The following is a 72,089-nucleotide window of genomic DNA, read 5'->3' on the forward strand; positions in this document are numbered from 1 at the left end:
CCTGTGCTTTGCGACTCGGTAAGCGTACGAGTTCGCTAACGTAGCACGTCATATGACGTATCACGCGACAACGCGAAACGTCATGCGGACGGGAGGCGTCACGATGTTGTTTTCTAACGCGGCAGTTGCGGTAAAGAAACGTTTACCGGCTCGTGGTCTATTTCGCGGCATCAAGGTCAGCTAACGGGAAGCTTCCCGATTCGCGAAGCGGGAACGAAGAAAAAAAAATATTAAAAAGAAAAGTTATTAATAAACATATAAAATATATTTTTGGATTTAAAGAAGAATACATTTTACAGCTACAGATATTAGCTGTTAAAAAACCAATGAAATTCACTGAAAAAACCATAGGTTATAGACCATATATAGTTAGGAATTTGCATTTACAAAACCTTGAAAATTCACTGAAAAAACCATAGGTTAGAGACCATATATAGTTAGCTGGACATTTTATTGACATAAAACCAATGAAATTCCATATATAGTTAGTTGCACTAACTATATATCGTGCACCCGCAATCCACTGCTGATGATGTCACATATTACATCATTCATGACATGGTCAGTGACATCACTGATGACATCACTGATGACATCTCAAATGACATCACTGATGACATCACTGATGACATCTCAAATGACATCAATGATGACATCATGACACACCAATACCAGTTACTACATACGCACTCACTGATTCCTACGTCTACACACACATTCACTCATTCACCCATACAATCACTCATACATACAGTCACTCATTATTACAACACTATCATATGCACTCATACACCTATGCAGACACTCACACACTGCCACTCATCCATGGAGTTACTCACACACATAGTCAGTCCTGTAAAGAATCAATCACACTTCCATTTCCTCATCTATACAGTTAAACACAGAACACCATACTTCAGTGACATCACTGATGACATCACTGATGACATCTCAAATGACATCACTGATGACATCTCAAATGACATCACTGATGACATCATGAAACACCAATACCAGTTACTACATACGCACTCACTGATTCCTACGTCTACACACACATTCACTCATTCACCCATACAATCACTCATACATACAGTCACTCATTATTACAACACTATCATATGCACTCATACACCTAGTCAGTCCTGTGAAGAATCAATCACACTTCGATTTCCTCATCTATACAGTTAAACACAGACCACCATACTTTTTCACACATATACTAACACATACTTACTCTCTTATACAATCACTGATACAAGTACACATTGATATGCACAGAGTCACACACCTCCCAGCCAGCCACACACACACTCAGTCTTCCATACATCCACTCATTCTTCAATATGTAAAACATATTTGAACTTTACAAAAACACAGACACTAGATGATGTCATCAGTGATGTCATTTGAGATGTCATCAGTGATGTCATCAGTGATGTCATTTGAGATGTCATCAGTGATGTCATCAGTGATGTCACTGACCATGTCATGAATGATGTAATATGTGACATCATCAGCAGTGGATTGCGGGTGCACGATATATAGTTAGTGCAACTAACTATATATGGAATTTCATTGGTTTTATGTCAATAAAATGTCCAGCTAACTATATATGGTCTCTAACCTATGGTTTTTTCAGTGAATTTTCAAGGTTTTGTAAATGCAAATTCCTAACTATATATGGTCTATAACCTATGGTTTTTTCAGTGAATATATATATATATATATATGTAAATATATATAAATATATCTCAAAGCATTAAGGAAGATGCTACATTCTCTTTGAGGTCTTTTAGGAGTTATTAGGAGTTATTATTGCTCACTAGAAATCAAACATTTGACGCATTAAAACCTTACAGTCTAAGCAGGCGTGGCGCGGCGAAGCAAGATGGCCGCCACTTGAGGAGCCCCGTCACATTGAGCTGCGCTCAAACAAAAAGGGACCTCCTGTGGGACTTGCGGCTCTGCTCACACCGCGGATTCTGGCGTCGGAACTCGTGGGGGCAGCTCTCTGCAAGTATCAGACCATGACAGGGTCTGAATAACTTCATTTTTCATCTTTGTTTTTTCTGTGCACTCGTGGCCGCCATTTTAGCTGCTCTTCTTCCTGAGCTGTAATTCCTGTCAGCGCAATGTTATATGCCACATTTCCTCTCCTAAAGCATCTTCTCCCCTCAAACCAGCCTGACTACTTTGTTTTTTTATTTTTTTAGAAGCGCCAGGCAGTTGCTTTCTCTCGTTTTTTCCACATGCTAATGCTATAAAGGAGTTTCTCTTGCTGGTTGAATTGTTACCCTTTGCCTCATCAAAATGCCAGTTCCACCGCATTAATACACCGCTTTTTGTTTTTTTCTTTGCACCAGCTTTTCTGGATAAGCCCGCTTTTTAAAAATGTTTTAATTTTGTTATTACCACCTCTCCTTTGGTGCCTCTCTGATGTAACTTTTGCAGTTTTTGATGCTTCTTCAACTGGTTTGCTTTCTTTAATAACCTTACTGTTATTTCTTATCTCATTCTTCTTGCCTCTTCGCAAACATGGGTCATCCGCACAAATCACAAGGTCCCTCAACTGGTGGGCGCAAAGATACTAATGCTGGACCTGGTAAAACTCCTAAAAAGGACCCGCCTTCTCCCTCCAAATCACCACTTCCTCTCACGCTGGAGTATATTATGGAGGAATTGTGCCTCATTAGGCCTTTTATGACTGACACTGCTGCCGCTCTACTACGCATCGAAGACAAATGGTCAGGTCTTGATTCCAGACTTTCAGACGTCGAGCAGAAAGTTAGTGATGCCCAAGATGTCGTGAGTAAAGTTGAGAGTCTTACCAAGGAAATTAATCAACTGAAGAACACCACAGAGGATTTGGAAAACTGCAACAGGCGCAATAATTTGCGCATTTATGGTATTCCGGAGAATTCTGAAGGTAATGACTTGACTACGTTCTTGAAAACTCAAGTTCTTCACCTTGTTGGACTTCCAAAGACTATGGATTTCAATATCCAAAGGGCGCACAGACTTGGGCCTCAAAGTGCTTCAACTTCTTCCAAGCCACGTGGTATCATTGCTTATTTCCTTCTCTACTCAGACCTCATTGCAATTCTTAACGCTACAAAACAACTCTTCTGGTCTGGTCACAGATTTTTTTTCAGTCAAGATGTTGCCAAATCGACCGCCAGCCATCGGAAGGAATTTCTTGCTTTGAGACATGCACTGCGATCAATGAATGCACGTTATGGACTAATCCATCCTTGTTTCTTTAAAGTCACCTATAAAGACAGAACTCTGAGTTTTGAGGATCCAGCTGACCTTTGAAAGTTTATCCACTCTCACAAAGGAGAACTAATGGAACTCAGCAAGCCATGACAAAAATTCATTGTTCCTCAAATGTGATTTGCTTTTTGTTTGTTATGTTCTTCGCAAATGTTTAATATCTTCTCTTTACTCCCTCTTGTGTTCTCCAGGTCCGTCTTCCCCATTGTGACTGATGATTATCCTTCCATTCATGGCCCTACTGTCCGTAATGTGTGTGCTATGTTACTTCATGACCCCGTTCTCCCCCAGTGTATGGTATGCTACCTTTATTTTTCCATATTTTGTTCCCTTTTACAGTTATTTCTTCTACCCTTCAACTTCATAATCAAAATATGTATCTTTCTTTCTTTTTGTCCCACTTAATCACTTCTCTCTTCTCGATGTTCCTCATCTGTGTGGCTGTTTTGGCTTTTTGGTGCCCCCCCCTCCCTTTTCAATGTCTTCTCTCTTAACTCGCCCTATGGCTAAAGTCTGTGGGCGTTTGGTCATCTTCTTCTAGATATTTGTTTTGGTGGAGTCCTATCCTCCGCCACCTCTCTCTCTGTTTCTTGCTCCTTCCTTTTCTTCACTTCCCTTTTTCTTCTTTTCTGTATCCTCACACGTGTTTCAAATCCTCAACCTTCTTTGTCATCCTTTCTTCCTACTTCTTCATTATGCGTCCTTCCAGCATTTATCGCTTGGTTTACCTCTTAACCTTTGGATTTTTTTCTCTCTATACTCCCTTTTGTCTCGCTATCCAACTCCTACATCTCCTTCCATCTTCTTTTTTTATCTTTTCTTTCTCACCTATACACATTTTTTAACTATTCTTTTGCGAATTTTAAGTTACCTATAATTCCTGTTTTCCTTCAATCTAACCTCTTTTTCAATTCTCTAACTTTCTTTACCCCTTCCTCATGAAAGGAATGCGCCTTATAACGTGGAATGTTAAGGGATTGCGCAATCCCATTAAAAGACAACGGGTGCTATCGCACCTTGCTAGTCTGAATTGTCAAATTGCTCTGTTGCAGGAATCACACCTTAGGCTCCAAGACTTACCTATGTCACGTAAACACTGGGTTGGCAACATTTTTTGCTCACCTGCTGTTAATAATAAGAATGGTGTGATCATCTTATTTCATAAATCTTTAAATGTTATATTACAGAACAACTTTGAAGATTCTAATGGTAGATGGTTATATTTAGATGTCAAAGTTAATACTCACCAGTTTTCTCTATGCAATGTTTATAGTCCAAATGGTGTAGATGTATCTTTTTGAAATGACTTTTCCACCTTTCTTTCCCCACATTCAGCTGAGCACTTAATTTTGGGTGGAGATTGCAATCAACTTATGTATCCATTCCTTGATCGGAAATCCCAGATCAGATATATCCCAAAAAGGATGCAGAAAGGCTTCCTCAAAACCATTACTAATAGGGGACTAATTGATGCCTGGCGCACTTCACATCCTGACACTCTAGAATTTTTCTCCCTTGTTCACAAATCACACCATGGATTGATTATATTTTCCTTACGCAACTGGCCTTTCAATATATGTATAATGTTGAAATTGGTTCATTACTCATATCTGACCACACCCCTGTGATTCTTGATATGGATTATCCCTCTCCTTTTTCTTCCAAAAGATGGCGGTTTAATAACTCCCTTCTTCTAGACACTCAGTTCTCTGAACAGTTTCTCTCATTTGCCCAGGACTTTTTTCAACAGAATCTTTCCTCCGTATCTCAATTTCATATTGTTTGTGACACTTTCAAAGCCTCTGCCTGGGGCTTTATCATTGACTTTGTCTCTCAGAAAAAAAAGAAAACTCTCTCACATTCAATAACGCTTTTTAAACAAATCAAAGCTCTGGAGCATAAATATTTGACCACCAAATGCAACAACACTTTACCTCTTCTTATTCAAGCCAAAATTCATTATAATAAACTTTCTTGCGACTCCGCTAGCAATACCCTTCTCAAATTTAGCGCTAAAATGTATGGTGTCGCAATAAGGCAGGCAGATCCTTAGCAAATTACTTTAAGATTAAGATACAAAAGTCCACAATTGTAGTCATTAAGGATGAATCTGGAACTTTACATTTTTCTGACTCTTCCATACTTGACTGCTTCTCTTAATATTATTCCTCTCTCTATACACCCGATACTTATCCATCTTCTGATCTTATTGACTCCTTTTTCCAAAGCATCCCTAAATCCCTTGACAACGACTTTGATCTTACCTCCCTTGACGCACCCATATCTGCTATGGAACTTACAGAGGCGATGGCCCTGCTACCCAAAGACAAAACACCAGAGCCCGATGGCTTTACTGTCCGATGCTTTCAACATTTCAAAATGTTCTTGATCCCCCATCTTCTGTCACTGATAAATTCTTTTTTGCTCACTGGTGAATCACAGGGCTCTTTCACTCAAGCAATGCTTTGTTTAATACCCAAAAAGGACAAAGATTCCTCTTTATGCAAAAATGATAGGCCTATCTCCTTCAAAAATACTTATTGCAAAATGTATGCAAAACTTCTCCCCCTCTGTATTAACAAGGTCATACCCAACTTAGGGGCACATTACGATCGTGGACGGACTTGCGTCCGTCCGCGAGCCCTGAGTAGGAGGGAACGTCCGCATGTGCTGCGGCGTTCCCTCATGTGCAATTAGGATGTGACACCACCCTGGCGGTCACATCCTCTATTTTTAACATTGCGGCGGGTGCGGCTTGAAGCAGCACCCGCCGCAATGTTAAAAATGTAAGCAGTGCATTTGCATGCACAAAGAGGCAGGCACAGCGCAGTGCCTGCCGCTTTGTGCACACAAAGGTAGGGGGTACCCATGTTCACCCCCCACCCCCCTTTCATCCCTGGGGGCCCGCAATGGGCCCCCAAACAAAAGTCCGTATGCCTTTCCATGGCGGAAATGCCGCCGTGGAAAGGCATAGTAATCCAGACATCCTAATATGCCTGGCGGGGTCTGATAAACACCGCCAGACATGTTAGAGCTTTTCTGCCGTGGTTGTAAGCCGACTGCGGCGGAAAAGCGGCGGACTGAAACCAAGACCCACCAGCCATCCTAATTTGGCGGTGGGTCTTTGGTGGGTCCGCAGCGGATTTTCCGCATCCTCCGGGCCGGCGGTGGCTTCCGCCGTCCCGGAGAATGCGGAAAATCCGCGATCCTAATCGACCCCTTAGTCAACATATATCAATCTGGTTTTATGAAAGGCCGTTCAAACACAGACAATTCACGTACCCTTCTTAATATTATACACTTAGCCTCAAAATCTACATCCCCTATTGCAGCTATCACTTTAGATGCTGAAAAAGCATTCGATAGGGTAAATTGGGATTTCATATTCGGGTCTTTGAAATGGCACGGTTTTAGTCCCACCATCATTAAATTCATAAAACTCTAATACTTTGCACCAACCACTTCTGTTTGGGTAAACGGATGTCAATCTCGATATTTCCCCCTCCTCAGAGGTACTAGACAGGGCTGTCCTCTCTCTCCCCTCCTCTTTATCCTCGACCCTTGAACCCTTTTTAGAGACTATTAGACACTCTGAATGCTATACAGGTTTTCAGTTTCAAAACACTGACATAAAATTTACAGCTAAAAATTATTCTATTGTTTCAGGTTATAAGTTAAAGGTTGATAAATCTGAAATCCTACCTTTAAATACATTTTGTATTCCCTCTATGTTCACTGATTCTGGTTTTGAATGGACCTCTTCTCATATCAAATGTCTTGGTATTTTATGTAGTAATAATCTTAAAGACACTGTTAAAATTAACCATGCTGCAATTCTTAAGAACATTTCCGAACTCATTGACAATTGGTCTCCTCTTTTCCTTTCATGGTGGGGTAGATTAGCTATGATTAAGATGATGCTTCTCCCAGTTATTAATTTTTATCTTTCTATGCTTCCAATTTCTCTTCCCAATACTTTCGTTAGTACCATTAATAGTCTAATCACAAAGTTTCTTTGGAATAATCGCAAATCTAGAATCTCACTGGCCCGTCTTCAACTCTCTAAAGACCTGGGAAGAGTTAATTTTCCTATTCTTCGACAATATCATTCAGCTTTCACTTTGAAACAAATTTAAACCTTTCTATCAGATTATACTACCTCATCATGTACGTTATGGAGTGCCTTAGAACAGGCTCAATATTCTCCTTTTTCTCTTCTCTCAGCCATTCAGGTCACTTTACCTGAAACGCATCACTTTTCCCACTTTCGTTCATTCTAAAGCTTTAGCTCTTTCCTCGCTTGGTGCACATTTCTCTTTCAACAATCGTTCCCTGGACATCCCTCTTTGGTATAACAAAAATCTTAAGATTAATAACCGCGCTTTATTTTGGAAGTAGTGGATTGATAAAGGTATTATTACTCCCCAACAACTGATAAAAGACGGTATTTTCTTACCTTTTTCTGAACAGCTACTATTTATAAGTTGCTATACCTTCCCCCTGCACTCAGAGTTAAATCCCCTTTGGAACTACTTGGGAAAAAGACTTAAACCTTGATCTTCCAGTGCGTACTTGGGATCTTCTCTGGTCCAAGATCCACACCACTTCCCGCTTAGCCAGCACAACACAGACTTTGTATTATTTTTATAATAGATTATTCCTTACCCCTAATGACCTCCATAGATTCAAACTGCTTGACTCTCCCAAGTGTTGGTCATGCCCACATACTACAGGAGATCTCCTTCATATGTTTTTCCAATGTCCCTTAATTGAAACATTATGGTCCAGCATATGGCCTAAACCCGGGGTCTCCAACCGGTCGATCGCGAGCTACTGGTAGCTCGCGGAGACCCCGGGAGTAGCTCGTGTAGCCCTTCAGCCTTTCCGGCTCCATTTTCTCACCCTCACCCAAACCAGCCGCTCAGATTGGAGCTAAGCTGGGGTGGGGGCGGGCGAAGAGGATGGCGCTCCTCTCCTGGAGCTGCAGACTCCTCTCCTGAGAGTCTGACTCTTGTGACGTCATCGTCTACTGAAAACGCGCTGGCATCGCACTGTCTGCCATTGTGCGACCGGTGCCAGCGCGGAGCAGTAGGAGACGTGGCTTCCACTGCCAGAAGCAGCAAGGGGATGTGGCTCCCACTGCAGGTAAGCAGATAGATAGTTTAGTGACGTTGGATTCGGTTTTTTTTATGAATGTGCACAAAAGCGAGTGGAAAAGAGGGCAGAAAGGCACAAAAAACAAAGCAAAAACGAGTGGAACAGAGGGCAGAAAGGCACAAAAAACGAGTGGAACAGAGGGCAGAAGTGCACAAAAAACAAGGGGAAAACGAGTGGAACAGAGGGCAGAAGGGCACAAAAAATGAAGCAAAAACGAGTGAAACAGAGGGCAGAAAGGCACAAAAAACTAGGAGAAAACGAGTGGAACAGAGGGCAGAAAGGCACAAAAAACGAGTGGAACAGAGGGCAGAAGGGCACAAAAAACAAGGGGAGAACGAGTGGAACAGAGGGCAGAAGGGCACAAAAAACAAAGCAAAAACGAGTGGAACAGAGGGCAGAAAGGCACAAAAAATGAGGGAAAAACGAGTGGAACAGAGGGCAGAAAGGCCCAAAAAAGGAGTGGAACAGAGGGCAGAAAGGCGCAAAAAACAAGGGGAAAACGAGTGGAACAGAGGGCAGAAGGGCACAAAAAAGAAGCAAAAACTAGTGGAACAGAGGGCAGAAAGGCACAAAAAACGAGTGGAACAGAGGGCAGAAATGCACAAAAAACAAAGCAAAAACGAGTGGAACAGAGGGCAGAAAGGCACAAAAAGCTAGTGGAACAGAGGGCAGAAAGGCACAAAAACAAGTAGAACAGAGGGCAGAAGGGCACAAAAAATGAAGCAAAAACGAGTGGAACAGAGGGCAGAAAGGCACAAAAAAAGAGTGGAACAGAGGGCACAAAGTCACAAAATACAAGGGGGAAACAAGTGGAACAGAGGGCAGAAGGGCACAAACGAGGGAAAAATTAGTGGAACAGAGGGCAGAAAGGCACAAAAAACGAGTGGAACAGGCACAAAAAACGAGTGGAACAGAGGGCAGAAAGGCACAAAAAACAAGGGGAAAACGAGTGGAACAGAGGGCAGAAGGGCACAAAAACGAATCAAAAACGAGTGGAACAGAGGGCAAAAAGGCACAAAAACTAGTGGAACAGAGGGCAGAAAGGCACAAAAAAAGAGTGGAACAGGGGCAGAAGGGCACAAAAAACAAGGGAAAAATGAGTGGAACAGAGGGCAGAAGGGCACAAAAAACGAAGCAAAAACGAGTGGAACAGAGGGCAGAAAGGCACAAAAAACGAGGGGAAAACGAGTGGAACAGAGGGCAGAAAGGCTCAAAAAACGAGTGGAACAGAGGGCAGAAAGGCACAAAAATCAAGGGGAAAACGAGTGGAACAGAAGGCAAAAGGGGCACAAAAACAAAGGAAAAGCGAGTGGCACAGAGGGCAGACGGGCACAAAAAACAAATGGCACAGAGGCAAAATACAGAATACAGAAATATGGGAGCAGCGAGGGGAACAGAAGGGAAAACGGGGCAGAGACACGGGGCAGCGAGGCGTACAGAAGGAAAGACCGGGTAGAGAGAGCACGGGGACAGTGAGGGGAACAGAGGGAACAAAAAGGGGCACGGACCACGTACAGGCAGCGGGGGAAGACAGACAACAGCAGTCACAGACACAACAATGATAATACAGGCAATACAATAAAAGCAATAAAACGTTGAAAGGCACATGTGTATAGGTTACCGTTACTTGGCAGGCAGGTAAAAATAGATGCAGCCAGGATCAGCAGTAGGATTTTCGTTCTGCTGTTTGATTGCTCACTTTCCACAAGCCCTTGGGTACCACTGCCTGTTACAACTCTGCAGTTATCTGTGTCCAGTAGTCAAGGCCAAGCTCATGATGCGGCAGGGGGGGAGTAGAGGGGTATGGGGGCATGGGATTGAGGGGGCATGACTGTTAAGTAATGGTTCAGGGCCACTGGTATTATGTAGCACTGGGGGACCAAATTATGCAGCAAGTTTGACAAAATCATGCAGCAAAAAAGGCAAATTATATGGCGTATTGCAGCTAATTTTGTGATAGTACTACTTTATCGTTTTGTAATTTGTACTCGTTAGCAGTGTCTCTGAAAAGGTATCTCTTCATCAATAGTATTGTGATAAAGCCAAAAACAGCACTTGGTGGCACACTGAGCTACGCATATGTTTTCAGCTTAGGGGCACCTCCTAAAAGAGAAGCAATTAAGGTAGTTCTCCTTGTCACGCCTCACCTGGGGTGGCATTGCATTTTATTTACGCATTCCCAGGTCCACCATTAATAGTGAATGTTTATTTCCCAACATTTCGGTGTGTGGTTGAAAGTCTTTTCCTTGGTTTAATGGTCTGCATTACAGCATTATTAAAGGTGTCCACGTGGTATTCTTGCCTTTTATGGATTAGATGTGGACTTCATCAACATTTTTACTCTTGCTACAGCCTCAACAACCAATGATGGGTGAAGAGCCAGGTCCCTCCAAAAGGGCGAAGACTTACAACTTCCATCAAGAGTGGGAGAACGAATTTTTATTTACACAAATCAAAGACAACTGTGTGTGTTTTATCTGTGGTGCAAAAGTTGCAGTGGGGAAAAATGGCAATGTTGAGAGGCACTTTATAACAAAGCACATGTATTTTGAGAGGAAGTTCCCTAAGGGAAGCAGCCTGGGGTCACAAAAAGTATATGAACTGAAATCTGCATTGCAGACACGGCAATGTTTTTTTACAAAGCCAACAAAGAAAGCCACTGCGGCAACTGAAGCATCCTTCGTAGTTACTCATCACTTGATCAAGCACAAAGCAACATTTTCAGATGGAGCAATTGTGAAGGAAGCAATGCTTCTAATGGCCCACTCCTTTTTCAAAGACTTTAAATATAGCCCTGAAATTATGTCTGGCATTTCAGTTGTGCAGTTGGGGTCAAACACTATGGTAAGAAGGGTATTTGCATTATCGGTCAACATGATAGAGCAGTTGGAGCAGGATTTAAAGACATGTAAATATTTTTCTCTGCAATGTGATGAATCTGTTGATGCAAGCGATATTGCACAGTTGGCTATCTTTGTAAGAATGGTTTTTGAAGATTTCACTTATAAAGAGGAATTTTTAACTCTGTTGCCTCTGAAAACCACAACCAGAGGATCTGACATCCACAATGAGGTGAACAATTATTTTGTGAAACAAAATGTCCCATTGAAAAAGTTAGTGGCGATAACAACTGATGGTGTACCCGCAATGATAGGGCGTTATTCTGGCTTCATTGCCAATTGTAAAGCAGATCCAGTTTTCCCTCCGTTATTAAACTACCATTGCATTATACATCAACAGGCAAAATGTGCCAAGGTAATGGGGTTTGATCATGTGATGACTCCTGTTGTTAAAATTAAATCAAAATCGAGCAACCATTCAGTGTTTGACTCTACTGCATACTCAGATCCGATGGCTTAGCAGGCGAAGAATACTGCGAAATTCCTTTTCCTATTGCCAGAAGTCAAAGCTTTCATGGAGTCTAGAAATGAAGATACCACACAGTTGTCAAACAGTGAATGGTTGCTTGATTTAGCTTTTTTGACAGATGTCACAGAGAAATTAAATGTATTGAACTACGAGTTGCAAGGCAAAAACAAGACAATAGCCAACATGATTAGTTCTGTGAAAACATTCAAAACAAAACGTAACCTTTTCATACAGCATGTACAGAAAAGAAAGATGCAGCACTTTCCCTCTGTGCTCCAAATCCTGTCAGAAAACAAAACTGAGGCTGAGATCCTTGACATACACAAATACAGTAACCTCCTTGTGAGGCTTAATCAAGAGTTCAGTGACAGGTTTAGTGATTTTGAGCAACTGGAGCCCTGTGTGATGTTCACTTCAAACCCCTTCATGGAAGAGGGTGTTAGTGACCTTTCAGAGAAAATTAGAGTGCTTCTGAACCTTGACTCTGACACCATGGAAATGGAGATTGTCTCACTTCAAAATGACATTGAATTGAAATCAAGGCAATCTGACATTAATTTCTGGAGTCTTGTAGATGCAGAAAAATTTAAGAACATCCACGCAGCTGCATTGAAACTTTTTTCCTTGTTTGGCTCTACCTATCTTTGTGAATCTGCATTTTCCGATATGAACTTCATAACATCTAAGTTTCGCACACGTCTGACTGATGAACATTTAAATCACTCCATAAGAGTTGCTCTCTCAAGCTACACCCCAGATTACAAGGCATTACTGTCTCTCACTGAAATTATTTGTATGCAGTCGTAATTAATACTTGTTCAGTCACAGTTCCTGGTGAAATCACAAATCATTATTAAAACCAAGATTAAAGTCGCTGCAGAGAAGAATCTTCAGCCCCCTGCAAAGCTTTTTTAATATTTGAACAAGAACAATGCGATGTGTACTGCAGGCCTGTATTACAAACACAATAAAACATAGCTGGAGAGAAGAATCTCGAGCACCTTTTCAAATGATTATTTGCAGCATAAGAACAGATCAGTTCCACATTGAAGGTAAGATCGCTTTCCATGTATGTTTGTTAATTGAGCTGCATTACAATGATTATTTCAATGACAACTATAACTGAAAGGTCTTAATTTCGGACCTTAATTTTGAACCTATTAATTGAAATGTCTTGAAGCGTCACAAATCCAAAGTCATTCCTTTAGGTGTTCTAGGGAACTCTTAAGTCAGGCCTGTCTTGGGTATTTTGTTCAAACCACAGTTGTGAAAATGAAAGAAGGGGCAATAGAGAAATAGACTGCGATAACTAGAGTCCTTCCACATAATATTTCTGGGGACAAGACACCAAATAATTTGAATCAAGAAAAGAAACCCTTGTACAACTGAAATAACACCATCACAAAAATAAGCTGCCATGAAAAGATAGGAACGCCGAAGGGCATAATCAAATAATGTGAATCACCCCACAAGACGATGGACAATAGCCAACACTCACCTGAGCGCAGAATTATATTTAAAAGTGCTGGGTAATCCAATCAATGTGTAAAACGGATTTAATTCAGGGACAAATAAATTGAAATGAATGCAACAAGATAGAAATGTAGAAAGAAATTTGAATGGAGCCCACCAGAGAGTGTTATTAAATAATGTGGTGCTTTATAATTGCGATCGCACACTAAACTGTCCAATAAGGATAACTGAACCACGTCCAAACAAAGATTTTTGTGGCTCTCAAAAACAATCTTGTATGTATCTGGTACGTCATAAAAACTAACTGGGGAATAACACACTGATCACATTTGCACTGATCCCATGTGCACTGATGTGGTTACACAGGAAAGAAATCATAATGCAGAGCAGTACTTTGACATTGAATTTTGGAATGACTACATCACCCAGAATGGCAATGTAAAGGACAAAATTGAATTTGAGACTTTAAAGGAAATAAAAAAAAGGGACTCAACGGTTGTGCAGAAAGACTGTCATTTTTTTGGGGGGAGTTTAAAATGCTTTATTGAAATGATACAGCAATGTAAAACATCAAAACAAAAACTATTAGCAACAGGAAGTGTGAAGACGTGGAACATGAATGAAAAACAATGTTACGTAAAACCCTTACAAAAAAAAAGCTCTGATGAAATTAGGCTTAAAGTCAATGAAACTGGTCTCTCGGAAAAATGCGCGAGTTGCTTCGGGTTCAGTAGCTCACGACGATTTTCACTGGCCAGAAGTAGCTCTGTCTACTCAAAAGGTTGGAGACCCCTGGTCTAAACTAAACGGAATTCTCCAGTTAGAATTTCCCTTCCACATTCAACATGTTTTCCTTGGTAACCTCTCCCCCGTTTTTGTTAACCATAAAGACGTAGGTAATTTTATCAATCTTTTCTAAGCTATTACTTGTTAGATTATTACTTTTAACTGGAAGGACACTTCAAAAATCTCTTATCAAGCATGGTGGAATTTACTATGTCATCATCACAGAATGGACAGAGCATACACCACTTTCACTTCCTTGTTGATTAAAAGAGATTTACAATGGTTACCTTTAACTAACTTTTTATCCAGGAAGTTAACTTAATTTTTCATGTTACAATTTTGCAATGTTTTTGCTGTAATTTGAATATTGTTTGCAATGCTCTTATTCAGCTATTTCACTCTCTCTTTCAGGACTTCTCTTTCTATCTTTTCCCCTTCTTCTTTCTATCCTTTTCTTTTCTTTCTCTCTTTAGCTTTCACTTAAAAAATTTCTAAAAATGCATTTTCACTTAGTACAGTTTTATTTTGTAAGGGTATTACGTAACATTGTTTTTCATTCATGTTCCACGTCTTCACACTTCCTGTTGCTAATAGTTTTTGTTTTGATGTTTTACATTGCTGTATCATTTCAATAAAGCATGTTAAACTCCCCCCAAAAAAATTACAGTCTTTCTGCACAACCGTTGAGTCCCTTTTTTTTATTTCCTTTAAAGTCTCAAATTCAATTTTGTCCATAACATTGCCATTCTGGGTGATGTAGTCATTCCAAAATTCAATGTCAAAGTACTGCTCTGCATTATGATTTCTTTCCTGTGTAACCACATCAGTGTACATGGGATCAGTGCAAATGTGATCAGTGTGTTATTCCCCAGTTAGTTTTTATGACGTACCAGATACATACAAGATTGTTTTTGAGAGCCACAAAAATCTTTGTTTGGACGTGGTTCAGTTATCCTTATTGGACAGTTTAGTGTGCGATCACAATTATAAAGCACCACATTATTTAATAACACTCTCTGGTGGGCTCCATTCAAATTTCTTTCTACATTTCTATCTTGTTGCATTCATTTCAATTTATTTGTCCCTGAATTAAATCCGTTTTACACATTGATTGGATTACCCAGCACTTTTAAATATAATTCTGCGCTCAGGTGAGTGTTGGCTATTGTCCATCGTCTTGTGGGGTGATTCACATTATTTGATTATGCCCTTCGGCGTTCCTATCTTTTCATGGCAGCTTATTTTTGTGATGGTGTTATTTCAGTTGTACAAGGGTTTATTTTCTTGATTCAAATTATTTGGTGTCTTGTCCCCAGAAATATTATGTGGAAGGACTCTAGTTATCGCAGTCTATTTCTCTATTGCCCCTTCTTTCATTTTCACAACTCTTTCTGTACCAAAAAATGTTAGCTTCTACCAATTGCTGTCATATGCTCTTTCAAAATGTCCTGCTGCAGGATAGTTCTTGTATTTGTTAGTTATCATATGAGATGTTCTAGGATTGTCTTTTTTAACATGCACATGGTACTACCCACATACATTAAGTTGCATGGGGATTTGAGAACATATTCTGTGTATTTACTTGTATATGTGATTGTAGTCTTATTATTTTTCAACTTTCATCTTTTGACGTGAATTCTTTTGGGTGCATTGCTATTTCACAGACTTTGCAATGGTTACATTTTAGAAATCCTTTCTAATGTTTTCCACCCGTTTTCTCAGTATCTTCTTCCACTATTTTCAAATGGTTATTGTTAGAAATTGGGTTTCTGGTTGCAGAGGTATGCACCCTGTCCAAGCAGGAACCACAATTCACGTCAGGGTAAGTCAGATACAAACTATGGGGCCGATTATGATGGCGGACGGACCTGAGTCCGTCCGCCACCATAGAGTAGGGGGGGAAAGGCCGCATGGGCAGCGGCGTTCCCCCCATGAAGATTAGAATGTGACCGCCAGGGTGGCGGTCACATCCTCTATCCTTAACATTGCGGCGGGTGCAGCTTCAAGCTGCACCCGCCGCAATGTTAAAAATGCATACTTTGCATTTGTATGCAGAAAGCGGCAGGCACCGCGCGGTGCCTGCAGATCTCTGCATACAAATGCAGGGGGTACCATAGGTACCCCCCATGTGCACCCCCCACCCCCCCTTCACCTAGGGGGCCCGCAACGGGCCCCCGCAGTGAAGTTCCACATGCTTTTCCACGGCGGAAAATCCACCGCGGAAAATCATCTTTTCAAGCATTTCCTAATATGGTGGACGGTGTCTGAGAGACACCGCCACCATATTAGAGCTTTTCTGCTGCGGTTGTAAGCCAACCGCGGCGGAATAGCTGCGGACGGAAACCAGGACCCACCAGTCATCCTAATGTGGCGGTGGGTCTCTGGTGGGTCCGCTGCGGTTTTTCCGCATCCTCTGGGCCGGCGGTGGCTTCCGCCAGCCCGGAGGATGCGGAAAAACCGCAATCCTAATAGGCCCCAAAATATTAACCTGTGCTCACCCTCTGGTAGTTTGGCACAGAGCAGGCAGGCTTAACTTAAGAGGAAGCGTGTAAAGTATTTATGCAACACAACACACAGTAACAAAATGAAAACACCACAAAAAGACTCCACACCAAATTAGAAAAAAAGATTTGATTTATATAAATAAAGTAAGACCAAAATGAAAAAAATCCAATGAGCACATGATGAGATATGAATTTTCAAAAATGATATGTAAAAATGCACTTAGAAGCAATAAGCGACTATGGGGGTTATCTGAAACACGCTGGACGAGGCAAAGCCAAGAGTTCAAACCAAACACAATGGAGTGAAGGGCAGATGCAGGAGCCACGCAAGGCCCACTTAAACAAGTACCTTGATCCTGGTCGCAACAGTGAGATGCGGAGTGCAACCGAGCAATGCGTTGGTGTCGATACCACAGTCAAGGTGATGCTTTAATTTACTTCACGCAGTGGTGGCGATGCGCCAGTCCTGAAGATGATGTGCAGTACTGAGAGGCTTTGGTTCTGTAGATAATGTACCGGTTTTCTCCATGCAGGCGAAAGGATGTATCGATCTTCCCACACTGCAGCGATGCGTTGGTTCTGATGCATTGGTTTTTTAAGGCGATGCGCTGGTTCCAAATGCGAGGTGCCGATTCTGCTCCTGCAACAGCGATGATCCGTCAGTTCTGCTACACTCAGACAGGAGATGCTTTGGCTTGACTGTAGCAAGCACCTGGGTCCACTTCCAATGGACCAGGCACAAAAGAAAGTGGTGAGACTTTGATATCTCTGAGCCTCATAAATTGGAGGCAATCCAACAAAGCCTTGGAGATCACTCTGGGTTCAAACAGAGTTCAGTTCTTCCTCAGCAGTGGAAGAGGCTAGCACCTTAGAAAAGCAGTTCTTTCAGAGCAGCAGTCCAACAGAGTTACTGCCTTTTAGCAGCACAGCAGTCCTTCCTGACATTGTTTCCTTACAGGTCCAGTTGTGCCTTTGAAGAGGGGGTGACTTCAAAGGAGGGTCTTTGAAGTGACCTAGCTCCAGACTAGCTACAGAGGGGTAATATGTCCTTTGTGTGGGGACAGAACACTGACTTTTCAGGTGTAAGTGTCAGCTCCTCTCTCCCATCCTGCCTGGGATTAGCCATCAGGATGCAGATGGGCACTCAGACACACCTAACCTTTCTTCATTTGTGGCTCCCTAGGGGGGAAGCACAAAGTCAAGCTGTCCCCACCCACCCCCTCAATGTGTATTGTACACAGGCTGCAGTCACACAGAGCTTTATGAGCAGAGAAAAGCCAACTTTCTAAAAGTGGCATTGCTAAAATAGTAATGCTAAATCCAACGTTACCAGTAAAGAGGATTTATCATTGCCATTTCAATGATATAAACATGACAGAGCTAGTCCTTCTCAATCAGGAATTACAGCTTAAAAGTGTTATAAGGAATTCCCAATGTTAACTTATGAAAGGAGTATGGCTCACAGTGGTAAAAAGTGAATGAATGTTCTTCACTACCAGGATATGCAAAACTGAAAAGTGCATGTCCTATTATTTACAAAGCACCCTGCCCTATGGACTGCCTACTGCCTATCTTAGGCTGACATATGTAATAAACGGGGAGTTTAAGGCTTTGCAAAGGGTTTTAAATACCAAGTCAACATGGCAGTGTAAACTGCACACACAGATTCTGCAGTGACAGGCCTTAGACATGTTTAAAGGGCTACTTGTGTGGGTGACACAATCAGCGCTGCAGGCCCATTGGTACAATTTAATTTACAGGCCCTGGTCACAGGTAGGGTACTCTGGTAGGAACTTATAGATACATTAAATATATCATTTTTGGATAGGTTAATGAAATCATGTTTTGGGAGACACACTGCACTTTAGCACTGGTTAGCAGTGGTAAAAAGTTCAGAGTCCTAAGGCCCACAAAAACAAGGTCATAAAAAGAGGAGGCGGAAGAAAAAAGGTTTGGGGTGACCCTTCAGAGAGGGACATTTTCCTCTACTTTCAAATTGTTATGTATAATAATAATAACTCTTTATTCGGTTAATCACGAAGAAAACCATAAAAGACATAGTCAGCAGAAAAATCCATACAAATACAGATGGTGAGAAAAAAACATTTCATATGAACATTATGCAATAAGAAAAAACAGATGTACATTTTAAAAAAGAAAAAATATTTACATTTAAAGATCATTGTTTTTTTCTTGTGCACGTTGCTAAAGATTTCTTCTATGGTTCATAATACATTTTAAAAAGTTTAGGACAAGGTAACAGACTTCATCAGACTCTAAAGATTGCAGTCGAAAAAAGGCCGGTCGACACTGTCTAAGGCCCCACCGCCTACATAACGGGAGAATCCACCGTTTTCTGTGAGGATGGTAAAATTTACAAAACATAATAACGTGGATGTTAGATTGAGTTGATTTCCCGTCGCAGGGACACAGGGGCATGCTTGATTCCCAGGTCTTATTTATAGGAAAAGCAACCAGTCTGAAGAAAAGGTTCAGTCTAAGCCTGGTCAGCAGCATCCTCTCATATATTTTAGTCTGCAGGGTAAGATACGGTTGAATACCAAAGGTTTGCTGAACTATATTCGCATGAATCACTGAGGGTTTTGCAGCATCGGTTGACAGTCTTAATGTTTCCAGATGTCGTAGGGCAAGATCCTTAAGCTCTTTTTTTGGTAGGGCAACAATCGACTCAGGTTGAAGGTAGTATTTTTCAAGCCCAAGGTCGGAAAAAAAGTTTCTAATATAACGGAGCCACTTCAGTCTAAAGGAGTGATCAAGTGACATTGTATCAGCCACTATCGACTGAGTTAGTGTATTCATGTCGGATGTCCAGATACGTCTCCACACCATCACTGGCTGGATTTTGAGAAGATCCTGGAGATAAGGAATTCCCAATTCCATGTGGGAGGCGTAAGTTGATGAACCTTTTGGTGTGGCAAGAAGAAATCTTATAAATGTATTTTCAATTTTCTGTAGGGCTCCTACGTCTGTGTGACCCCAGACTCCTGCTCCGTAAAGAGCGATAGCCTGGCACTTGGCGTTGTAGATTCTCAACAATTCTACTGGGCGCCTCCTTCCCAGTTTCCGTGAGAAGGTCTGTAAGGCCGCTATCGAACGCTTAAAAAGGTGGCATCTCGTGTCCACTGCTGGTTTCCATGTTAGCTTGTCGTCTATCATGATCCCGAGGTATGGATATTGTGTAGTGGTCTCGAGTGGTTGGCTATCAAGGAAGATGTTTTTTGTACCTTTCTTCGCCCCCCCCCCGTGATCATAACAAAAGTTTTTTTTACGTTGACCTTTAAGTCCAAGGCGTTCATGAAGGTGGTGTATCTATTAAGTGAGTGCTGGAGTTCGCGCGGAGTTCGGGCCAGGATGACAGCGTCATCCGCGTAAAGGAGTGCTGGGATCGGTCTCTGTTTCACTTTTGGGAGGTCCTGGGCCCCCCTCAGCATCTCCTCCTCCAGGCCGTTGTTATAGAGCGAGAAGAGAAAGGGGGCCAGGACACAGCCCTGCCTGACTCCTCGCTCCACCCCGAATGACGCCGTCAGCTCACCGTTCTTTCCGAAGCGGACTCTCGCCGAGGCCCCAGAATACAACTCTCTCAGGAAATCCAACAGGGAGGGGTCCACGTACATTTCTCTTAGGACTGTCCATAGTTTGGAATGTGAGACACAGTCAAATGCGGCAGACAGGTCCACATAGACCATGTATACCGTGGTTTTCTTTGCGTGCATATATTTTGCCATTAGAAGACTAAGGTTGAGTGCCTGCTCTACTGTCCCAAGGCCTTCTCTAAAACCGAATTGTAGATCCCTGATAATGGCTCTTTCCTCGCTCCACTGTTGGAGTCTCTCCAAGATGACCCTCCCCAACACTTTGCCAAGGGGGTCCAAGAGAGAAATAGGACGGTAGCATTTCGCATCCTGGCGATCCCCTTTCTTGAAAATGGGGACCATGATTGATCTGGTCCAGGAGTCTAGAATGCCCTCGCTGGCTGCAGCTGCACATACTCTTGTGAGAATAGGTGCCCATAGATCCTGATTAAATTTGAAAAGGTCAACAGGGACACCATCTGGGCCGGGGGCTTTTCCTGTCTTGCTTCTTTCCAGAGCCACCAAGATTTCGGAGATGTCAAAGGATATTGGGATTGGGTATTGTACCTCGTTGTAAAGGTTCGATGGGTGGTCTGCGGTTCCTTGATCTTTGAATATATTTTCAAAGTGGGCTATCCAAGTTCCCTCATCTATGGCCACCTCTATCTTGGGAGAGTTGTTATCTGTGAGGTATGGGGATCTGACCGTTCTCCAGAAATCCTTACAGTTTTTCGAGAGGGAGCTCTTGTCTAGGTCTTTCCAGAGTTTCTCTTTCATTTGTTGTACTCCTAGCTTGCGTCCCTTTTTGTATTTTCTTCTCAGGAGTTGAATAAGGCTTTTTATGAAGGGCAGATTTTAGGTCGGTTAAGGCTGTTGTGCAATTGTGGTCGAACCATCCTTTTCTTACTAGGTGTTTGTTTGTTATTTTCCCCGTAAGTAGTCCCTTGGCTACTACCAGAATTTCTGCAAAATTCAACAGGACCTCTGCATGATTTAGCGCTGGATCCAGGCAGTTAATTATATTTGGATACGCCTGGTTCACTAGTTTTTTTATGAGCTTTTGCGGGTCAATCTTTTCCCATTTTATGGAGTAGCCGTTGTATTTTCCTAGTTGCAATTTGTCTTGGGTAAGAGCTTTTGCTATATCAGCTACCTTAGATTTGTATTCTGGTAGGTGAAGTTCCATCTTTAGTGCATAATGATCGCTTAGTGTATTAGCCATTACTTGGTGATCTGTGACCATTGTAGGGAGTCCTTGAGACAGCAGGATGTAATCCACTGTTGTTTGATGGCCTCTGCCCACATAGGTTGGATTAAACTGATTTTTCTCCGCCTTTGAGGAGTTAGCGATCACTAAGTCAAACTCTGACAGTAAATTATTCATAACATTGCCCGATTTGTTGTGGACGAAGTGGGCTAGTGGAACCTCGTGTTCGTCCACAAACCCACAGCATTGGGAGACTGCCATAGGGCATGGGTGAAGGTTGAAATCGCCTCCCCAAAGAAGATGAATCATTTTGGAGTTGTCCTCCCGCTGTAGTAGGCATCTTATGTACTAAATTGTCTTTGAAACTTTTGGTTTGCCTGAATTTTACTCTTGGGGAATCTCCCACTATTCCTGCCACCTGTGGTTCAATTTTCAGTATATTCCAATTGACTTTCATAACTTGTATGATTTGTGTGGCTTCCTTCAAAATCATGTTTATTGTCCTGATAATGGGATCATTCTGCGATTCATAAGTACTTTTTTCATTTTTTGTTATTAGCAGATCTTTTCTCTTCTTTCTTGTGACTTTTTCAATTACCCTCATGGGGTACCCAAGATGTATGAATCGTTTATATGCATTGGTGTCTGGTTTATTCAAATCTTATTCTGTTGAGCAATTTCTCTTAATGAACAAAATAAATCACTGTATGGGATGCTCCATATCAGAGTTTTTGGATGAAAGCCCTCTGCACGTAGTATGCCATTCATTGGTGTGTATTTTCTGTGAAGAGCTATTTATAGTTATCCATTGTTCACAAATATATCTTTACTCAAATATATTACTCTTGAAGGACACCCTATGTAGTTGACTCACAAGTTAAATTCATTCTTGATCAATACTGCAAAGTACTGTTTGTATTTATTTTGACTTCTATCCAATATGAGCAATAAGTCAGCAATACAATTTAAACAAAGTATAGTTTTCTCAAGTATGATGCCATTTTGGCCCCATAGAATTTCCTTAGCCCCACCAACCCATTGATAGATTTGCAAAGTTTGGTGAAAAAGAAGCTCCCATTGCTGTTCCTTCTCTTTGGCTAAAATGTTCCCCATGCTACTAGAAAAACTGTGCAAAAACATTGATAGTATTTTACTTCATATACATTCAGTTGTTTGGTGTTCCTTTACACACAGTGTTATCACTTACACTCAGCTTACTATCCAAAATCTAAGAATGAAATGTATCCTTACACTGTGAATCCCTATAATAAGGAACAAACATTCATTCACACAGTCCTTCAATGACATGGCCACTTGATTAAGCCTCTGTCTCTCATCCTCTCTGTGGTCTGCTCCATCACTGATGGATTACTGAAACTGATATTCTTTCTTCTTTTCCCTTAGAAAGTTTTAAATGGTTTTCCTTCTCTGCCTTGGGCTTCACATTTTCAACCCTTCACTCCCTCGGTAACCATGATTTCATCTTGGATTGTTTTTCCCTTGGTTCTATGTCTTTGTATTGTGTCCCTGCTTAATGGCGTAGAAACACCCTCCCTGCAGAAATCTAGGAGTGTGCAGATGTGCCCTTTGCTGATACTGGGAGGACATTGACAATGTATCTCCTCCAGGTAGTAAGGATGATGCAAGAAAAAATGAGTTTATAGGTTCTTGTATGACTGGAGACATCGTTGTTGTATGTTTGACTTAGTGTCCATTGCTAGATTAAACAGCTGCTCTTCACAAGGAATACAGTGGTGCTTGCAGATGCAGCCACTGGGGCAACTCGGCTGAGCCCTGCCATGTCTTACATTGGATGGTAGGGACATGTCATCATTCCTGGAATGGTCCCAGCATGACAAGAAGACCCAAATCTGAAGAGACCGAAGGATTAACCCGTTCAGTGCTGATGACGGCTCCCGGCCGTCATGAGTTACGGTGGGCGTGTGCTGATGACGGCCGGGAGCCGTCATGACCACGCCCACGATCGGAATGTCCCGCACAGGCGCGGAATTTCGGCCGCAGCCAGGGGGTTAAATGACCATGATCAAGTCACCAAGAGACAGATAAACTATGTCTTGCAAACCATCCCCACGAGGTGTAAAATGCAAAAGATGGAGCGGATTTACTGGTCGTGGATCTGCAGTTCCTTGGTGGGTTGTCAATGGGTAACTACCAGGGTGCCAGTGGGAGTGAAAATTGCCAAATGATTCTATTTCCTAACTATGGATCACTACCAGGTGAACATCTCCACACCTGCGCACATGAGGAGTAGTGCCTTACTATCAACTATTGCACTACTCACAGTAGGTAAGGGATGCTTTTGGGAGAGGAGATCTTCACCACCACACACTGAGGGCTGAGATGCTCCCGCGGGCTGGGAAGCTCCTGCCCACAATGAAGTGGATTTAGTAAAGTTACTGCCAATAGGCCCTAGAGGGTGAGTGACAAAAAATATGTGTATCCAGAGTATGTGTTTATAACCAGCTTTTAGTAGAACAGTGACTGTCCTGTACTACAATTCAGTCACCTGTAACAGAGGCTGTAATTAAGCATTCTGAATATTGCTCTGAGCTAAATAGAGACTGTTTCTTTGGTAGATACTCGATGTGGATTGTCTGTGTCCACAGTCAGAACAGAGAAACAGTGGAACATATGTACAAGCCTCTAGCACCACCAGAGAGGCGTTTTTTTTATACTCCAATGGAGGTATGCCCTGCACCGAATTTACAAAGTGGCGCCGCTTTGTATATATGCTACCCTTTCACGCAGGTATCTGTGTGAAAGGGAAGTGCAATGGGTGTTGCTGTGGGATGTATGACATTACAACGCATGCTTTTACATCGCATGCTTTTACAACGCGGTTTTTACAACGCATACCATTACAACGCATAGTGCTTTTAGGCGCTGGATAGTGAATTGTTTATTTTACTATTCCAACTCCAGTCTCCGTGGATAGTAGGGAAGGTGTTGGATAGTACATTAAACCAATTCCCTATCCTAGAGCGCCCCCCAGCGCAATGCGTTGTTAATGGTTTGCGTTGTAAAAGTTGCGTTGTAAAGACACTGCGTGGTAAAAGTTGCGTTGTAAAGGTTGTTTACCGTTGCTGTGAGCGTTCCGCTGCAACACCCATTCCTTTTTGACACAGCCCCAGATTTACAAGGAAGTGTTAATCTGCGGCAGCGCCAAAAACTAATGCCGTGCAAGAGCAGGCGTTAGAATGGCATACGAGGAGAAATGCTTTTATTTCTCCACGTTTTTGCTTTTTCTATGTGTGCTGCAGAATTCTATTGACATAGAAAGAGCAAAAAGCCATTAATGATTGTTTATGTGCAGGAAGGTGTCCCTTCCTGCATATAAACAACCAATGAATAATGATCATTTGCTACTTCTATGTGTGCTGCAGAATGAAGTACACATAGAAGTAACAAATAGCAATTATGGACTGTTTTTAAGCAGAAAGGGGCACCTTCCTGCACATAAACAACCATTCCCTGCAACACAGCACTCTTGCACAATGGTGCAAGGGTGCCTGCGTTGGCACCAGGCAGCTAATTTTAGTGCCAATGCTAGGGAAAAGACAGGAGTGTGCTGTTTTGTAGTAAATAGGCGCATCCATGCTTTTTGATAATGTCAGAGTGCAGCGCTGCCAAATTTGGCGCAGCTCAGCGCTTTGACATTTTGTTATAGCTATGTCCCTATGAATGATATAGAAATGTGTTGCAACCCTCCAGTATGCCCACCACAGACACCAGACATAGAGGCCTATTAGGATGGGGGACGGACCTGCGTCCGTCCGCCACCCCCGAGGTGGTGGGACCGTCCGCAGGGGCAGCGGCGGTCCCTCCGGTGCAATTAGGATGTGACCGCCACCCTGGCGGTCACATCCCGTATCTTTAACCTTGCGGCGGGTGCTGCTTGAAGCAGCACCCGCTGCAAGGTTAAAAATGCATGCTTTGCATTTACATGCACAAAGCGGCAGGCACCGCGCGGTGCCTGCCGCTTTGTGCATGCAAATGCAGGGGGGTACCATAGGTACCCCCATGTGCACCCCCCACCCCCCTTCACCTTGGGGGCCTGCAACGCGCCCCCAATGACAAGACCGTGTGCCTTTCCGTTGCGGCATTGCCGCCAAGGAAAGGCATGTCCTGAAGCACATCCTAATATGGCTGGTGGTGTCTGATAGACACCGCCACCATATTAGAGCTTTTCCGCCACGGTCGGAAGGCGACCGTGGCGGAAAGGCGGCGGACGGTCTTCCCGTCCGCCGATGACCCCCCAGCCATCCTAATGTGGCGGGGGGTCTTTTCATGTACCGCAGCGGTGAATCCGCATCCTCCGGTCTGGCGGTGGCTTCCGGCGGCTCGGAGGATGCGGATTCACCGCAATACTAATCTACCCCATTGTGCCCACTTCTGTGCAGGTTAGCGCCAACCAACCCCCCATGAAATGGGGTGCCCGTGGAGGGGAGGTTTATAGAGCACCGAAAGGGATCAGCCACAGTGCTTTAATAGACTTCTGATAAATCTAAACATACATTTTTTTTTAATGTGGTCCTCATTATGAGTGTTGATTGATTCATGTATAAAGCTTTTGATGGTGCAGCATGTGCAGTTGCACCGGGACAGTTGGTTGTGAGTTGCCTGCTGCACTCGGACTGTTGGCGCTATTATTATCCAACCAGTAGTATTTGTCTGCTTTTGTTTTGCTTGCATTAGGACCCATGGCCTCTTGCTCAGCCACTGCAATAATGCCTGACCTGAATGTTTCTTTCTCTTTTAGTATACAGTGTCACAGACTTTTCTAACAATGTATACCTTTATTGGACGCATAAGTCTTTATGTGATGGGTAACTCAGTAAAAACTGAACCGCAACCATTTTCTCCATGTCAAGCTCAAAAATAATCGTTCACTGTGTCTTCACTCTTCAGCTCATTTAAAAGTAACATTGTCAAGCTCATTACCATTATACCAAAATTCTCTTTCAACAGTTGACTTGGCACATAATCACCCTCTAAAAAAATAGATTTCTGTTTATTTTAATATTTATAATGCTGCTTAGCACCTCCAGTGGGTCTACTGGCGCCTTCCTAATGGAGTGGAGAATTAACTTTGAACCCGATATTCCTTGACACTTAAAAGCAACAAGTTCAGGTGTACTAAGTTAAAACATTCGGCTTTGCATTCGTATCCTTATGTTAGACCTTTTGTCTCAATTTAGGACGGCGTTTATCTTTATCGACTTTAGAAAGTTACTTTACACTTATACTTTAATTTATTTTTATCTAGTCTTTCTTCGCTTGCAATGAATCATATTTTCTAGTGCTTGGAGAACTTCAGAAGAAAGAATATCACAAAATTCTTCACCATGAATAAATAAAAAGGAAGTGCAGGCTAAGTAGTTAAGCTCTAGTTGAATGAGTATACTTACAGAGTGAGTATATTCATTGACCGAAGGCTTACCTGGTGGTATCACACCGCTAGAACTTCAGAATAGAGAAATCAACAAATCTGAATGATAAAAGACTAGCAAACAAGTAGACCTTGAAACCTCTCCGGAAGACACTGTGATGAATTGTCTGACAATGGAGATTGCGAGCCGATTCTAGAGTTGTGGGTCTACGATTGAGAAGATCCTTCCCTCAGCTGTCTCTGTGTGAAGTGAGAAACCACCAAACCATGAAGAGTCAGAATTCAGGCGACCCACAGAAGTGCAGTCATGCCTTCTGGATTGCAGAAAGGTAAGCCTGGGCTCACGAAGCCACGTGCCTTAAATTAATACATAGGGTTTTTCAGATGGTACTCCCCCAACAGGCCTCTACGATCGGCAAATACCAATCTGAGGCCTACGGTTAGAATTTTAAAAATGAACTGGGGTGGGAGGAGTTTTAGTTACAATACCTCATAGGAATGGAACACTCTCCAACTATACCTTAGGAAAATTCCCTCTCGCCTTGAGTTCAGAAAGCAACTAAAGACGTGGCTCTTTTAGGAACAATGGTCGGAAACACAGTATGAAGAACCGGAAGCGCCAAGACACCTAAGGGTATACGTGCGCTATACAAGTCATAATAACCTAACATAACATAACATAACATAACAGAGGCAGCCCAAAGGAGCCCAGCTGGAACTCCTATAGAAGTTCACATTTGCATGCATTTACCATAAGCCTCGCTGCCTTGTTCTGGACCATTCGTCAATTACTGAGGGGTCTCCAAACTTTCCTATAGGGAGAGCTGCTTCTTATCACTGATAGCCCTCCTGAGCTAAGGCTTAATTTCGGTATTAGACATGGGTACAGAAAGATCAAGTAATTCAAACATCACCCCTGGAGTAACCCAGTGAGCATGCAATATTAATGGAGCAGGAGCTGTATTGCAAAAGGTTTACCCGAGTGATGACCAGGATCAGTTTTATCCTTTGGTGATTGTTTATGAATTACCTCTCAAAGATGAGTGCCTGAATGAGGCAAGTGGTCTCATTGTCATGCAATACATAGAATGGTGCTTCTTTCTTTTTGAGAGTTGGGGCCTAAAAGACCACTATCTGGCTAATTGCCCTCAAGTCCATTAGTTAAAATTTACAAACAAGAAAACTAGAAAGGTCTTTTGTTAGCATGTGCATTACATTCTTAACTAGGACAATTAGCAGTACTACATTTGGCGAGGCATATGTAGACTTCATAGTTACATCTACAAGTAAACATATAAGAGTTTGCTTTAGGATCCTCAGCACTCATTAGGAAAGGAAGGAAGAATGGAAAGACCCAGAGAAACAAAGAAAGAAAGAAAAGAAAATAATGAAATGAAATGAAGAAGTATAGAGAAAGGAAGAAGACAACAAGAAGGGAGAGATAGAAATAAGGCAAGCACAGGAATGAAAGGTGTAAAAAAGTGAAACAGAAAGAAAAGAATGAAAGAAAAAGCTCGGAGAGAAAGAAGGTAGAGTAAGACAGAAGATGAGAAAGAAAGAGAAAGAAATGGGAGAAAGTATTTAAGTAGAGGGACAGACAGTAAGATGACGATAAAAAGAAACAAATGGAAAAAGAAGATGTAAGAAGAAGAAGAAGAAAGGAGCAAATAATGGAAGAAAGAAAGAAAGGAAAAAGAAGAAAGATAGAAATAGAAAGCAAGAAAAAATTAATATAAAGGGGTGGAAGAAAGAAGAAGGAAGACTGAGAAAGGGAAAGGAGAAAATGATTCGAAAAAAAGAACCAGGAAGGAGAAAAGGACAAAGAGATGAACAAAAATGAAAGAAAGAAAAAGCAAGAAACAGAGAAAAATGAAAGAAAGCTAAATAAAGAAAAAAAAAAGGAAAAAAGAGTTAAAAAAAATTAGAGAAAGAAAGAGAAGGAAAGAAAAAAGAAATAGAAAGGAGAAAAAGTTAATACAAGGCAAAAAATAGAAGAAAGAAATATTGAAAGACAAAGAAAGAGGAAGGCACAGAAATAAAGACAGGAAGAAAAAGCAAAAAAAACAGAAATAGGGAAAGACAGAAAAAAAGAAGAAAAAGACGGAAGAAAAGATCTAGGGACAGAAATAGACAATGAAAGAGCAATGGGTAAAAAAACATAAAGAGAATTACTGTTTTGTGTTTACGAGCTCTCCTTTCAGCAAAACATGCATTAACTTAGAGATTATTCAAGCTAATATAAATGTTGATTATACCAATTACAAGTGCACATACCCTTTCTGAGCTTGCACAGAGCACATGGCAGAAAACGGGAACATGATATGGCCCCTGTTCTTTAACATTCCACAATATTGCATGTTGTGGATACATTTTGCTTGCTTTTGTCATTTTTAAATTGAAAAAGCCTATCATATTTTTACTGAAAGACTCTCTCCATCCCCCAACGCTTAACCCAAGAAGTAGAACAGTCATGATGCAGTCTACCAGAATACTGGAGTGCTTGGTGTTCTGATAACCTGAGTGATGCCAATCTCAGCTTTTTGTATCTCACAGAGATGCTTGTAGCCCTCTGCATTTCAAAGTTCTTCCAGCAGCCTACCACTTATATTCCCTTCCTGTCCCTTTCCAAACAAAACTGCAGATGTCCAGGGAAAGCAGCAGCCTAATGTCCCCTTCCAGTCTGCTTTCAGTAGTCACACTGACCATAGGGGGGAGGAGAAAGGATTATAAGTTCCTTGTGTCACTTTTGCGCCGCTGTTGCGTCACTTTTTGCTGCCCATTTACATTGTGACGCATCTAGGGAGTTGCATCACATTGTAAAGCCCTTCGTCACATTATACCCGCGTCAGGTATAATGTATGCAGGGTGGGCATTCCCACGCAGGGAAGCCTTGTAAAATGACGCAGTGAAATCTACAAGATTTCACTGTGCCACTTCTAAGACGCCACTCCGTCAAAACCTTATGTCTGCTTGAAGCAGGCTCAAGGAGTGACGAGGTACAATAGTTATGGGCCTCAAAATGCACTGCTGGAGTTGCGTTGTGCTTGCGACACGACTCCAGCAATGCGTGACTTTAGGGCCAACAGATGCGTCAGAATTTCTGATGGTGATGCATCTGTCAATCCTTGTGCCATGGTGTGCCTTATTGTAAATACGGCGCATCCATGGTGGTGCACGGGTATCGCAGGCTGATGCAGAGAAACAGACGCATCTCTAGAGAAGCATCAGTCTCTTGTAAATCTGCCCCTGGGAGCCTTTTCCTAGACAAGAGGAGTAAGTGGGAAACCTGTGATTTTTAGTTTAGGGAAACCTTTCTCTAAACAAGCTGCCCGCATCTGTAAAAAACTGTTCTAGAGACCTTTCCAGATCTAGCTGCAAGGATTTTGACGAGCATCGGATGAGGCAAACACAGAGTTTTAACCCCTACCGCGCTACCGCGTTTTCCCGCTGTGCGCTGAAATTTCAAAAATGGCTTGTTTATGACAAAGCCAGCTCGTCATCCGCGTAGCGCAGGTAACGCCCATGACGAGCTGGCTTTGTCATTAGCGCTGAAGGGGTTTTAATATACATCTTGTCAATGTCTACTGATCAACCACACAAATAGGAAAAAATGTAAACATTTACAAAGAAGTACATCTGTGAGCCCTAACTACAAGAACATCCTTCTAAAGAGGTCTATCAGTCATGCTTGCCTTTGGCTCAACAACCTACTGGTAACTCCAATCTCGGAAATGACTGTATCTTGGAGTATGGGCTGCCTCGTTTTATCATCCAAATAGTTCTCCAAGAGTCCACATAGACCCTTTCGCTTACTTGCTGAGTAAGTCTAGAAGACCTCAAAGCACGTGCTAAATACCAACTGGTAGAATTTTCGTTCTTTTAATTAGGTTTTGTTTTGGTTCATGTAATAGCATTGTACTGCTTGGCACACCAGTCAAGTGCAGGAAAAACAGGCCTCCGTTAGGAGGGCGAAAATTGGACATCCACCAACCAATGGCGAATGTCATGACCGGCCGCCTCTTGGTTCCTCCCTCCCATGTAGAGGTCAGGAGAATTTGTTTTCTTCTCAGCAGTGGAGCCACCGCCAGCTCTGCTATCAGGAAAATCATTTGCACTCCTACCTGATGGTGGTAAGAAAGCATTAGAGGAGCCGAACCATACAGTGTGGTGTCTCCAATGCCATCCCCGCCAGTGTCTGTTTTTTTCAAGACCACCATGTCAGTCATGGCGGTCCTGGACACGAATAGTCAACACCACACATACATTTCTCAGCATATAGGAGTTATCAGCTATTTTATTATGATGATGAAACCCACTTTGGAGATCTGTCTGCAGAAAACGGTGAACAACCTTTACAACGCAACTTTTAACACGCAGTGCCTTTACGACGCAACTTTTACAACGCAAACCATTACAACGCATTGCGCTGGGGGGCGCTCTAGGATAGGGAATAGGTTTAATGTACTATCCAACACCTTTCCTACTATCCACGGGGACTGGAGTTGGAATAGTAAATTAAACTATTCACTATCCAGCGCCCAAAAGCATTATGCGTTGTAAAGGTATTCGTTGTAAATACCGCGTTGTAAAGGCATGCGATGTAAAAGAATGCGTTGTAATGTCATACATCCGCAGAAAACACTTAAGTGTTCGGAGTACCGCTGTGCAATCATGGCCAAGTAGACCTCCCTTCACTGTTTTTCCCTGTTGCCGTTCTGCCTTGGATCTTGCAACCATCACATAGGAAAAAGGCCACCAGCCAGGTGTCCAACTCTGTGTTGGGTCAACTGGCCATGGTTGACATGGCAGAGAAAGTGCCTCATGTGGGCCTACCTAATGCAGACCGCCCCAAACTCCAATGGAGACCCAATGTTTATTCAATAACTTAAAGTGAATTATAGATCCAAACTCGATCAAACTCATGAGTGAAATGCCACTCTGCGACATTTAGTTTATTATGAATACCCCAAGGTAATCATTTTACAAAGAAAGGCTAGCACTGTGTTTATGTTCACAGTACCGAATGTATGACGTTACAACGCATGCTTTTACCACGCATGCTGTTACACCGCATGTTTTACTACGCATACCATTACAACGCATAACACTTGGGGGTGCTGGATAGTGAATAGTTTAATTTACTATTCCAACTCCAGTCCCCGTGGATAGTAGGGAAGGTGTTGGATAGTAAATTAAACGCATTCCCTATCCTAGAGCGCCCCCCAGTGTAATGCGTTGTAATGGTATGCGTAGTAAAACCTGCGTTGTAACACCACTGCGTGGTAAAAGTTGCATTGTAATGGTTGTAAACCACAGTACCGCACCACATTAAGGTCACATACCCACCAGATTGTGCTGCATCGTGGGAGCACTAACCAAGCACAGCAGCTACACCCTGGGCAGACTGTCTCACCACACTAAACTACATCCTAGAGACATTAACCTGCACACTGCACTGGTCCCTATGGACATTGCCCTAGTCACAGCACTGGACCCATGGCCGGCCCTTGAATACAATCGTGCTACCAGGATCACACAATTAAGTCTGCATTTGATCCAATGTGACTTGTCAAATGCAGACTTAAAATTGTGCCCCTGTCTTGAAGCATCCCTATTCAAAAAGGTAAATTTAGCCCTACGACCAAATCTACTGTAATTACACCTGTGAGTAATTTACAAAAGTTTTTCAGGAAGATGTAAGCCCATTTACTCACACCTCACTAAACTGCATCCTAGGGACATTACCCTGCAACACTGCACTGATCCATTGGACACTGGCCCAGGGACTACACTGCCAACTAGGGACTCCCAGGAATACAATAGTACTAACAGGATCAAATATTAAAATGCACGGATGTAATGTGACATCTGAAACACTGACTCCCAATAGTGTTCTCATCTTTAGCATGTTATGGCAACATAGGGCCCGGATCACAAAGGGAAATCTGGTCGAAAACGTAGGTTTGCAACCAAATTTACCTTACCCACATCTGTGAGGAACTCACAAAGAGATTCCTGGCAGGCGAAGACCAATTTATGTGTCTGGGACTCTCTCTGCAGTTTCTCCTCACGCGTAAATCTCCCTTATAGGGTTGGGAAAAGGGTAGTTCAATGCTTGGTTAGCCTTGGAAGTCTGCGAATGCTGACAAACAAGTACATTTGGGGGCATTTACCAAGTTCTCTCGCAGCCTTCCATCTAGAAATGGTGAGATTTTTATCATAGCCAAGGACTGGTGTAAATCCCTGTCCAGGGTGGGAAGGGGAATGGAACAGCACCAGATCAGGGGCCGCATTACATTAAATGTGCATTTTCGTTGTCTGCGCCGTGTGCACCTTTTAAAAGGTGCACCCAGCGCAAACAATGAAAATGCCCCGCATTATGGGGAATGCGATGCCCCCAGGGCAGCTGCGACCTTCCGCTGGCCTGGGGGGCAGCGCATTCCTTTGAAAGATAGAGCGGCTGCATTCACCCGTTGCGTGCTCGCGTCGGTTACCTCCCGGGTGCTGCACACGACTAACGGCCGACGCAGTTCCGCCCACTGCGTTGAATGCCCGCACCGCCACGGTAAACGGGTTAAAGCCGCTCAATGATTTCACAGTGCCGGCAGCATCCGCCTGTACTTTGAAAGGGGATTAGAGATTCCCTTGCAGGCGAGGGCACTGAGTGATTGCACATGCCTGCAAGAGGATATCTGGGGGTCCATAGGACCCCCCTTTGTCCCCCTCCAGAGGGCTGCTGTCAGGGGGAGCACTGTCAGTGCGCCTCCTAACAGCTTCTTTGCCTCTCCGCCCGCCTGTGTAATACGGCATGGGCGCAGAGGCGAAGGGATCCCCTCCTTTGCATGGGGCACACCCTCATGCAAATGAGGGAACGCCCTCTGCAGGTAGCGCTGGGATCGGTATTACAGAAGGAGCCGCACAAGCGTCTGCTGCCCCTACTGTAATACCTAAGTGCCCTGGTGGCGCACAAAGTGAGCGCAGGCACCTGTTGCCCCCCCAGGGGCACTCTCTGTAATATGGCCCAAGGTGCGTATGTAGCGGAAGGGGTTTCTCCACAGGGAAAAAAAAATTCCACACAGAATGTGCATTTGCATATCTTGTCTTAATTCCTTATGCAGAGTTCTTAACTATGTAGAACTCTGCACAACGGGGACAGGATCCTCCTGGGAGAGGCACATGGCTTCCCAAACTCTCCTGGAAGCCTGATGTTTGGTGCAGCTTTCCAGGCGTTCTCCTGGGCTATGTTTGTGAAATCTAGAAAGTCGGAGGATGACATCCAGGCAGAGCGGGAGAGCCTTCCTGTAATCATCTGACTTTCTTGTTCAATCGGGCTCATAGCTTCTGACACCCTTCTCTCCATGAAATGCAAAAATACCTGAGGAAAAGATTTGTAACTAGATGTATCAAGCCTTTTGCGAATCGCAGAGGCCGAAATTCACAGAATTTCGGCCTTTGCGAGTCGCAAACGGTCTTTTTGTATGTTTTGGCATGCAACAAAATTTCGCAAATTAAGGAATCGCAAAAATTTGCGATTCCTTATTTTGCCATAGCATTTAAGGAATCACATTTTTTGCGATTCCTCAAATGCTATGTATGTAGCATTTTTAAATTGCGAATTTTAGTTTAGAAATCGCAAATTAACACCAACTTGTAGTTGATGTTAATTTGCGAATTCTTTTAAAAATGCACAAATTGTCATTCTTTAGGGTGGCATGTGACGCACACACATGCCCATAGGGCATGTATGTGCACCATATGCACACACATGTACATTTCAGGGGTGCACCAGGGTGTCTTTGAGACCACCCTGCACCCTTGAAATAATTCTCAAATTGCGATTAGCAAATTGCGAATTCGCAATTTGAGAATTACTTCACAATCATACCTATGGGCCTCCTGGCCCATAGGAATGCATGGGAAATTATTCCTTATTTGTGAATTTGCAAAATGCGAATTCGCAAATTAAGAATATTAAGGAATCGCTAAAAAATAGCGATTTTTTACATACATTCCATTTTGCGAATTCTAAATAGCAATTCGCTAAAAATCGCTATTTAGGATTCGCAAAATGGAATCTTGATACATCTTGCCCCTGAGAAACGGGAAGGCTTCTCGATAGACCAATTTATAAATAGGTGTATGATATTTGAAAATATGTCAATTTTGGTCTTTGTTTTTAAACATTGTCCACTTTGCTAGCCTCATAGAATGACCAGGTTTAACAACTATATAGCGAGGGAAACAATCACACCAAACAGAGCCTTTGAGAGAAAAAATATGCAAAAACATACTATGATTGAACCTACATTTGTTGGAGCAGAATTCTACATCAAGACATGATTTTGCATGAACAATCTGCCCGCACAAACGTCTTAAAGCTGTTTTTTTCTGCAGCTGAATGACAAACTTTGAAATTTGGTGGCGAAGTTTGTCACCTTGGTAAAAGCTTGCTGGCATAATTATAATTTTGTCAACTTCTCTTTATAATCCTTTTTTGAAAACCCACCGTTACGTGGGTATAATGTTGATTATGAAAAGTCACATGTCATTTTCTGATTGAATACATATATTTATGTGGGACTCGTTATGGGGTGAACTGCTTCTCATAAAATCTGGGTTTAACACAGGACACAGCTATCAATAAAAAAATACTCCAAGACTAACAATAATTACTTTCAATACAACTGATTTTACACTTCGTTAGAAGACCATACACACCATACTGAAGCAAGAACAAATACTTGACAATAAAATGTTCACCAGATGTATTCTAACCACCTTTACAGTTGTTTTCCATATACTAAATATATTTATATAAGAGTTTCATGAAACAAAGCATCAAAAGAACAGCGCATTCTAAAACTTTCACGCTTTCGCCCTCATTAGTCTCCTAAGACAGCTAGACCCATTTATTGGCTTTGTCAAAGTTTTCTTTGTTAAAAATGACGTCAATCAATCAATCGTCATGACTCCGTAAACTGAAAGCTCCTTGCTGAAACGTGTGCCTCCGCTTTTATCCTTCCAATGTCGATAAACGAATACCATTCAATTAAGTAATATTAGCACCTGTCATTTACAGCGCTTAGAAAGGAAAGATGTCGGGTAAGAAGAGCTATGTAAAAACAAGTTACCAGAAACGTGAAAAACAATAATGTTCAAAAACATGGTCAAGAACGCACAGGAGCCACTTATTGTTTAATTATCTTTTAGGAGTGAGGAGATGTCATCAGGGCTGCAACAACCATCTCCTAAATGAATTAATATCAAAGGCAGCATGCAATGAAAACTCACCAATCAGGCTCTCGGAGCAGGTCCCCTCGAGCTCAGGAGCTACTTCCAAGAAGGCTGCTAATTTCCCAACAGCACCTGCCCCCAGCGCTATGGTTCTAGATGTCAAAGAGGTACGTCACAACTAGCATGTGAGAGATGCCGCTTCTGCTCTTTCTGTGCCTGCTTTTAATGTTTGACTGACCCACGCCCCCTCCTGTTACGGTTCTCACCACAGATGTACTCTACATATTGCTGTTCTGCGTGTGAAAACCAGTGGACCCGTTCACCGCAGTTCGCAATATATTGTCTCACGTGCACACTCTGGTGGCGGGACGGGGGCTTTATTTAAGATGAGATCTACAAGAGTTTAGTAGCACTCTATTTACTAAGGCAGATTGTCAAAATTGCGAAATGTTTCGATACTGTTTCTCAGTCCGAAACAAGATTAGCCGTGTTTTCTTTATTATTCAGGAAAACACAGCCAAACAATTAAAATACAGTGAGAGTTTTTTCCGGATTTAATAATTTGGTTCAAATTTGTAAAAGAAAGACAGTACAGAAAAGGGGTCACAAAATGCTCTTTACCAGCGAATAAGAAGTTTGCATACAAAAGCTAAATCGCATAAAAGTAATACATGAATAGATTAATGATTAAATGTAAACACAAGCAGGTCTAAGTTATAAGCACAGAAGATTTATAGACTATCTGGCAGCTCTCCAGATATCATAAAAAGTCATTCATTTTTTCCCTGCAGTTTAAGTTGGGAAGCACGTCATTCTCTGATATGAGGTGTTCAGTTAATACAACTCTGCAATGAAAGCTAGCTATCTGGGAGTTAGTTTTGCATATGAATCTAGATGGAAATGTAAACACAACATGAAAACACAATACGGCCACAGGACATGAAAAAATGCAAGCATTGACAAAACCAGTAGGTCTGTGTTTTAAAAAAAAAAAGTACACATGCCTGTTTAATACCTGGTAAGTTTGCATGTGTGGTGGTGTGGGGATGCGTTGTAATAGTAGTGCGTTGTAAAAGTTGCGTTGTAAAGGATGTTCCCCGTGGTGTGGATGGGCCTTTGGGTGAAAGAGACAATGATGAGACGGTGCACAGATGAAGCTGTGTACTTAAGGGCATAAATAGATGGATGAATAAATGGATGACTGAGAGACAGTGCCTTGATTAATCATTTTTTCTTACATATGTTATTTTTGACATTGATAAAGACCAATACATACAAAGTAGTATTAAGTAGATTCGGGCTATAATGTGCAGTTCTGTAAAATGGATGTCGGGCATTCCTTTTATATTAATTGTCGATGTATTCATGTAGTTATTTTAAACACCTTCCTACGTCAAGTGTTGAGTAAATGTATGATTTGCATGCAGTGGCGGCTCCTCCACCTGAAAGCACCGGCTCAAATTAAGCACTGTGTGCATGACAGTTTGACCAGCCATCTTGAGCCGGCCAAACAGTCATTCACACTTAGCATGGTCTCCACACGGCTGTATTGCACACCCTGGGTGGAGAACATGCACAGGTTTGAGTCCCTGTATGAGCACTGAAACACTGCGCGAGACCAGTCAAGACACTGCTATCATGTTGGTGACAGCAGCGTCATGATTGGCTAGGGGAGTCTGTGAGCCTGTGTGCTTCCTGTTTCTAGAGTCAGTCGACCGAGAGGCGGTGGCCGGCGTGCAGATAAGTGAAATTATGTTTTTTTCACCCCGCCTCACCACTCTCATTAAGTAGCAGCTGCCTCTGGTCGCATGCGTTAACTTTAGTCAATAAATTATTATTTAAAACATGAGGGCCAGATTTACTAAGAGCTTGCATTGCCCTATCGCCAGTTGTCGCAAGGCAAAGCAAGCGTTTAGTGGGATTTACTAAGCCATGCACAGCCATCTTGCGTGACTCTGAGTAGTTTAGCAAATCCAATGTAATGCAAGGCAACGCGTATCGATGCCTTGCGTTACCTTGCAGTAGAGAGGCGTTACATGGGTGGAGTACAGGTGTTCCCCCAGAAGCGCTCATAGATTTTGGCGCATTACCAGCCTTACAAAGCGTTGTACACCTAGGGATACTTCAAAATGGTACACCTCCCAGAACCATGAGTAGTGAGGAGAAATATCTGTATTTGGCCTCGTTACTCCTTTTTCTATGTATGATGCATTCCTCATCACACATAGAAAAAAAAGGAAAATACCTTTAAGGATACTTTGTGTGCAGGAAGGTGTCCCTTCCTGTACAAAAACAATACTTCCTCTAACGCCGGCACCCTTGCACCATGTTGCAAAGGTGCCTGCATTGGTGCTAGGCAACATACAGTACATCAGTGCAAGCAGGCAGCAGAAGTGAGCCCTATGATTGTAAATGTGGCACATCTTTGATGTCAAACCTTTCATGCAACTCTGCGCCCTGTTGCGAGAAATGCTAGTAAATCTGGCTCTAAATGTTCACACAGCCTTGGGGTGTGGCTTGCCATCAACAGAGGAAGACATAAGTATCATCGGAGTCCTCAATTGATCATATACATTTTCAACCCACCATCCGTAGCTTTTCCTGCAGGTAACTAGTGGTGCGTGGAAAGGGATGCCCATGATATGTCAAGAATAACTACCATAATGTCAGAGCAGTATTAGTACCATCATGCTCTAGATGGCTTGGCTGGTAATGTTACAGGGAGAGGCGCCATTATGCAAAGGATGGGCCCAGTATACCAAGAATGATGCTCATTATCCAGGGGACCAAGGAAAAACCAAAGGTGATGATGGACGGAGCGTTGACAATACAAACACTCACCCCCAGTCAACTGATCTGGGTTTAATCCATCACCGTTCTTTAGCTCACTCCGCCACCCCAGGGGACCAGCATTATAAAAGGAGTAAGCCCTTTCGTACCATAGATGTTCACAATATAAAAAGGTATTACTATGATTGTGACACTGAGAGCGATAGCTCAGGTGAGCGGCTCCTAATTCACTCTTAAAATTTGAAAGCTGCATGCCAGGAGTGACAGAACAAAACTGAAAGTCAAGATTCAAGATAAGAGAAATATTTTGATTTCGAATGTCCCAAAGCCCTCTCATTATGAACCTTGTAAAGGCACTCCAAAACAAGATACTCGTTGGCTTACAGTTAAGTTTGGCTGTGGCCTAGTACAGCAAATTGACATAAAAAAGAATTCACCTGCCCACGGGTGTCCAGCAGCAAAATACTGGCCCATCGTTCGTGTGAAGGCCTGGGTCTCCCCTCATTTGAGAATTACGCCCTGGCCTTCACTTGGCGCATCTTGCCTACATGCTTCCTGGGACGCTGGACCCACACTGTGGGTAATGATGGAGCGGACAATGTTGGATTGCCCTTTGGGGCTATAGCCCCTGTTAGAAATGGGATTTCTGGCTAGCTGAGACTTGCGCCAAAGCGAGGCAGAAACCACCACTCTTGTCTGGATAAGGAAGTTACTCTTCTAAAATTACCCCTGCTCACCCCCTTGGTAGCTTGGCATGAGCAGCCAGGCTTATCTTAGAGGCTGTGTGTAAAGCATTTGCACATAACCAACAGTAAAACAGTGTACGCACTACAAAAGGACACCAAACCAGTTTAGAAAAATATCCAATTTTTATATAATTAAGACAAGACCAAAAACGATATAAATCCACACCACTATACTTAAAAGTTCACAGTTCTAAAAATACGCTGATTAAAAAGGGTCCCTTGTGGGGATAGCTCCGTCAGGCAGGCCAAGGTGTCCTCGTGAAGCATGGCAGTGCGGGGTGTGGTGCCCACAGGTCATGGTGCGAGCAGCGGCTCGGTGGCGGCATCAACAGGACGCATCGGTGAGACCAAGATCTCGGTGCGACATTGCGGCAGTGCTCTCTGGGGGTGCCAAAGCTTCGGCATGAAGCAAGGCAGTGCAGAGTGCGGTGCCCCCAGGTCGCGGTGCAAGCAACCGATCGGTGGCGGCGTCAACAGGTGTCATCGGTGAGGCCAAGGTTGCGGTGCGGCGTTGCAGTGGTGCCCTCTGTGGTGCCTTCAGGATACAAGTTACTTTTTCATCTATTTGCAGCACAAAACAAACAGTTCCCAGTGCTGAGGGCAGAAGAGCTTGAAGTTTTTGTTGTTCCTGAGACTTTGTGAACAGGGGGCAAGTTCTACCTCAAGCCCTTGGAGAGATTCACAAATTGGATTGCAGAAAGTCCAGTCCAGGCCTTTCACTGCCCAAGACAAAAGCAGCCACTGCAGGTCAGCCCAGTATAGCACGCAGCAAAGCAGTAGTTCCTTTTCACAGCCTCTCAGGCTCTCCTTCTTGGCAGTCTTCTTGTTCCATATGAGTCCTCCAGTTCAGGGGTCTGGGACCCAGTATTTATGCCCAAAAATCCTTTGATTTGTCTGTGCCCGGCCAGAACCAGTTGGGCCTTCTCTGGTGTGAATTCCTGACAGGAGGTGTAGACGGCATTTGTCAGAGGCAGACCAGACCCTTTGAGGTGCAAGGAAATCTACTCCCGCTTCCCCCATCGTAGCCCAGGTCTATTCAGCTCTTTCCTGACCTACCTAGACTATCTGGAGCCCCTCCGGCCCCCCAGCCTTCTGTCATCCAAAACCCAGATAGGCAATGCACATTCCAGCAGAGGCACACGGGATGACTGAACAAGAAAACATTCGGGCGGTGGCTGTGAACATAGTAGGACGCAGGTGGGGAGTTGTTGGGAGAGAATACTTCCGACGTGAAGTAACCCCCTCCACTGGGCCCATGGAGTGAATTGCGATTTGCTTTCACGTTCGGACACCTGGAAATACCAGGAGAGCCCGGTACTAAATTGTGAGTTTTTTTTACCAATTTTACATTTCTTGCACCTTCACCACTGAGGTTAGGGTAAGCCTTTAGTGTGTGTACACCGCCCAGTGGGGTTTTCTTTTTACAGCATTTTGTGGTCCTGAAGAAAGCTCAGCCAACTTGGCGTCTCTGAGCAGAAACATGTCAACCTTTGTTCACTATTTGGACATAGTTGGCTCAAATTAATGGCTAATTGTTTGTCCATAACTGTTTTTAATGAGAACTTACTGGGGGGGGCGTGGCTTCGGAGCCTACCGAGATGGCCGCTGGTGCTGGGAGCTTCGCCGAGGAGTGAGGGTCGTTACCGTCTCCGGGGCCCTTTTCCCTTTAATCGGACCTATTTTTCAGTGTGTCAGGCATCGGAATGTGAGCGCTATCTGACGCTCTAACAAGAGCATTTCAGGGTGAGCCCAGAGCGACGTATTTCTGCCTTATTGTCTCCACGTCTATCTGAAAAGTTGCAGCCGCCATTTTATCTTTTTTGCCGATGACGCCGAGAAAACCTCCTGAGGTATTTTCACACGCTGTTTCTGGTGTGCCTTGCAATTTATTTAACCTCAAATGTCTACAAGTTTTATTTTTATTACAAACTATGTGTTTTTCCATCAAAGATAAAGTGTTATGCTCTTTTCCTGCTGAGTGCTGACTAACTGCGACAGAGCCTCTTCTCTCTACGTCTACCTGCTTTCCAGTGCAGTACAATTTCTTTTTAACGCCTGCATGGAGGTTAATTGAATACAATCTGCTCTTTTGAACTGTTACATGGTGCTATAAATTCCAGGTCTTCCATTTGGTTCTCCACATGACGCCGAGATGACTTCCAGAGGTTCTTTAATACGCCTGTTTCTGGCGCGCCTTGCCATTTATTTTGCCTCAAATGCCTACAAGTTCTATTTTCACTGCAATACATGTGCTTCTCCACCAAAGATAACATGTTATGGTTTTTTCCTGCTGAGTGCTGACTAATTGCGACTGTACCTCTGTTTTCTACATTTTACATGTTTTCCAGTGCAATACAATTTCTTTTTTGCACATGCATGAAGGTTATTTAACTACAGTCTGCTCTTTTGAACTTTTACATAGCGCTATAAACTCTAGATCTTCCATTCGGTTCTCCAAGTACTCAAATGAAGGAAACCTCTTTTTCTGCGCTTTTCTATTGTGCATCAACTGCCAGTCTTTTTTCCAACATTCACACGATGCCAAACAGTTCAGAGTTTCTGTCTTCCTGTGCTTCCAAGATGCCATGTTCATAAGGATCTTTTTCTTTATTTCCTCATGCACCTAAAAGATTGATGGTCTAGTAACCTGCAATTACTTTTGTGGATACAATTTTTGGTGACTTTTATACTTACTATAGTTACTGTTGGTGTGTGGACTCATGGCTACGACCGTGCCAATAGAAATATGCCTCTTCCACCCTCTGAGGCCGTGTTGGCAGACTTCCATCCCTTTAATGTTCTTCAAGATACAGTGGAGGATCAAACTAAAGACCCTGCTCCTTCCAAAGGAACTATCTCCCGAACAGGGGGGAAACCAACTGCCAAAACTCCTTCTGCGCCAAGGATCGTCTCTGGCAAGCGGGCTAAAGTACACCCGCCATCTCCTACCAATTCTTCCTCATCCATCTCTATGGAACTTCTTTTGGAATAAATTCGTGCACTTAAGCCAGACATGGAAGAAACTAACAGGCGTCTGCAAAATTTGGAATCTTCTTGGATAGTTATGGGACAGAGAGTTGAGGTCTTGGAGTCTTGTGTCGATAAGGTACAGGAGCTCACTGATCAACTCCCTTCTATTTCTCATGAGGTTCTCCATCTTAAACAGCAGAATGAACAATTGGAAAATCGTAACAGATGCAACAACCTCCGTATATACGGCTTGGCGGAAGGTCTTGAAGGGCCGACTCCAATAACTTTCTTTCAGTCCTTTTTACCAATGCTTTTGGGTCTCCCTGACACCCCTGTATTAAATATCCAACGTGCTCACCGTCTTGGTCCCCCTCCTAGTTCTACATCGTCTTCTTCTAAACCAAGAGGTGTCATTTTATATAATTTTTGGAATACACCGATTTGTTGAAAGTTCTTCATGCAGCTAAACAACGTGGGAAGATCACCTGGCATGGCGCAAATCTCTTTTTCGCTCAGGATTATGCTAAAGTTACGGCTGACTATCGGAAGCAATTTTTGGATTTCAGGCCAGAACTACGTTCTTTGAATGCCAGATATGGTTTGTTTCATCCTTGCCTTTTTAAAGTTACCTACAATAACAAGACCACCACCTATGAAGATCCTGAATTACTTCGAAAATTCTTGAATACTTGCAAGCTGGAAGCCATGGATATTCCTCACTCATGAGACTTTCTCATTGTTTCTTGTGTTGGTTTCTGCTGGTTATTGATTTGGTCTTTTTCTCTAATGTTCTTCCTTGGTTTTCAGTCATTTAAATAATGATGTCTCTTGCATTGCGTTATGTCTTTTCCTTATGCTGTATGTATGTTACCCTTTAAGTTTCACTATTGTGTATTCTATTTCATAGTAGGTGTTTTGTTTTCATAATGTTTGTTTCTCCATATATATTAAAAAAAAATTGTTTTCCTTCTTTTCTTTCTTAGGTAGTTACTTAATGGTCCCTCTTCGTTTTACCCATTCTGATGTTTCCCTTGGAGATGTTTCCTGTCCTCGTAACCTCGTTGTGGGCTTTTTGGTTCCAGCGTCCCATTCTCCCCGTGTGGCTTCACCACCCCTGTTCTTATCGTCTTTTTGTGGTATGTCTTTGTTGCATCACCCTATTATCATCTATGTTTTTCTTTTTAATTCTGCGAGTTTTCTCTCTTTCTTGTATGTTTCTGTTATTGGTCTCTCTTTTTTCCCTCCTCTTTTTCTTCTTTTTTCTTTTTCCCTCCTTCCTCTTGCTACCTTTGACTCTCTCTTTTCTTCTCCTACTTTGCAGTCGTCTTTCACTTTATTTTTACACTTCTTCCTCAGCTTTCTTCCATACTTCTTCTTCATGCCTCTCTCTTTTTGGGTTGTACTGCTTTCTCATGTTTTACTTATATATTTTGCTGCTTATTTATACAACTGTTGCATAGTTTTTATTATTAGCCACTCTCAAACATGTTAAATGCCGATTAATGTAGTTTCCTGGAATATTAAAGGTTTGGGGTCTCCTATCAAGAGACAACGTGTTCTTTCTCATTTAGCTCATTTGAAAGCAGATATAGCATTATTACAAGAAATTCATATCAAAGATGTTGAAGTTTCTAAGTTACGTCGTAATTGGGTAGGCCATGTTTTTGCTTCACCTGGCTCGGGAAAACGTAATGGGGTTGCAATCCTTTGTCACAAACGTTTGTCTATTCAGCTTCTTACCCAAGAAACAGATGTGGAGGGTAGAAGGGTGGTTGTATCATTATTGGTTGACAAAATTCCCCTCACTATTTTTAACTTATATGCTCCCACAATACATGAGAAATCATTCTGGCCTCATATCCTTCACTCATCCATGCACTACACTGATGATTATTTTATTCTGGGTGGGGATTGTAATATGATCATGGACCCATTTCTTGATAGGAAGTCTAATTCTCGTTTTTCTCCATCTCAAGCTCATGCCCAATTTACATCCACTATATCTCAAAGATCTCTTGTGGATTCCTGGAGACTTTGCAACCCTACATTACAAGAATACACTTATTTTTCGCCTGCCCACTCTTCCCAATCACGAATTGACTATCTCTTTACCTCTAAAGCTTTGACAAAACACATTACTCACTCGGACATTGGTTCTATATTGATTTCTGACCATGCTCCCCTGGGTCTTGATTTACTTCCTCCGGTTAAAGGGACACGAAGATGGCGGTTTAATAATTCCCTTCTTTTAGACACATCTTTTACTTCTGCTTTCCTCGAATTTGCTCCATGCTTCTTTACAGAGAATGAAACACCACATTCCTTTCCGCAATTAATTTGGGACACTTTTAAGGCTGCCTCTAGAGATTTCATTATTTCCTATGTTGCCAAGAAACGTCGCCTAGCACATCAATCTTTATCTTCCTTGACTTCACAAATTCAACAGCTGGAACATTCTTATTACTCTACCAAATCCCACTCGGTCCTTACGCAGCTCCCTAATGCTAAATTCTCTTTTAATAAATTATCTACTAGTTCTGCCAATTTGTTCTTACTTAAATCTAGTGCTAAATTTTACTCTGCACAAAACAAGGCTGGTAATGTTCTTGCTAATTATCTAAAGGTTAAAAAGAGCGAACAAAAATTTAGTCGATTACTCCTTGATGAGGACATTTTGAATGAATTTACAAACTTTTACCAAGCCCTTCATACCCCGGAATCTTCTCCTTCCTCCTCTGATATTAACCAATATCTCTCCTCTATTTCTCCTCCATCAACGTCCGATGTGGATTTCTCCTCATTGGATAAAGATATTTCTTCCAAAGATATCTTGGAAGCCATTCATGTTCTTAAGAAAAGCAAAGCTCCTGGACCGGATGGATTTTCCATATAATTTTATTCCCATTTTTCTTCTTTTCTTGCGCCTAAGCTTCATCAGTTATTTCCCTTTTTTATCTCTTCTCAGAAATCCGAAGGGTCTTTTCAAGAAGCTTTAATTTGTCTTCTTCCCAAAGATAACAAAGACCACACTTTATGTAAAAATTATAGGCCCATTTCTTTAATTAATTTAGATTACAAAATTTTCGCTAAGATCTTAGCCCTATGACTAGATACAATCCTTCCACAACTTATTGGCAGAGAACAATGTGGTTTCATTAAGGGACGCCTTCTTTCGGATAATACTCGCCTTTTCTTTAATGTTCTTAGTAAATCTCCTGCTTATAATCATTCTTTGGCTGCTATCGCCCTTGATGCTGAAAAAGCTTTCGATAGAGTTAATTGGTCTTTTATGCTCTCTACCCTCACTTGGTTTGGTTTTGGTCCTACCTTCATTTCCTATGTCTCTTTATTATATTCTTTCCCTAGGTCTTTTATTTTTGCCAATGGTCTTATATCCTCTTCTTTCCCGCTTTTTCGAGGTGTTCGTCAAGGTTGTCCCGTTTCTCCTCTTCTCTTTATCCTGGCATTGGAACGGTTTTTATCAAAGATAAGATTGAATAAAGATATTACTGGCTTTTCCTATGGAGAAAATCAACTCAAACTCTCTGCTTATGCAGATGATATTCTCTTATTTATTTTTCACCCTCAAACCTCTATTCCGGCATTTTTGTCTGAAGTCTCTTCCTATGCAAAGGTCTCCGGCTATAAACTTAATGTAGATAAGTGTGAGATTCTTCCCCTTAATAAATATTGTTTCATGCTGATTTTTTGCCTTCCTCTTTTCATTGGAACCCCTCTAAAATCAAATATTTGGGTCTTGAGTTTACTCCTTCTATTAAGGACACGGTGGCCTTAAATATCAAAAATTTGCTGACTACTTTAACTGACTCTACGACTAGATGGCACCCTTTGTTTTTATCCTGGTGGGGTAGATTAGATTCTATCAAAATGATGTTGGTTCCGATAATTTTATTTTGTCTTTCCAATCTTCCTGTTAATCTTCCACAATCTTGTTATAAGAGCATTTATTCTATCCTTTCCAAATTTTTGTGGCAGAATAAAAAAGTTAGGATGTCTTTCGCCAAATTTAAACGTCCTAAACTTTTGGGTGGAGTTAATTTTCCTGATTTTTCCTTTTATCATGCTTCCTTTTTCCTCTCCCACTCAGTTTCTTTTTTATTGGGTTCAGACGCGGATCCCATTTCTTTTCCGATTTTGTTTGCAATTGAATCCTCTTTCTTTCACCCGTTTACCTTTAAAGAATTTGTATCTTTATCACACGTCCCTCCAAAGATGTCTCTTCTTGTTCTTAAAATTTCTAGAAAATTATTTTCTCCTCTTTTCGTCAACAATCTCGATGATGTACGCGATTTTTACACTCTCCCATTTGGTATAACCCTCTTATCAAAATTAAAAACAGAACCTTTTTCTGGAAAGACTGGCACTCCCTTGGTCTCATTTGGGTTTCTCAACTTTTCCAGGATGGTCTTTGCATCCCTTTTTCATCTCTCCAGTCTCGTTTCTCCCTTCCTCAGTCTTTTCCTACAAAGTATAACCTATTGCGCGCTACCGTTCAGGCGTCTTATGATTCTCTTTCTACTTCGTCGTCTCCATTTACATCTCCGTCACTCCATTTACATCCCTGATTCCTTTTCTCTTAACTTCTCCTTCAGCTTCGCAAATTTATAAAACAATGCAAGATGTGTCTCCTACTAGGGACAAATCCAAAACAGAACATGACTGGGAATTGGATTTAGAAACTTCTTTCCCCATCCCATTATGGCATAACATATGGCAGAAACTAAGGAGATCTTCTAGAGCAGCCAATACTACTCAAACTTTATTCTTTATCTATAACAGACTTTTGATCACTCCTGCCAAACTGCATGCTATAGATACCTCTATCCCTTCTACATGCTGGTCTTGTTCCAATACACATGCAGATCTCAAACATATGCTTTTTACTTGTCCCCTGATTCATTTTTTTAAACTCTATGGTGGGAATGAACTGCCCGGAGTCCCTGGGCATTTGAGCGGTGCTCTGGATGATGGTTCCCGGCGGCTCGCATCCACTAGAGTTAATAATAAAGAGGTTCTTGCTGCAATAACCAAAATAGTATCTGCCAAAGCCCCAGGACAGGACGGTGTGCCAGGCGACCTTTTCAAAGCTAATCCTGATGGTTGGGCAATGTATTTTGCTACCCTAATAAACGCATTGCTGGCCGGCTCACCGGTCCCTAATTCCTGGAAGGCGGCCGAGGTGATTCCTATCTACAAGAAGGGTCCTAGGGAGAATCCTGCCAACTACCGTCCAATTAGTCTAATAGACGCTGGACAGAAATTGGTGGGCAGGGTTCTCCTTGAGAGGATCCTCTCGTGGGCAGAGGAATATAAGATCATTTCCCCTTATCAGGCAGGCTTTAGGGCATGCACAGGTACCACTGACCAAGCGTTTAGGTTGTTACTCCTTCACTGGAAGGTGGTTACCATTGGCAAAGGCGGTCTTTATTTGGCATTTATTGACTTAAAGAGCGCCTTTGACCTGGTTCCCCGAGAACGCCTGTGGACTATATTGGAGGAGATGGGGATCCCCCACCAATCTTAAACCTTTTGGCACGCATGCACGATGGTACCTATGCCCGTATTAGATGGGGCTCCCAAGGGCAAAAAACCGATAGGATTCCTGTGAACCGAGGGGTACGCCAGGGGTGCGTGTTAGCCCCAACACTTTTTTCTTTGTTTGTGAATGGTGTGGTCTCTTTTTTGCTTGAAATAAACGCAGATGCTCCAGTCCTGGCGGGCGATAAAGTGCCCACCTTACTTTTCGCAGACGACACACTGTTGGTCTCGAAAACCCCCGTGGGCCTGCAAAAGTTGCTGAACCGCTTCTGTTTGTTTTGTGAACTTAGGGGCCTTGTTATTAACACCTCGAAAACCAAGCTCCTTCATTTCAATCCTAGTAAGTCCTCCAGGTCCACCCTCTTTCTTGATGGAGTACCATTGGAGCGTGTAAAAGAATTTGACTACCTGGGAATTAGAATTTCACAAAACTTGAAGTGGCATCCCCATATTGATAAAATGCTTCTGAATCATAAAAGGGTGGCTAGTGCTTTGGGGCGAGAACATCGTATGTCCACCTCTAAGCCCGTTGCCCCTGCCCTGGATATATATGCTGCAAAAGCTGTGGGCAGTGCCCTCTATGGTGCAGAGTTGTGGGGTTTCGATTGCATTAGCGGTCTTACCACTTCCGAGAATAAGTTTCTTAGAGAGCTGGTATCCCTTCCAATGGGCACCCCCATCAAACCATTACTGAGTGATCTGGGTTGCCGATCCATCCGGGATCTAGCCAGGCTACGACCCCTTTTATATTGGGCTAGGCTATGGCGGACCCCAGAGCTCTCTAAGTATCTAGATGGTTTGAAAGAGGTCATGAATCTTAATGGCTCCCATAAAATCAGCTGGATCCGTAACATTAAGAAGCTTCTGAAAGACACTGGCTTGCCAATCGATTGGGAGCTTGGAGTTCCCTTATCTAAGCCTGAAATTAAGCGAGTTTACTGGAACTGGGTGGACGAGCAAGATCTAAGGGACCTAAATCAAGGAAGGCTGACCGAAGAGTTTAAACAGCACAAACCCAAGCCTCGTTTGGAGCCTTACTTGGATTTTATCAAAAAACCAAGGGATAGATCCCTATTCATTCAGTTCAGGCTGGGAAACCTACCCTTACACGATTACACCTGTAAGTGGAAGCCCCCGTACCAAACCCCACCTGACTGCCCAATTTGTGAAGGCGTCACTGAAAGTATCGCTCACGTCTTTTTTGCATGCCCAGCTTATGTAAAACCGAGACAGAAATGGCTAAAACCCGCGTGTTTATTGCTCGGAACCAGGAATCATTCCGTAGCACTTAGAATACTCAAGGCTGACACTAGTACAAGCTTAGTGTGTGGGGTTGCCAAATTTCTGAGCTGGGTTTGGATAATTAGAGCAGAAGCTATGAGATGACTCAGTTTTAATCAATTTTTAATATTCACAAAGCTGCTAATGTTTAATATGCCTCTTAAATTATTTATTGTAACATGAATGTTTTTCCTTTAACCAACTTTGCAAAATGTAAGATTTATGGATTGCCGTTTTTCTTTTAAATTTTGTATGTGCTTTTATGATATCGTGTATATCGAAATAAAACTTTGATGATGATCATATTTTTTGGTCTAAAGTATGGCAACAAATTAACTCAATTTTTTCCACTCAGTTCCCATTTTCACTCTCTCACCTTTTTCTAGGTAGTTTATCTGACATATGGTCTTCCCTGGCTTCTGATGTCTCCATTATTGATCTGCTCATAGCGGTGGCTTTTCAAAAGATCACTAAATCTTGGAAGGATGCGTCTAACGTTTCTTTTCAGGCTTGGTGGTATGGAATTTGCTACAATCATAGGCTAGACAGAGCATATGTTTACCCCATTACACTTGCTATTAAACGTGATTTATTATGGTTGCCAATCACCAATTTTTTAGACTTATCTGCTCAATCTCGTCCAACACATATTCCTATCAATGAAGAAGTTCCGAAGCCTCCATGATATAGTTTATGCATTGTTGCTATTTTGTAGTTAATACCTGTTTTCTTCTCTCCTTATTGTATGGTATTTTATATAGAAGTTGTGCTTGTTCTATGCTTATCAGGCATTTTATATGATGATTGCTTTCTATGTTTTCCCCTTTTTTTCCCCCTTTTTCTCTCTCTTCCCCCTTTCTTTCCATCTCCCCCTCTCTTCTTTCTGATTTCCTATTTTGCATCGCATTGTCCAATTCTTGCTGATTGCTTTGTATTTTGTAATGCTGATATACAGTATGTTTTCTATTGCAATCCTATTTTTCAATAAATTCTTTTGAAACTTTAATGAGAACTTACTGTGTCTTTATTAAAACTAATTTTTGACTACAGCAAGCTCTATTTTAACTTCACTTATCACCCATTCACTATCACTCACAAACAACCAGCTCCACTGCAATTGCAGGTGTTGTAGCACACTGGGTAGGCATTCGGCCCGCCCAGTGGAACCCGATGATGAAGCATGTCACCCACTAGGGGTGAGTGAGGGTTTTCTTACAAACCTTTGTGGTTTCTCGGCACACTTTTTGTCACGTTACTTTTGTTCCTTTCTTCTCTTATTTTGGCGAAGGATATTAGTCTTTCTAAAAGTGGTATTTTCAAACGCACTAAAAGATGCACCTTTAGATTCTGAGTTCAGGCATACTAAATTTTATTTTCTTACCGAATTCCCTGGGCCAGTTATGTTTATAAGATGTTATAAACAACCCTCCCATTCTATCCTATGGGGAACTGGTAGCCTTGCAATAGTGAAAAACAAAATTGGCTGTAATTCACTATTAGGACATGCCACACACACACCAGGGCATGTCCTACCTTTCACATACATTGCACCCTGCCTACAGGGGTACCTTGGGCCTCCCTGAGGGATGTCTGACATGTGAGAAAAGGGAAGGTTAGGGACCGGCCAGTGTGTGCACTGGCCTAGTAGACATGACAGTTACAAACTGCGCACAAACTCTGCAATGGCAGGTCTGAGTTACCGTTTTCAGAGCTACTGGCAGGGGTGGCACAACCAGTGCTGCAGGCCCCCGGGTAGCATTTGATTCACCGGACCTGGCACAAGCAGTGCACTTTACTAGGGGCTAACAGGTAAATCAAATATCTAATCATGGAAACACCAATCCATAATACAATTGACACAGAGAGCACCTGCACTTTACCACTGATCAGCAGTGCGAAAAGCGCACAGAAACGTTACGCCAGCAAAAACAGATCAACACCGGGAGGTCAGAAAGCAAAAACTCAGGGGAAACACTCCAAAATATGCCAAGTCTAACACCCCCTATATAGGAGTGATGCTCCTACCCTCCGCCACAATAACCTGATCCTCCAAGCAATAATCAAATTGTGGCAGAGGGCCCACCGCTTCGTTGAGGTGGAACCTCCAGGATCGTGCACATCTATGGTGTAACTCTGGCCTCCGCATCGGTGGTGGGGTCCTGAACTGAGGTGTGTGGTACACTGTGGGCATCCACACCCTCCATCAAGTGCTTGATCAAGGTGCCCTCAAATCTTTCGCAACGCTCCGGGAGGTGTTCAGCCTCCTGTCCCAACAGTCCTGGCGGTATCTCCAGCTGCAGCATTACCTCATACCCTGCCTAGACATGAGCCCCTGGTCCCTCCAGTCCTACCCAGTAGTTTCCTACCTCAAAGCATGGGGTCACGTCCGGGAAGTGATGTTTGGATTTTACAACCTTTTGAGTCACCATTTATTCTCCTTAACCCTACTGAATGTTCTCCGCATCAAATGGCAAATCAGGCTTCAGACAGAATATGAACCAAAGAACAAGGCGGAACTCATGGAGATGCTTGATCGTGGTGCCAAGGAGGCTCAGTTCAAGCTTTACCATTTTAAGTACCTGCATACATGGCACCGGACCACGGCAAAACTGCGAGCGACAGGCCTGCTGCCACACGCTAAGTGCTGGTGATGTAATAGCGATTGCTGTGACCTGGTACATATGCTCTACAATTGTCACATGGTTCAATCTTTCAGGGAGGCAGTTGGTGCCACCTAAAGTGAGAGCCCTGCCAGTCATGGTTCCTCTGCCCTGTCTTTTGATCCTACTGCATTACCTTGTGGACTCTACAGCTATCTCGTGCCTTCAGGGTAGTCTACTCCACACAGCTCTTTTCCCAGCAAGGAAATGCATCCTCCACCCCACTGGAGTTCACCCATCTCCGCCTTCCACGATGATTGGTTCTTGGCTATGTACCAGATTGCCTCTTATGAGCGGGTCATCCATAACCTACAGGACAAAGCAGGGATCTTCCTCCTTACCTGGGCACCTTTCCTCCATGACGGTGGACACTAGGTATTATCGGTCCATTGCAGGAGGACTGGGCACTGCACTGCCACTACCCTTGACCCTATGACCTTACCCTGGCCCTTGCTGGGCTCCCACCCACCCTCTCCCACCCCTGCTGGCCCCCCTTCTCCACTCCCCTCTCCTCACAACCCTTTTCTTTTCTCCCATTGGGCCTCCCCTCTGCCTCCTTTTCTTCTGTGTTCTCACAATCCTGGCTATTGCCCTACCGAGGGCTACACATACACTTTTTTCACCCTTCCCTCTCCCCATCTCATGCCCCATCCAATGCCCAGCTAGGCCTCTTAGTGCTGATCATCCTGGGCAGCACTACGGCAGCGTGAAAAAGTCCTGGGGATGTCCGCACTGAGCCCCTGCACACACTGGTCCTGACTGGCTCCTGCATGCTTTGTACCACAGGATGCACCCGTTTTGCAGTGCTTGTTTGTTCCATATATCAAGCTCTCTACCCCCATACTCCTTACCCCCTGTTAGGTAACAAACCTTTAGTAAAAAATGATAAACAAAGAAGAAAAAAAACATATTCCAGAATGGTGTAGGCAAAATGATTGTGCTTATACCAGATGGAATTATAACTTACTAGAGACATAATGGAGAGATCCTGAACAGCCAGTGCCATTTACCTGCTGCTGTTAAGAAATGAAATGTCCAAGTTATCATGCTTCAGTGGTGCTCAAAGTACGGCCCGGGGGCCGCATGCGGCCAACCTGTTCTTTACATGCAGTCCTCTGGTCATCATCAGCACTGGGCTGCTGTATACTTGACAGAGCACTAATATTAAAAATATGTTAAATAAACAGGCAAGAATGTATTTAAACATTAACTGCAGTTAAAGAGAGGGATTAACTAGGCAGTCCTGAACTGCTTAACTACAGGAACTCCTTCATTTATAAAGATGCAGAACCTTTAACCTTAGTAGATCAGATTCTATCAGTGCATTGAGAAGTATTTTTTTTTAAGGTGATAGTTTGCAAACGTGAATTTAGAAAACATTCATGCTTCCCCACCACCCTGGCAACAATGCAAATAGTAAACTAAGAGGCAAGTCAGTTGTTATGTGCACCCTTTGGGAGGCTTGGGTTGCTAGAATACATGAACAACATTATAGTTTATTAAATGCAACACAAGAATCTTTTTTGTGCAGGACACATTCTGAAGTAATGCATTTCGAGGACCTCTTACATGTGGAAATGAAGGAAAGTAAAATAAAACAATTGTCCAGGATCACACAAATGTGGTCACGTTGGAAAGCCAGGATTGTTCGATTCAGCTAGTAGATGTACATACTTTGCTTCCCCAACAAACACCTCCCCCCCCCCTCCCCCCGCCCGACCACCCCTGCTGGTATCTATGTGTGGCCCTCTGTCGTACCAGACACCAAACTTTTGGGGCCTTGGTAAAATGTCTGCAAGTGCCCATGTTATAGTTGATACCATAGCACTTTGTCAGAGGCTCAGATTGGGTGCAGGGAGTTTGGGATGCGACAGCCCCCAATTAAATGCATTCTTGGCTTGGTTGATGGGTCTAGGGCCCTTGAGTTGGGCCTTCTATCTCTTTGTCGGTTTTATTCTTTGGCAGCCAAGAATGAAAGACAAAGCAGTGACCTTTTATGTAAAAGAGAGAGAGAGCAAGAGAGAGAGCGAGAGCGAGCGAGAGCGAAAACGAGAGAGGGAGAGAGAGAGAGAGAGAGAGAGAGAGAGAGTGAGAGAGAGAGAGAGAGAGAGAGAGAGAGAGAGAGAGAGAGAGAGAGAGACAACAGTTAACCGGGAATCAATACTGGGTTTCCGGCTTGTCCAAATTGAGTGATCCTAGGCAAATAAATTATTTCACAGAGCCTTTACTTTTTTTAATCTCACTTCCCCTTTCCATAAGGCCAATTTCAAACTTCTTTCTGTTTAGAAAGAACCTAAAAACCTGGCTTTTTCCTAAATAACTCATTATACATGTGTCCTTACTCCCTTAGTGTTAGCGCCTTGACACATTCGGGTATTTTTCTGCGTTCAATACATTACTTTAACATAATATACCATAACATAACATGAGCATTCACCTTTAAATACATAAGTTCAGGAAGTGTGCTGTACACGCATCTCTTATATTTGAATTAATAGACTGTAATGTTCGATCGATGAAAGAATGTAGACTACATTCAGGGTTTACATGACTGACTTGCCAGTTCACTAATAGTACTGTGTTGGGCAGTGAGCTAGGAATGTTTCTGAAAACTATATCTTTTAATAAATGTCTGTCTATGCAGTGATATGAACTGATGAACTAAGATGAAAGGCTTCTGAAGTAACTGAAGGCACCAGAAGGTAAGGTAAACTTCTTTATTGCAAGTAGAAAGTAAACACCTCCAATTGCCAGTCCCGTAGGTGACAGTCTGACAGTACGGCCAACATTCTAAACAGCCTCCAGCTGAGGATTCTAAGGGACAGGCTAAGGGGAGAAAGGAGGAGCGGGGAAAAGGGAAAATTGGGAGAGACCATGTAGGATACAACACATATCTCTCCCTAAAGGAGAGAAAGCGGAAAGTAAGGGCAGAAAGAGAGAGATGAAAGGAAGAGAATGAGCGAGAGAGAGGAGTCAAAAGAACAGGAGGTAAACCAGGAAAAATGCACAGGTTTGGCAAAACAGGAACACTAGCCTAGGTCATTACAAAATCTTTCTGCCACCTGGGAGGGAACGCTGTCCTGCAAACTCTTTTTTCAGGACCAGAACCCCCCTTGGACTGAAACCGGTCCTCCTCCTCCTTTTTTTGGTGGGAATAAAATTTGGGGGGCTCTCCGTAAGTCTATCCATGCTCCACATTTTACAGTTTTTCAGAACCACTACATTGGTTTTTTACAAGTTTTATCTTCTCTGGCTCATAGAAATTGTCCCCTTACAAGAACCCACTGCCCTGTTCTCCAGGCCTTGCTTCTGGCACCCCACTTTGTGTTGTGTCTTTGTATACCTTTTGTTGTCTCACCACCCTTTCTCTGACCTCCTCAGGGTCAAAAGTGATCGTCTTGTTCTTGACCAACCAACTGGGAGAAAGCTTGGATCCCACCTTTCTCCCCCTCAACATTTCAATTGTAGACAATCCTGTAGTGGCATTGGGGGGTGGTGTGATTAGACCATAACATGTCTCTCAGGGTGCGCTCAATGGGTTTCCCTGAGGCCAGCGCCAACTGAATGGACTCTTTAAGTATTCTGTTAGCCCTTTCCACTTTGCCGTTAGCCTTGGCACAATACAAAGGCGTGCGCACATGTGAGATGGAAAGATCTCTTAGAAAGTCTCTAATTTCTTCCGACACGAATTGTACCCAATTGTCGGTGATGAGAGTTTCGGGGATTCCCTCCCTGGAGAACACCTCCAATAGGAAATCAGTGAAGGTCTTAGTATTGAATACACATTTGTGTGATATCCAGTGTGAGAAATAGTCTATGAGGACAATAAGCTACTTGGTCTGGGAACCCATGGCCTGTAAAGGTCCCGCAATGTCTAACCCCAATTTATTCCACGGAACAGTAGGTACTTCCATGGAAATGAGGGGGTAACGCCTGGTACATTTGGTTCTGTCACTAAGACTGCATGCTCGACAGTCTCTGACCTTTACTTCCATGCATTGATCCATTGGGGGAAACCAGTAATCAGATCGGAGGGTGCACAGTCAAAATATCGATTCCCTAATATCGACCTACAGTAAAATCGAGTCAAAAATATCGAAGGGGAAGAATATCGAGGTGAAGAATATCGTTGGACAGAATATCGACCCTAAGGTAAGTGATATCGATTTTTATTAAATCGATGTAAGTAATATCGAAGTTAGTAATATGGATATCAAATATATTGTTGTCACTAATATCGATGTTACTAATATCGATATTAGTTTGTTGTTATGTATTTTATTATGTATTTTATATGTATGTGTAAAATGTTTTTTGTTAAGTATTTTATTTGTTTTAAATTATATGTGTACTATTTTTTATATATTAAAAATGTTATTTTTAATTGAATTTTATGTTTTAGTACTGGAGCGGGTTGTAATTTAATTATAGTAAATTAATAATTAATTTTTAGTAATTGTAAATTATTTTTAATTAATTTTTGCGTTTAAGTTTTGTAGCGGGTTGTGGGTTTATAGGGGAATTGGGTGGGAAGTAATTTAATTGTAATTAAGTAATTATTTATTTGTTATTGGTATTGATAATTATTTTATTTCTAATTAATTGGTAATTAATTATTTTAATTGGTAATTCATTATTTCAATTGGTAATTAATTTTTTTAAATTGGTAATTAAGGTTTGTAATTGGTAATTACATTTTATGGTAATTAATTATTTGTTATTGGTATTGATAATTATTTTATTTCTAATTAATTGGTAATTCATTATTTTAATTGGTAATTCATTATTTCAATTGGCAATTACATTTTTTAATTGGTAATTAATTTTTTTATTGGTAATTAATTTTTTTAAATTGTAATTAAGTAATTAATTATTTGTTATTGGTATTGATAATTATTTTATTTCTAATGAATTGGTAATTAATTATTTTAATTGGTAATTAATTTTCTTAATTGGTAATTAAGGTTTGTAATTGGTAATTAAATTTTATATTTGCCAATTAATTTTTTAATTGGTAATTAAGGTTTGTAATTGGCAATTACATTTTTTAATTGGTAATTCATGTTTTTGATTTATAATTAATATTTTTTAATTGGTAATTGATATTTTTAATAGTTAATTATTTGGTAATTTATATTTATTATTACTATTTATTGGTATTTATTGTTATTTTATTGTTAATTAATTATTTAATTGTAATTATGTTTTTAGTAATTATTAATGGGTATTTGCAAATGATGTAGAGTTATTTAAAAATTAAAATTTTAATTATTTTATTTACAACAATTATTTATAAGTATGTTATATTTAACTTCTGTACTATCCAATGCTTTCCCTACTGTTGCACTCTCTGGAGTGGGAATAGTAATTTTTACCCCTACGCTATCCAATGCTTTTCATACTTTTGCACTCTCTGGAGTGGGAACAGTAATTTTTACCCCTACGCTATCCAACGCTTTCCCTACTTTTGCACTCTCTGGAGTGGGAATAGTAATTTTTACCTCTACGCTATCCAACGCTTTCCCTACTGTTGCACTCTCTGGAGTGGGAATAGTAATTTTTACCCTCCCGCTATCCAATGCTTTCCCTACTGTTGCACTCTCTGGAGTGGGAATAGTAATTTTTACCCCTACTCTATCCAACGCTTTCACTACTTTTGCACTCTCTGAAGTGGGAATAGTAATTTTTACCTCTACGCTATCCAATGCTTTCCCTGCTGTTGCACTCTCAGGAGTGGGAATAGTAATTTTTACCTCTACGCTATCCAACGCTTTCCTTACTGTTGCATTCTCTGGAGTGGGAATAGTAATTTTTACCCTCTTGCTATCCAATGCTTTCCCTACTGTTGCACTCTCTGGAGTGGGAATAGTAATTTTTATCCCTACGCTATCCAACGCTTTCCCTACTTTTGCACTCTCTGGAGTGGGAATAGTAATTTTTACCTCTTTGCTATCCAACGCTTTCCCTACTGTTGCACTCTCTGGAGTGGGAATAGTAATTTTTACTCTCCCGCTATCCAATGCTTTCGCTACTGTTGCACTCTCTGGAGTGGGAATAGTAATTTTTACCCCTACGCTATCCAACGCTTTCCCTACTGTTGCACTCTGGAGTGGGAATAGTAATTTTTACTCTCCCGCTATCCAATGCTTTCGCTACTGTTGCACTCTCTGGAGTGGGAATAGTAATTTTTACCCCTACGCTATCCAACATTTTCACTACTGTTGCACTCTCTGGAGTTGGAATAGTAATTTTTACCCCTACGCTATCCAACGCTTTCCCTACTGTTGTACTCTCAGGAGTGGGAATAGTAATTTTTACCTCTACGCTATCCATCGTTTTCCCTACTATTGCACTCTCTGGATTTGGAATAGTAATTTTTAGCCCTACACTATCCAACGCGTTCCCTACTGTTGCACTTTTTGGAGTTGGAAAAGTAATTTTTACTTCTACGCTATCCAACGTTTTCCCTACTGTTGCACTCTCTGGAGTTGGAATAGTAATTTTTACCCCTACGCTATCCAACGGTTTCTATACTGTTGCACTCTGTGGAGTGGGAATGGTAATGTTAAGTTCTATGCTGTCCAACATTTTTATTACTGTATTTTTTTAACTTATGGATTTTGAGTAGTATTTTTATTTATTTAGCTATTTAATTTTTTTGTATAAATTTAGATAATGTAGTATATAATTAATTTTTGAAATATTGCAAGTATATTTAACTTTTTTATTTATTAAACATCATTAATTATTTTGTATTTATGTTTTATGTTTGTAAATGTATTTGTAATTTATAATATTTTGTATTAATTTATAAATTATTAAAATAATTATTACAACTTATTGTTAAGTATGTATATGTTATATATTTTCTGTATATATTTAATTAATGTATTATTATTATATATGTATTATTTATTAATTTTAAACATTAGATATTTTTAACTATGTTTGTTTTATTTATTAGTGTTATTTACTTTATTTTACATTTATATTTTTACAAAAAAACGATATTTTTATCATCTATATTTTTAACATCTATATTTTTTTCGATATTTTTGTACTTACCATGTTGTAGATAGGATGTCGATATTCTTGCCTTCGATATTTCTGCATTGATATTTCTGTAGGTCGATATTTCCTTGGTCGAGATTTTGTCATTGATCCGATCTGAGTTTAGCTTTACAGAGACTCCTCCCCAAATGCCCTTCAATGGTCAAATCAAATATCTTTTCCCGAAGGCCTTCAGGAGGGACAATTTTGCCTGACTTCAATACCAAATCCCTTTCTAAGGATAATTCATCCCTAACATTCCAGAAGCACTGTAGTTCCACTGGAAGATCCCTGCATCTGTGTGGCCAACCATTGATAATAGATCCTTTGACGGCCTTGAGCTCACAATCTTGATCAGAACAGGCTTCCCATTGACTCTGTATCAATGCAGGCACTCTAACTTCCAAAATGGCATCCTCCAAAAGCTCAAAACCCTCCTCCTTGGCCACAAGAGTCCTAGACAAGTATTTGGATGCACTATTCTTGCATCCAGGCACATATGTTATTCTGAAATTGAAGGTTTGGAGCCCCAGGACCCACTTGGCTATACGTGGCGTGGTGTTTTCTATTTCCTTTTTTGAAAACAGGGACAGTAAGGGTTTATGATCTGTCCTAAGCTTAAATGGTAAGCCCCACAAGTAAAATTTAAAGTGGGTCATGGCCCAGTAACAAAGCCAGTGCCTCCTTCTCTACTGTGGAGTAATTGGCTTCTGGACCCGTAAGTGTCCTGGAGGCGAATGCTACAATTTTCTCTTGATTGTCTATTCTTTGTGACAAGGTGGCTCCTATTCCCTTGTTACTGGCATCAGTGGTAAGAAATGCATCCCTTTCCACACTGAAATTATCAATGTGAGGCGCATTAGCAATCAAACTCTTTATCATCTCAAACCCAGCATCGTGCTCCCTCTCCCATTCAAAATCTGCCCCTTTCTTGAGTAAGTTCCTGAGGGGTAGAGTGAGGACGCGGAAATTCTTTATGAACTTTAACATATATTCAGCCAATCCCAGGAAATAATTAATCTCCTCTTTGGGTGTGGGTTTGGGGGCTCTATGTACTGCTTCCACCAAATCTGCTTTGGGTTTTATTTCCTTCTCTAAAATAGTGTGACCTAAAGAGTCCACTGAAGTTACAACTAGCTTACACTTGCTTTTCTTGGTGGTAAAACCTGTTTCTTTAAGTTTGCTCAAAACCTTTCTAAGATTGTAATTGTGTTCACTTTCACTTGACCCCTATATTAGTACATTATCTTGAAAGCGTAGAGTCTTTGCACACTCCTTCAATATGCGCTGCATTATTCTTTGGAATACAGAAGCAGCTGATGCCAGTCCAAATGGCATTCGCGAAAATGTTAAGTTACAAAACGGGGTGGAGAATGCAGTCAACATTTGTGAGTCCAGATACAGAGTGGCCTGGTGGTACTCCGATGATAAGTCCAAAACACTGAAGTACTTGGCGCCCTGTATAGTACTTAACATCTCATGTATCCTGGGTAAGGGATGCCTGTCCACCCAGATGTTGGCATTAAGGTCCCTTAAGTCTACACATAGACAAATGTTTTTTTCATTGTCCTTGGTGGTAAGGACTATAGGTGCCAACCACTCTGAGCTTTCAATTTCTTTTATCACCCCTTGTTGTACTAGTTTGTGCAACTCAGATTTTAAAGCTTCTCTCATGAGGAGGGGAATCGATCTGGTTATGTGGACAGCAGGGACAGCTCCTTCTTTGGGGGTAATCTTGCGCACATCATTTTTTTAACTCCCCAACTGCTCAGTAAACACCTCAGGGAATTCCTTGGAGATGTTGCTGCCTACCTCTGTCGGCTCAACTAGTAGTACTTGGTCAATGTTGTTGGGATCCAGAGTAATGCCAAGCTCCTTCTGGTGTTTCCACCCCAATAAACTGGAACCTTTCTTAGTAATGTATACCATCCCAACCGTGTGCCTACCCTTGAAGCTTATTCTCATTTTTACCATGCCCACTAAAGGAATGGGTTCTCTGTTGTACCCACCAGGATGGATGTCTGCAGCCTCCACTTCAAGATTATGTGTGCTGAAGTTTTTCTCAAACAGTTTCTCTTCTATATGTGTATACAGTGAGCATGAGTCAGCGAACACTAAGATATTGACACCCTCAAGAGTTATCTCACAAGTGGGGTATTGTACAGGTTCTTCCACCTGCACTTGCTTTATTTGAAACACAAAGTCTTTGTTCTCCTCACCTTTGGGGTCTGGACCATTTAAGAAGTGTACTCTTTCACTTGCAGTTTTGTGCACCTTGGCGAAAAAGCCCCTTTTATTAAATTTCCTGCATGCCACATTTCTCGCTGGACACCTCAAATTATTCGCCAGATGATTATGGTGTCCACTCCTGTAACATCGAACAGTCTCTTGCTTGTTGCAAGGAACTTCTTTTTTACTTTCACTGATCTTGCACACTGTGTCTTCACTAACAAGGATTTTCACTCTTCTCTTTGACTTCTACTGTCACCTTTTTCATCTCCCTGATGCATAATGCAGTATGTTCTATGTCTTTGGCTATGCTAATGGTTTCCGTTACATCAGGGTTCCTGGTAAGCAGTTCTTACTGTATTCTTTGATCATTAGTGCATCTGACAATCTGGTCCATAATAATGGAATCCGCCAGGGTGCCAAATTCACAGGTTACTTAAAGCAGCTACGTACTCTGATACTCTCTCATCTTTCCCTATGGCCCTTTTGAAAAACGTATGCCTCTCTAAGACTACATTGATTTTTTCCCTGAAGTGCGTGTCCAATTTTCTTAATGTATATTCATATACATCTTCCTCTACTTCCTCTCCCTCTAACACTTCATCAACATCTCTTCCTGTTATATCCTCATACACCCTCCTTCCTTGAATACCCAAGTTGTGCAGTAAGATTTGTTGCTTCCTTACTAATGGGAAATTCACTCCTCCAATGGCTATGAGATAGGATTTGAAAATCCCTAGCCACCTACGCCAAGGTATGTCTGGTTTCCCTGATTCATTAAGGAAAGGCTGGGCTGGCTCATGCTTGCTACTGCCATGGTGAGTACAGTACTTAACCGTAGATGAGCAAAAACTAAAAAGCGAGAACCAAAAGAAACTAAACACTACTGTGAATGTAGCCCTCAAACACTGCACCAGTGGGAAAAAAGAGTTAGTAAGAATATGCACATAAATAACCCAAAATGGACTCTAGTACACAAAGATTTTAAGAGGCTGAAGTTCACTGATATGTACCACGTTGTAGATATGAAGAAATAAGGAGAGTTAAAACAAAATCCTCTTTCTATGACTTCAACAAAAGTAGTCACTTCCTGGAGATATTCCTGTCAGGAACCACTAGAGGCACCCCAAAGAGGAACTGAGACTGCTGGAATTCCACGCGGGAGGCACCATTAAAGGATCCCGAGGAGGAGAATGAAGGCACGCAAGCTGATCACGCCATGCAGCACACGTCGTTGCTCCTGTAGGGTAACTTCATGGCAGGCGTCCGCTCGATGAGGTTAGCTCCTGGAGAGCCTGCGGAGCACAGTTGAAAATCCGATGACGGCATAAACAGAAGAAAGCCAACAACGGCGCAGTCTGTAAAGGAAGCACGCAGCGGGGAGGCTGCTTCAGCAGTGTCTGTGAGGATTCCCTCGGAGTGAAAAGGAGTTGGCTGAGGTAATTGGCAGGTGGTTGAGCTTGGGTGCCAGGACACGCAGACAACACAGTAGACTGGAGGCCAATGTCACCCCACTGGAGTGGGAGGGCAACCACAGGGATAGCACTCGTGAAGCACCTCAGGGGGGAATGAACGGAACGCTCACCCAAGTGGGGTCAGATGGTACTGTGCAGTAGTTCAAGCACACCCTGACAGGAACAGCGTCTGGGGGTGCTTCCCAATGATGCTCAGGGGTGACAAGGGCCAGAACAGTAACCACCCACATCTTAAGGACGCGGCAGAAGGAACAAAGGTGGAAGAGGAGTGGACACCCTCCACAAAGGCGTTGAAGGTGAGTGGCAAAGCAGTGGAAAAATGCCAGGAGCTGCCCGGTGGGCAAACGCTGAAAAACAGGATGCAGGAGATCCGGAGCAGTGAGTATACGTAATTGACTCACCACAGCCTCCAGGAGACACCGCAAGTCGCTAATGTCCAGCGCGTAGAAGCAAAGAAACATGCAAGTAGTTCCACACGAACAGCTCCTGGGACTGGCAGGGTGTACTTCAACAGGGTGAAGGCACAACGCTGTCCCTGTCACAGCATCCCTCGATCGTTGCCGAAATGAAGTAACTGAAGACGCCAGAAGGTAAGGTAAACTTCTTTATTGCAAGTAGAAAGTAAACACCTCCAATTGCCAGTCCTGGAGGACAGTCTGACAGGACGGCCAACATTCTAAACAGCCTCCATCTGAGGATTCTAAGGGCAAGGCTAAGGGGAGAAAGGAGAAGGGGGGAATGGAAAAGTGGGAGAGACCATGTTGGATACAACAGCTTCCTAAACGTTACTGCACTTTTTTGAGTTTTGGCGAGATTGTTCCATATTCAACATGTTTGTTGCTCAAGATGCATGCCTACTGCTTTCATAGTTCTGCTCGGGCATGGACTCTTGGAGCCAAGCCTGATCTATGCCTCAGGTCTGGTTTAGTGCGCACTACTAATTTGCCTGCACACCCTCCTCTATTTATGAATCAGTACATGATCCAGTCCCTTGACAAAAATGTAATACAAATTAAGGGCTAGAAACATGGAGCCCTGCAAACATGCACTTATTTATGAGTTTACCTTCAAGGCTTCTTGTAGCAGAGACCAAGAGGAGTGTGTGCAGTGAAAATAAAATTAAAATAAGTGATCCTAGGGTGGGGAGCTCAGGGCATTGTGTCGTTGAACCACCGATGGAGCGCCTTTACTTGCGCTGAGAAGTCGACAACGTTTGGATACAATTACCCGAACGTGGTGGTCTCACATTGATTGAAGCGCCGTCATACCGCATACGAACATGACAGTCCCACATTGATTGAAGCGCCCTTCACCACGTCGGAGTCACTCCACTACCAAGATCTCATACGCCTTGGAGCTTCTACCCCCGCCGATGTCCCTCCGATAACACTAATACCTGACTCCACCGGCTCACAACGCTACTCTTGGACACGGGACCGTGTCCTCCCAGCACTTATCATATAATACAACCCTGTCCTGATGATGATCCCGAGTAATTGGATCGAAACGTCGCCGACTTCTCAGCGCAAGTGGTTCAACAAAATTATTGTCATTTTTCCTCCAATTTGTAAATCATTGTCTGGAACCACCATATTCACTGTACATACTTACTCACATTCGCACTTTGCACCGTTTTGTCCACTGACTACACATTGTCAATTGCGTCGCCACTATTTGTGTCACCTATACAATTAAGCACCAAGTCCAATTCGGGTTGTTCATGCATTTTGTCTTACATTGCTATTATAACTGTATGTTGATTTTTTCTAAATCTGATATTAATAAATATGACGCTAAATGCACTTTTAAAAAAATCGGCTTAGAGTCTCCCTTTTCCTTTTGTGTAATGTATTGTACTCGCATGCCTAACCGTCCTTCCTAACGATGCCAGTTGAGATACTGTTGTGTGTTTAACGTTCCTACCCAAATCTCAACATGGTTTGTGGGTTACACTTCTGTTGTTAAAGACAAGTTTGTGACAGTAGTCATGAGTGCCCAGTGAGAACAATCAGGCTCAAGTAGGATGGGCAGAGGCGTAGTGTCAGTAGGTTTTAAATTGTTTATATTTTGGATCTGTGGTTTAAATATATATATAGAGATCAGTTTACCAAAAAAGTAATACATCTGCACCTATAGAATTACTTCTTGAATAGATGAAAATGTTCTATATTTTGGAATTCACAAACATTTGTCATTGTGGACTTGGAAGGCTGCAACAGTCTCAACTTTACAGGCATACTACTGGTCATCAAACACATAAAATGAGATGGGTTGAGTGCTTGCAACCAGTCTAACCAGTGGCAGTTGCTCCAGGTCACATTCCAACCCATCATTCTTTGTCCACCGTGCCACTCTAGACATAGGTCCACCCAATGCAAATCAGTACTGGCCTTGTTGCTCATGGAAGAATTCCATTTTGAACTTTGGCCATCTCACCCCTCCACCATGCAACTCACTGCTTTTTTAGTTGGCAAATTTGAGATACCCCCCCCCCCCCAAATCTCACTGACTAAGCTGCGCCCCTGCCATTTGCTTATTACTGCCTTCAAAGTCATACTGTCAAGTAATGGCCAGTTAATGTACCTCTTATTCTTAATCACATGTTTGCATTTTATATGTTTTGTTTATGCACCTGTCTTCTTATATTATTTACGGTAAATATGATAATTGTTTTCTCTGATCTGTTTGCATAGGAAGCTCTGGTAGCTGAAAGTATTTGAATGAAATCTAAAATCTCAAACCTCATAAGCGAGGGCCATCATTCCATGTTTATCAACAATATGCCTTGAATTACCATCATTATGCCAGGTTCATCCTTATGTATGCCTGGGCAGTATATGGCATGGATGCCCATATTATCCCTAGAATTAAAGAACTGTTTGTTCATAGTCTCACAGGACCAGTTCTTTACATTAATTGTCGCACACCCATGATAAATTCTCAAGTATGGTGCCTGAGGGGAAAGCTGCAAGTTCAACCTTAATGAATTGTGTGCAAGCTCTCTGCTACTGTGTGACATTACTCCCTGTTATTAATTTGCACATTTCAATGCTCCCAAATAAGCAATTTTCAGCAAATTTGGTGAAATGTTTATGGAATAACTAACTGCCAAAGTAAGATAAGTGTCTTTTTGCATGATCATCCTAGGTTTTTGGGCTGATGCGTCTGATTTTTCGACTCTGTAGGTGCACTGAGTGCTGCCAAACAGGCCTCAGTAGCAGTGCTCTGACCCTTTAAAAGTATATATCTAATTGTATCACCCACAATTGGGATGTTATTGTGCCACCACAAGCAAAGCAATACAAAGCATGACTCCCAGCCACCATTGCTGGCTGGCTGAGTTCCTTTAAACTGCTAATTCGACTGCCATTTAAAGTAATGGCAAAGCCCACACCTTCCTATTTCATCACATATAAGCAACTTCTACGGCAGGCCTTATGAGCCCTAAGGCAGAGTGATTTATATTAAAAAGTAGGACATGTGTTCTTATGTGTCCTGGCAATAAAAACCCTACATTGTTGTTTTTACTGTATAAAGGTTATTGTCCCCATTGACGAGTTCAGGGTTACAGGCTGACAGCTCAGGAGTCCTAACTTCTGAATGGGACTGCTATATGTGGTACTTCAAAGTATCAAAATCATTGTTTTAAACACAACTTGTTGCTAAACTCGAATTTAATGTAACTTACAGAAATGGCAACTTCAGAAAGATGCCACTTTGTTGCCCAAAGTTTTCCAGTGACTGTGTGTGAACGAATCTCAGGAAGGAACACAAAGGATGTGCCAAGGCACAAGGTATGCCTTTCTTCTGGCAGGAAGGCCAAACAGGGTGTGAGCCCAAAAGGTGAGCTTAAAACGGTAAGCCACCTTTGAGGAGCAAATGGTTGTCACACACAAGAAGCTCTGCTCTTTTGTTTTAGCAGACAGGCTGGCATCTTGGACACAGCGGGAGAAGCCATTGTCAAACAGTTTTTTCATGGATGTATAGCCCCCAGGTAGCCACACCTCTGGGAAGGGGATAGGGGGCTCCACACACCAAGTGAGGGTTCTGCCATGTTGGGAGTGGGCATAATGGTACATTCTAGGCTAGGTAGATGCCACACTTTATAGGAAGTCGTCACAAGGTGGGAGGGGACCTGGTAACCCATTCACTAGCAGTCCCTGCATCCCTTAAGGGAAAGAACTGGACATAAAAATGGGACCCATGACACCCAGACCTCAGGCCACGCCTGTACTGGAGAGAGTAGTGATGAAGGACTTCCCTCCTGTTGCCTGGAACCAGCATAGATGGGCTGCACCAAGACTGTACTGCACATGTCGCAACTTGGGATATCAAAGAAATGACTGTACCTGTGGTGTCCCACTCAGGGAAAAGTCACTCCCAAGTCCGAAACAGAGAATGTGACTCCTAAAGTAGTTGTCTGACTCCATGACTTCATGTTACAGCCACAGGGCCACTGAAGAAGCCTGCCTTGACAAGTTGGTAGCCAAGAATGCTTGCTCAGTGCTTACTGCTGAAGTGCAGCCTGGGAGATAGAGTCTTGACCCTCAAATGTTACACCTGAGTCTGATGGACCAGGGAGAGTCATCTGAGTGCAGTTTGATCACCCAGCAAGAAAATTACTGTCAGCTAAAGTGAACAAATAGTTTCGCTGTAACCGGAGACCAATCGGCCAATGTCAACATGTTTTTTGGCTGTACTTCACCAGACCTAGAGGAACAACAAGCCCTGTGGCCAAAGTCACCACCCCATGTTCGTAGACCAAGGAGTGGCCCCAGGAAGGCCCAAACACTGGCTCAGCATTCTTGAGCATCTTAAGAATCCAGTATCCCTTGCATCAAAACCATTCCATTGAGATCTAAGGCGGTTCGGCCACAGTGCCTGGAACTGGACTGGAGACTGCTCTGACTGCAAGATAACTGTTAACTTGGACCTTATTTGTTCATATGACTGCTATCTGTCAGAGTTGTTAATTACAAGAATTCCTTTATACTTGTCTTCAAGGTACTTGTCTTGGCTAACTCTAAACAGTGAGTACGTTGATTTATTGCTCTAAGTGAAAATCTTTCATTTATTGCGCTTTAAAAAATCATACCTCCAGAACACTCTGATGGATTCGTGTCATTGAGGTGTCTATACACAGATAAAAATACAGCTTATTTTTATAAATTAGTTTTGTATTTTTATTGTGCTGCATTCCCTTTTCATTCAACAGTTTTAGTACTTCTTAATGCTTTACCCTTGTTCCTTTAAGAGTGCCTGACTGCTGTGAGCCACAGGTACCCAGATGTGAGCTAAGGGTTAACAACCAAATCTGACTGGACCTGATACAGGTTTGCATATTCATTACATGTTGAGGTTGCTCAATCACATCATATGATATATACCACTTTCTTCACATTGGTGCCTAGATGTGGGATCCAGAACATGTGTTTTCCAGTACGACTCGGTTGCTAAGTTTGAAAATCTACAAATCTGCAACGTCAACACCTAGAAAGGAGTTACTGTGCTTACCAAACAGCTTTGCTTCATTTGGACAAGTTCCTAAGTCTTATAGACACTGTTTCCATGAGTTTGCAAACTTTTTAAAAGGTTTGGAAATGTTTGAAAACGTTTTTAAAAGTCATCAAAAGAATTCAGGAAACGGACATCGAATTTGCCTCTCTGTACAGCCTCAAAATCAATGAGTTGAGAGGATTATGCAAGGACAGAAAGATCATCCTGGGACCTCAGCAAAAAAGGAGAATCTCAAGAAGGCCCACAGGACCTGGGAGGAAGTCCACGGAATCCAAGCACTTCTGGAAAGTAAGATTACCCATGACAGCGAGGAGTACAGTGATGACAGGTGATTTATCAACAAGGAGGATGAGGGAGACAGATACACCCTGATCCCACCATCTGCCCAAGGCTCTCCTCAGTAGCTGGCAGTAAGAGCAGCTTGATATCAGACAGAAGGCCAAAAGACCTCGAGACCCAACTAAGGCTCCTGGACCTGAAGGATAGGAGGTTGACCCTAGAGGAGAGAAGACTGGACCTTGTGGAGACGAGGGTCATGCTGTGCCTGAGGCCTAAAGGGAATGGTGGCAGCAACAAGGAAACTGAGGTATCTGCAGGGGGTGCCAATGACCCAAGATTGCCCAAAGGGATTGTACCTAAGTATGAAATGTGGGATGAAGTAGATAAGTGGATGATTTCCTATGAGAGAGAGTTCTTAGGAGGAGGAATGTGGGTGCCAAGTATTGGGTGCCAGTATTGTGGAAACTGGTGCCAGTGGTGCGGAGAGATAGGCTTCTGATCCTAGAGGATGAGGTGGCAGAGTCTTACACTCACATGAAAGCAGCATTGATAGAGTTATTTGTCTCACTCAAGAGTAACAAGAGAAATTCAGGAACCCACATAAGGGGGCAACACTGACATGGCTCGACTTTTTTGATGTTTCAGTAAAGGCACTGCATGGCTGTTTAAGGGGTAACATGGTAGACATGTATGAAGTGCTCTATAATTTGGTTAACTTGGTTGATAAGGAGCACATACTTACAAACTGTCTAACAGAGACGTTACACTAGATTCTGGTTGATTCTAAACTATTCAGCTCTAGAGACCTGGGTAAGATGCAAGAGGAATGGGTGCACACTAGGTTATTAAAGAAGTCCCATGGAGGTGATCCTAAGAAAGGGGCTCATGTTCCTCTTCAGGGAAAAGATGTTGGCGACAAAGACAAACCGAAGGAGTTCTCAAAAGTGCACTAAAATAATTCCCAGTGGGGAGAGTCCCACGACCAATCCCAATCCAAGGGGCGGAAGTACCTGTGAGAGAATTATAACTTTTCAAAAGTAGGGGTATGTTTTGACAGACAGCAGCCAGGACACAAGAGAAGAGACTCTGTGTGCACCAAAAATTCACCCACAGGTGGCCATCCCAAGGGTGTTTGCCAGTGTAGGGGTGGAGGTATAAGTTGTCCCTGGGGATTCCAAAGAGTACACTGAGGCCACCCTAGCATCAGTGCTGGGGGTGGAATTTTGACACACTCGCTACCTGACCCCCAGTATGGAAAATTACAGACAGTGGCCAAAATCAATGGGATTGAGGTAAAGACTCTCAGAGATACAGGGGCCAGCTTAACAATGGTAATAGTCAAGCTGGTTTCCCTAGACCAAATAATTCCTAATGAGATGCACTAAATAGTAAACTCTGACAATGATATAAAGTTCCATCCCATAGCTATGGTGAGCTTTGAGTGGGGAGGGTTTACTGGCCTGAAGAAAGTAGCTGTGTCCACTGTCATTCGAGTGGAGTTTCTGCCAGGAAATACCCTGGAAACGTCTGCTTGGGCAGGTGTCCAAAGGAGGGCTCATGCAGCAATGCTGGGCCTCCCTTAAGGTGTGTGTGTGGCAACAAGAGCACAAACAACCCTACAGGATAGACAAGAGAACCTGTAGTCTGAAATAATGGCCCAGGGTAAGCTGTAGCCAAGAATAGATGATCACCCCTGACTGCCAAAGTGCAGCCTGGGAGACTGAGTCCCAACCCCCAAAAGTTATACCTGAGTCTGCTGGACCTGGGATAGATGTTGGAATGCAGTTTGGCTGCTGAGCATATAAGTTACTGCCAGTTAAAGGGAACAAATGGTTCACCTATATCCAGAGACCAGTATACCAATGGCAATTTGTTTTTTGCTGGACTTCACTCGGGCTTTGAATGCCATCAAGCCCTATGGCCAAAGTTGTCCCACCCTGTTCTTTGAACTGAGGTGTGACCCAAGGAAGACTCTCAATACCAGCTCATCATCTTCAGCATCCTTGAGCATCTTCCACACCCTGTATCCCTTGTATCAGGACCACTCCATTGAAGTATATGGCGGTGCACCGATAGATCCTGGAAATGACTGGAGGCTTCTTTGAATATGAGGTAATTGTTCAACTGGACATTATTGGTCCCTGTGACTGGCTCCCTGCCAGAGCGGGCCGCCACAAGAGTGTCTTTATCCCAATTTTGTAGTTACTTGTCATGGCTAACCCTAAACCGTGAGTTGCAATAGATCATAATGATTTAATGCGCTAAGTGAAAATCGGTGATTGATTGTTTCAATAAATAGTCACATCTCCAGAAGCCTCAAGTGGATTTTTGTTGTTGAGGTGTCTATTTTAAGATAAAAATACACCCTATTTTTATATATTGGTGTTGAATTTTCATTGTGTTGCATTTCCTCTTTATTGAACTGTTTTGGTTCCTTGACCTGATATGGGTTTGAGAGTTTATTTCACGGTGAGGTCGCATACCCACACCATATAATGAACAACTTTCCTCACACAGCAAATGGAGATTGAGGGCCCTGTTTGTGTACACCAGATTTGAATTTTTTTTGTATATTTCAAAAATTTACAGAGACAATATGACTCTTCTAATTTGGCCTCAGATCAGTACGATAAACTTGTTTGCATGATTGAGTCATGTATTGATAGATCCTAACTTGTAAAGTAGATACTGATTTAGAACTTAACATTTTTCTCAATGTATGATAGACCAAAAACCTCTATGTTTCATACATTTTAAACATCTAAAATTCCTTAGGAGAGCAACCGTCTAGTGAATTACAATAGGAAGTACTTTTATTGGTGTCTTAGGATGATTCTGTGTGGGACAAGATGTGGTCTAAGATTCATTCTTCTTATGGAACTACTAGTATTACTCAAACGTATATTTTATTTAAGGTAAATTATATGTACCCCCTGAGATAAAAATAGCGTACAATGCCAAATGTTGGTCATATTCTAATGAAAAGGATACTTTAGCTCATATGCTTTTTTATTGACTCTCAATAAATGTTTTAGGGAAAAAATGTCTAGTCCAAAATCAGTGAAATTTTGGATATTTATATTTTACGAATGTTATTTCCTAAAAATATTTTAGGTAGTGCTTGGGATCAGTGGTCTGATTCTCACTGAAAAGGCAAACTATTAGACGTGTTAACTGCTACACTATTCCATTTATTAACAACTAATTGGAAAAAATGTGAATGCCTGGATCACTTCCTGATGAAGAAATTGCGGAAGTTGCGGTCGCAGTTGCAGGTTGCAGGAAGTGCAGGAGGAGAAGAGCACGGAGCATGGACTATGGTCTACGGAGTGGGAGCCGGGGAGCAGGGAGCTTGAGCAGGAGCTGGAACAGGGGCGGGACAGTCATCACCCGCCCGCCGGGCCTTAGCTCGCTACCCACATCATCTGTGAACAAACTGACAAGCCACTGACTTGCAGCTCCGTGTGGCTCCTGTGGCTCTGGGTCCACGGCTTACGCATCCACCCCCCCCAGGCTCACGAGGA

The sequence above is a fragment of the Lissotriton helveticus genome, chromosome 11 (genome assembly GCF_964261635.1).
Source record: "Lissotriton helveticus chromosome 11, aLisHel1.1, whole genome shotgun sequence".
In the NCBI taxonomy this organism is placed as follows: Eukaryota; Metazoa; Chordata; class Amphibia; order Caudata; family Salamandridae; genus Lissotriton; species Lissotriton helveticus.